This window comes from Hypanus sabinus, unplaced genomic scaffold (genome assembly GCF_030144855.1).
Source record: "Hypanus sabinus isolate sHypSab1 unplaced genomic scaffold, sHypSab1.hap1 scaffold_276, whole genome shotgun sequence".
Taxonomy (NCBI): domain Eukaryota; kingdom Metazoa; phylum Chordata; class Chondrichthyes; order Myliobatiformes; family Dasyatidae; genus Hypanus; species Hypanus sabinus.
This window is the reverse complement of record NW_026780896.1, coordinates 249917-321826: the sequence shown is the minus strand read 5'-3', so window position 1 is coordinate 321826 and position 71910 is coordinate 249917. Positions and strand designations below refer to the sequence as shown.

Below are 71910 nucleotides of genomic sequence, written 5' to 3'. Positions count from 1 at the left end.
GACAGACAGTACGCAAAACATAAATTGTACAATTCTGCATCATTAACAAAAGATGGATATCAATCTTGTGCCAGTTTCAGACTTGGAAATAATTCCTCAGGCGAACTGATGACATAGATTGCGAACTATTATTTCCCCGGGGGAGCATGCAGGCCCAAGAAAAGCCTGTTTATTCCTTTTCTTTAAACAGACAGACAACAGAAAGAAGGGCGAGTCTCTAGACCTCTTCAGCCAGCCCTGGCATTGAATAAGATCAGGCTGGCCCAGACTTTTTCTCAATCCTCCCCCCACACCCATACCGCAGTTGCCGGACAAAAGTCGGTCGATGTCCGCCACCAAATTCTCTACCGTCTCCCCAGGTGAGAGGAGATAAACTTCTGTCGCCCGCATTTGTTTCGACGCCATGACAGCGCCCCCAGCATATGAATATCAGAAGCATATGGAAATGAATGTTATAAAATGGGACATTGTTCTGAGTTTTGATCAGTTGGGGAGGCAGAAACAGTTAGAGTCTGTGGGAGGGAACAATTCTTGGGTGAAACCCTTTTCGCAATTGGATAACACATTTGATTGACATGTGCATACACGAATGGGAGCTAGGTAGTTGCACGTATTTGACGGGATTGGTTGATGTCGGACCATGACAACGCGTCAGTGACAATTGGCGAGGGTGATTTTGACGGAAGGTCAGCGAACCGCTTTGTCTATGGCAATAGGCGAGGTCGCTCGGTAGACAAGAGAGCAATGGGGAGTCTGTACAGTGAGTGATATGAAACAGCGAAAGCTTTTCGCGTCCAGAGACCGTGCTGCCCACTTCGGCGAATCAATCACAATCTCAATCTCCCCTCTCCCAGCCGCGGCTGAACAACATATCTTATTGAATATGGAAATATTTTTATAAGTTGACCATTCAAGTGTTTTCAGCTAACCGAAATCTCGCATGATGGTCGTGTCTTAACGGAGCACTGAACCAAAGTCCAGGACAGATATGTTTAAAAAATGGCTACTCCTTCATGTCATATTACCTGTTCGCCCCGACATTTCAGCACCAGTTTACACACATTCCCACACGCTCCACCCTAACTGTCTTATAAAAGAAAATCTATTAACGACCCACTAAAATCACGAGGTCCTTTCACTGAACACGAATATTGATAGCTAACCGTTCGCTTCAGGCTGTGAGGAAAGTGTGGGAGTGAGGAGCAAATGGACAGAGAGAGAGAGAGAGAGAGAGAGAGTGAGAGAGAGAGAGAGAGAGAGAGAGAGAGAGAGAGAGAGAGAGGGGAGAGAGAGAGAGAGAGAGAGAGAGAGAGAGAGGAGAGAGGAGAGAGAGAGAGAGAGAGAGAGAGAGAGAGAGAGAGATGAGAGAGAGAGAGAGAGAGAGAGAGAGAGAGAGAGAGAGAGGGAGGGAGGGAGGGAGAGAAAGAATATCGTGCGTGTAAGTGTGTATTAGAGAGAGATAGAGAAAGAGCGAGACATGGAAGTGAGGCAGGGGAGAGAGTCACATCGTAGATAGGACAAGAGAGGCAAACGGGGTAGTTTGAAAGGCAGTTAGAGAGAGAGAGAGAGTTACGCGGCAGCTTACCAATTTCATGTTCTCTTTTGCCCACTGTTTTCCTCACAGTGTTTTCTTGACCACCAGAGTAACTCACCTCACCGACAAAACCAAGTGGATCTTTCCGTCCCTTCATTTAAACGCGAACGCTGCAGGGCTCGTAAGTATTATCACCGTTTGGACTGAGGAGGAGAAATGGTTCATGCGTTTACACATTGCCCTTCAAACCGATATACGTATTGATGCCATTCTCCCAGTTTCTTCAATTATAAAGACAAATGGCATTAAATCAGAGCCATTAATTCTTAAAATTCAAAAGTTAGTTCTGATTTGGTTGAAGAGTTCTGCTCAGAGTGATAAATCGCCCGCTGTCGAACATAAGGAAGTACGTCGGTGAAAGACGCGAGGAGCTCAGCATCCATGCGGTTGTAGAACACACCGGCATCAATCGCCCTGTTCCTACTGAAAATTTACTGTTAGGCAAAGTAAGAATATCGTAGCTAAATAAACTGTATTGGCATGTCGATTTGTCGAGTTGCCACCTGTCCCCACCCATCAGCAAGTACATTTTACATTGCGCTTGTGTGTACAGATAGATGTGCGCATAAATATAAATTTGAGCTCACTTTGAGGTCATCACCACTTAAGTATAATGCATGATCCCCTCGGTTAGATCCGTCACCAGATGCAGATGAATTGAGTCACTGTCAGTTATTTTCGTGCAGTAGAAACTCAAGACCTCGACCAGCATATGTGGGTGTGGGGACGATGGTGGTGGAAGAAATTTTCAATGTTTTCCGTTGTAATACTGAATCAGGACCTCCTAATCTGCTATATATTCTCAGCTAAAAATGCTGCGAGCATTGAACTGACGGAAATATGGGATGTCAATTCCACAAATTCTCGAATCTCCCCTGTCGATCTATTGAAGAAAGTGTTACCGGCTCCGGATTTGTGTTGGATACGGTACCAGAACTCAATACATCGAAATCCATGTCGTTAATGAAAATCGAATCGGGAAAGTACCGCGTTGAACAGAGAATCAGAATCAGGTTTATTATCTCCGGCATGTGACGGGAAATTTGTTAACTTAGTAGCAGCAGTTCAATGCAATACATAATCTAGCAGAGAGAGAAAATAATAATAATAGTAAATGAAATAAAACATTTATTAAAAAATGAGATAGTGTTCTAAGCTTCAAAGTCCATTCGTGATTCTAATTGCAGAGGGGAAGAAGCTGTTCCTGAACCGCTGAGAGTGCGTTTCTGTCTCATAACCTTAGACACCCAAGGTCAACACTAATATCTGGTGCCATCTGTGTCGACGTTGCTCCTTTGCAGATTGGAAGAATTTTTATCGGTAGTGTCATGACGGTCGATTAACGTCCTTCATTTATGAGCTGTCCTGACTGAGTGAGGCTGATGACGTGACGTAGCGGGACAGCGGGCTGCAGTGAGAATATTTAGGCTGCAATTGGTTCGTTCAGTGAGGGCACAAACTGGACAAAAGTGATTATTTTGAATAAAGAGGAATGCAGGAATGTGTGAGGTCATGTACTTCGTTGGGATTAAGTTAAAATAAAGTTGCGGTGAGACTATCAAAGGAAACTGTTCACAAAACAGAGATGGCGAGCCGATGGGTGGATCAGGTATTTTGCAAGGCAACTGCAGATTGTCAACTGAACAAAGTTTAGGGCCAGCGCTCAGGGTGTTAAATTTTATTGGCACACTACACGCTGCTGCTTGAAGTGTTAGCGCTGCGAGCAGGGTTCGAACCTGCGCGGGGAATCCACATTGGATTTCAAGTCCAACGCCTTAACCACTCGGCCATCGCAGCTCCATTAATGTTCAGCACCAATCGTAGCACTACATCTGAAATGAGGGGTGTACTTGATTTATTTTCGGTAACGGAAATGGTGAATCATCATTGCAATACAAATAGTATAATTGGAGAGCTGTGGAATTTGTTACAACCCCGTTAGATTAGAATGTGAATGTGGAGCGATAACACAGGCGTCAATATCGTAAATGAAGGAGACTTCCACTGTTGGGGATAAAGGTCAGAATCAGAATCAGGTTTATAATGATGGACATATGTCAACATTACGGTGTTGCTTTTATATTCTACTCCTCCTGAACTGAATGTGAAAATTGCATTTGCTTTCCTTTACCACTGACTAGGCCTAGAAGTAAACATTTAGTAAACATTGCACAAGGTCTCTTTGCATCTCTGATTTCTGAAAACTATCCTGATTCGGAGACTTTTTTACAGTGGCATGCCAAAGTGTGTCCACCTCTGGTCAAAATTTCTATTACTGTGAATATTAAGGAAGTAGACGATGAAGTGATCTCCAAAAGTCATAAAGTGAAAAATGAAACATTCTTTTCAAAGGTTTAAGCAAGATTGTGCATCACTTTTGTTTTTGTATATTTTTAGAGTGGAATACATGAAAGGAGCACCGTACAAAGTTTGGGCACCCCAAGAGATTTGAGCTCTCAGATAACTTTTACCATGGTCTCAGATCTTAATTAGCTTGTTAGGGCTATGGCTTGTCCACGGTCATCGTTAGAAAAGGCCAAGTGATGCAGATTTCAAAGCTTTATAAATACCCTGACTCCCCAAACCTTGTCCCAACAATCAGCAGCCATTTGCAGCACTAAGCAGCTGCCTAGCACTCTGAAAATTAAATACATGATGCCCACAAAGCAGGAGAAGGCTATAAGAAGATAGTAAAGCGTTTTCAGTTAGACGTTTCCTCAGTTCGCAATGTAATTAAGAAATGGCTGTTAACAGTAACGGTGGAGGTCAAGTTGACGTCTGGAAGACCAAGAAAACTTTCCGAGAGAACTGCTCTTAGGATTGCTAGAAAGGCAAATCGAAGCCCCCGTTTGACTGCAAAAGACCTTCAGGAAGATTCAGTAGACTGGAGTGGTCGTGAGCTGTTCTACTGTTCAGCGACAGCTCCTCAAATATGAGTTAACAGAAGAAAACCTATCCTGCGTCCTTACCACAAAATACAGTGTCAGAAGTTTGTAAAGGAACATTTATAACAAAATCTGCATCTGCAGTATACTTCGTGTTAGCATTTATAACAAGCCTGATGCGTTTTGGAAACAAGTCCTGTGGAGTGTTAAAGTTAAAATAGAACTTTTTGGCAGCAAAGAACAAAGGTATGTTTGGAGAAAAAAGGGTGCAGAATTTCATGAAAAGAACACCTCTCCAACTGTTAAGCACGGGGGTGGATCGATCATACTTTGGGCTTGTATTGCAGCCAGTGTCACAGGGAACACCTCGCTGGTAGAGGAAGAATAAATTCAATTAAATACCAACAAATTCTGGAAGCAAACATCACACCATCTGTAAGAAAGCTGGAGATGAAAAGTGGATGGCTTCGACAACAGGATAATGATCCTAAACACACATCACATTCCACAAAGGACTACCTCAAGAGGTACAAGCTGAAGATTTTGCCATGGCCCTCACAATCCCCCGACTTAAACATCATAAAAAATCTGTGGACAGACCTCAAAAGAGCACTGCATGCAAGATGGCCCAAGAATCTCACAGAACGAGAAGACTTTTGCAAGGAAGAATGGACGCATATCCGCCAAACAAAAATTGAAAGACTCTTAGCTGGCTACAGAAAGCCTTTACAAGGCGTGATACTTGCCAAAGGGTGTGTTACTAAGTACTGACCATGCAGGTGGCACAAACTTTTGCTTCGGCCCCTTTTCCTTTTTTTCTTATTTTGAAACTGTAAAAGATGGAAATAAAAAAATGTAATCTTGCTTAAAATATTAAAGAAATGTGTCATCTTTACCTTTATGCCTTTTGGAAATCAGGTCATCTTTTACTCGCTTAGCTGTTGACAGTAACAGAAATTTTGAGCATCGGTGCCCAAATCTTTGTTTCCCACCGTTTCCTTCCTTCCAATGTGCATCACCGTACCACACGATGATCTATTTGACAAATCTTCTCCCATTCTCCTCAACTGTCTTTGATCTTAAATGTGTTTTAATCTTTTGAGTTTTTGAACACGTTGAAGTCAGGCTACCTTTCTTACATTTTCTTTTCTTTAGCCTCCCTTCCTTCTTTCAGAGTGGAGTGGCAATCCCAATTTTCCAACCACCAGCATCCATTCTAGAATGTAATGATACGTGAAGGAGTACTATTACTGCCTCGAGAATCTTCAGTTCCCACTTTTGGAACCCAGGTTAGTAGTCCAACTGGTCCCGTTGACATATAGCTTCAGAGCTTTCAGCTTCACGGGCACCTTCTCCAGAGCCATAATATCCACTCTCACTGATGCCCTCTGACACATGTTTGTCGGTGCCATTATGCTGGAATCTTCCACAGAGCGAAATATTCATTCAGTTAGTCCCTTTTCGATTTCCCCCATTACTGCTTCTTCAGCGTCGTTTTCTAGCTTTCTGATACCCACTCTCGCATTCCTTTTATTCTTCATATGTCTGAAAATATGGTATTTTCTCTATTGTTAGCCATTTATTTTTCCTCTCATCAAATTTTATTTGCTTTCTTTTGTATTTTGAAAGCATCCCAAACCTCTAGCTTCCCACTAATGCTTGCTATATTAGAAGCCCCCACTTTTGCCTTTATGCTGCCTTTACTTTCCAGTATCAGCCACTGTTGCCTCAATCTCCCTATCGAATATTAATTCTTATTTGTGATGCATCTATCCTGCGCCTTTCCAATTGCCCCTAGAACACCAGCCCTGCTGGTTCTGCCGTTAACCCTGCTGGTTCCCCTTTTCAATCGACTTGGCCAGCCCTAGACTTTGATCGCTGTTGTTTTCTGCGAGTGACAGTGTCGAGAACTGTTATCGTCCCTGACTGCTTTCTCTGTGAATGACGTGGTCGGGAACTGTTATTGCTGTTGTTTCCATGCGAATGATGGGGTCGAGGATTGTTATCGATCCTGACTTTTTTCTGCCAGTGATGTTTTGGGGGACTGCTATTGTCGCTATTATTATTATTTTATTTTTTATTTTTTGCTGCTGGGGAGGAGACAGTTTGGGGTTTGTGAGGTTTTTTTTTTCATTTCCTTTTTCGTGCCGGGGTTGATGTCTGTCCTTACATCAACCCCGATGGCCTGTCTGTATTCAGTTGTTGTCCGGAGCAGACAAATATCAGAGTTGTATTGTACATGCAGGCTTTGAGAATAATATTAACCGTTTGCACCTTTCTATTCTCCTCACTCGCGCCACTGCAGTTCCACTTACTGCAAGGAATACTCATACGTCTAATTTTAGATTCTCACTCTCAGACTGCAGGGTAAAATCGATCACGTTACCATCACTGCCTCTGAAGCATTCCTGTATACTAATGTACCTGGTCAAAGCACAACACAACACACAATCCACAACTGCCTTTTCCTAATGGGCTCAACCACAATGTACTCTAAAAAAACATTCAGTAGGCTTTCCCAAACTACCTGCATGTTGAGATCCTACAATGACCATCGTATTATTGCCATTTTCACATGCCTTGTGCATCTCCCATTGTTATTTGTACGCAAAGTCGACTGCTAGAGGCTGTATGTAACTCCCATTCTCTGATCCTATGTTAACTCGCACTAAGGATTTTTTAAAATGTTCTGGACATCATTATAAATTACAATAAATAAATTAAATAGAAATTTAAAAAGGGAATTGTTAGGGAGAGTTCATGCGTTCATGTGTTGAGAACTGTCTAACCTGGGCAGAAAAAGCGGCTCTTAATAAAAATGTGATTTTCTATTTTCAGACTCCTCTACATCCACCACCCCACGCCTCACTCCCCCACTCCCCACCCCCGGGGTAGAAATATGCAGAGGGCATGTTTTGTCACCACCCCACACCACACTCCCCCACTCCCCACCCCCGGGGGTAGAAATATGCAAAGGGCATGTTTGGTCTGGTGATGGTCCTGAATAATGCACCCAGCCTTCTTTTGGCACCGTATTGAGAACATGTCCTCAATATTGGCGAGGAGTGCCCGTCACTACAGCACTCTGCCCCTTCTTTCGATCCTACGCATTGGAGCCCCGCCCCAAACCAGACTGTGACGCAACGACTGACAATGCTGTCCACGTACGCCCACAGAAATGCATTTGATTCTTCGACAGCGCTCTAAATCGCATTAGTGAACAATTACGACGTCTGCACAGTGACCACGTCAGCATGTTGGGACCAGGATGGATCCGCTGAGATGTCTTCGCCCAGGAACCTGAAGATATTCACCCAGAAGACCATAAGGGCATACGGCAAAGGAGCAGAAGTCGGCCATTCGGCCCATCGAGGTTGCTCCGCCATTTCATCATGAGCTGAGTCAATCTCCGCTTTAGTCCCATTCCCCCGCCTTCTCACCATAACCTTTGATACACTGACTACTCAGAAACCTGTCAATCACTGCCTTAAATACACCCAGTGACCTGGCCTCCACTGCCGTCCGTGGCAACAAATTCCATAGATTCACTGTTCTGAACCTCCAGTGAGGATTTGCGTTTGTTCACCTGACGCATTCTCCCTGGAGTACAATTAATTCCCTAGTCTTACTAAAATTGATGAGAAGGTTGTTGCTTCGACTCCACCCAACCAGCCTATCCATCTGATGCTGAGACGCCTGTTGGTGTCATTAGAAACGGGATTGCCTGTAGAGCCAACGTAAACTATGTGTTCCTTCCAGTTCCGAGGTCAGTATGGTTAGCAGGGAGAGTCGCTGCGTCCTCGGTGCTTCACCCGTCCCAGTCATTGATCAGCAGTACAGTCAACGCAATGGCTGTTCCTCCGGAGTACCTGGTGTGAGTGACTGTGAGTAATCTGTCCTTGGTCGTTGCTGAAATGGTTCAGTGTCTACAGAATGGAGCAGCGAGCGGCGTCACGGGAACGACACTCTTCAGAAAGGGTTTGCACATTTCACTGCCAGCGCAGGATGGGCTGAGACTGTCACTTTCACGTGAATGGTTTCAGCTCGGTATGTTGTCAGACATTCCTGGTATTCGTCTTAGGGTTGACTCGTAATTACTGCTCACATCCATAGACTCCAAACAGAACACAACCTAGTCGTGATGTGAAGGCTTGCCTGGCTCAGTAACCTGGAGAGCGAAGCAAGCTGGAGTTAGGAGTTGATGCTTTGGCTCTTGGTAGGGTCACTCATGCCAAACAAGTCAAATGGTGGAGGGCAGACTGAGAGTGTTGCCCCGCTCCCACAAATTCCAAGGGTTTAGCTCAGAGATATCAAGCCGAACTGGTCAAAGAAAACTTCAGTGAAACGAAAATGAAGAGTCCGTATACAGATGTATCTGTCGGTATTTCTGAATCGCTACCCGGGACTTGGCAGGGAATTGCACAAACCGAGAGGAAGCTACTGACACGATGAATGAATCCCTGAATGCTGACAACTGACAGGGGTAGAGGATCCTCATTGGAGGACCCCCGTTTGACTGTAAAAGACATTCAGGAAGATTTAGCAGACACTGGAGTGCTGGTGCACAGTTCTACTGTGCAGCGACATATGCACAGATATGACCTTCATGGAAGGGCATCAGAAGAAAACTTTCCCTGCATCCTCACCACAAAATTCATTTTGAAAAGGAACATCTAAACAAGCCCGATGCGTTTTGGAAACACATGCCGTGGACTGCTGAATTTAAAATAGAACTTTTTGGCCACAATGTTTGGAGAAAAAAGGGTGCGGAAATTCATGACAAGAACATCTCTCCAACTGCTAAGCATGGGGGTGGATCGATTATGCTTTGGGCTTGTGTTGCAGCGGCACGGGGAACATTTCACTGGTGGAGGGAAGAATGAATTCAATTAAATACCAGCAAATTCTGGAAGTAAACGTCACACCGTCTGTTAAAAAGCCGAAGATGAAAAGAGCATGGTTTCTACAACAGAGTAATGATCCTAAACACACCTCAAAATCCAGAATTGACCACCTCAAGAGGCGCAAGCTCTTTTTTGAGGACTATGGCCCTCACAGTCCCCTGACCTAAACATAATCGAAAATCTGTGCATAGAACTCAAAAGAGCAGTGCATGCACGACGGCCTAAGAAACTCACAGAACTAGAAGACTTTTGCAAAGAAGAATGAACGAAAATCCCCCAAACAAGAATTGACAGACACTTAGCTGGTTACAGAAAGGTTTTACAAGCAGTGATACTTGCTAAATGGGGTGTTACTCTGACCATGCATGGTGCCCAAACTTCTGCTTTGGGTCCTCTTCCGTTTTTGTTATTTTGAAACTGTAAAAGATAGAAATAGAAGAAGTCATCTTGCTTCAAATATTAAATAGATGTGCCATCTTTGCCTTTATGCCTTTTGGAAGTCAGGTGTTCTTTTACTCGCTTAGCCATTCACAGTAGCTGAAATTTTGACCGGAGTGCCCAAACATCAGCACGCCACTGTATATCACAAACGATAGAGACCGTTCCCATATCCTCATGCGGAGCTCCTGTGAGTTATTACTCCAAGCGTCATGGTGATACCAGGAACTGTCATAATGTGGGCGTTAGTAGTGGACCCAAAAGCAAGACACAGACACTGAAATACCAGGAACAAAACTAGGCAAGAGAAGGAAGCAAGGGATGTGAGGAAGAAATGACGCTGGACATGACAAAGGCCCCAGAAGAGACAAGGATTCTGGGCCTGGGCTAGGTCTTGACGATGATAGCGGAACCAAGACATGGGACTAGGAACTAGGAGCCTGGGCTTGGACTCCGGGCCAGAGACTGGACAAGGACCCAGAACCTGAGTTTTGACTCTGTCTCGGACTCCAGAACCAGGCCAGGACAAGACTTGGCTACAGGTCGAGGAGAGGCAACAGGACTGGACGAGGCACATCGGCAAGACGAGAACAGAAAGCCCTGGTCGAGGGAGAACAGCAACGCAGAACACAGAGCCTGGGGCGAGGGAGAGACAGGAACATGGAAAACAGAGCCGGGACCCCTCCTTGGGTACAGGACCGTAAGACCATAAGACAAAGGAACAGTAGTCTGCTATTCGGCCCATTGAGTTTGCTCTGCAATTTGATTGTGAGCTGATCCAATCTCCCCTTTAGCCCCACCACCCTGCCTTCTCACCATAACCTTTGATGCCCTGACTACTCAGATACCTAGCAGTCTATGCCTTAAATAGACTCAATGATTTAGCCTTCACTGCCGCCCGTGGTAACAAATTCCATAGATTCACCACCCTCTGGTTAAAAATAAAATCGCATCTCTGTTCTGAATGGGCGTGCTGCAATCCTCAAGTCACGTCCTCTCGTATTAGACTCCCCAACCATGGGAAACAACTTTGCCACATCCACTCTGTCCGTGTATTTCAACATTCGAAATCTTTCTGTGAGGTCCCCGCTTACTCTTCTAAACTTCAAAGAGTCAAAGAGCGGTCAAACGTTCCTCGTGTGTTAACCCTCTCCAATGTCAGACGACCTTTCTTAAATAAGGAGCCCAAAACTGAACACAGTATTCCAAGTGAGGTCTTATCAGTGCCATATAGAACCTCAACGTCACATCGCTGCTGCTCTACTCTATTCCTCTAGAAATAAATGCCAACATTGCATTCGCCTTCTTCACCACGGACTCAACCTGGAGGTTAACCTTAAGGGTATCCTGCAAGAGGACTCCCAAGTCCCGTTGCATCTTAGAACTTTGAATTCTCTCGCCATTTAATAATAGTCTGCCTGTTTAGTCGGACGTAGGGTCTGGACTCATTACACAGAACAGAACCGGGACCCCTCTTTGGATACAGGATGCAGGGCCTGGGCTCTTTACACAAAACGCTGATCACGCCGAGACAGTTCCCAACGCTAGGTAATGGAAACCGGCCGGACCTAACTAGAGAAGGCGTGGACATGAACAGACAGTTCCAAAAAGGGCAAGGCTCCAGGCACAGTCAAGGCGAGTCAAGGCTCCAGGCAGAGGTAAATCGAGGCGAGGCTCCAGGCACAGGTTGCAGGGCAGGGCATCTGACGTAAGTTGCCGGCAGGGCAACCTCAGGGTAACGGCAAGGACGGCCTGACTTACCCCACAGAGGCGAGGACAGGATACCGACGGGACAAACTCACACAGAGGCAAGGACATGGTACTGACGAAACGAACCCCACAGAGACAAGGACAGGATACTAACAAGCCGAACCAGCAACCAACCTCGAACCTAGGTTCACATATTCCCTGCCCCAAGACTAGAATCAGGTGCCTACCATTAAGCCCAAATGAGACAAGGTAAAGCCGGAAGACCCAGAGTCTGAAGTCCACGGACCGGGCCGTGATCCGGAACACGGACTTCACAGACCGGGCCATGACAGGAACTGTGTGTGGTAAAACTCCCTTTGTGGGATACGACACCCCGAGTTCTCGGTCTGGGAAATACGCACGTAGAAAATCGTGGGATATGGAGGCTTGGAACCATCCCTGGCAAAATTTCCAGTTTGAGGCTACGGGAACCGTAGACTCTGACTCTCTCTCTCTCTCTCTCTCTCTCTCTCTCTCTCTCTCTCTCTCTCTCTCTCTCTCTCTCTCTCCCTCTCTCCCTCCCTCCCTCCCTCCCTCCCTCCCTCCCACGCCTTCAGGAAGACCTGCCGAAGGACTTACTCCGACCATACCCACCGTCTTCGGTTTCGGCTTGGGCCCCCTCGGTTCCACAAAGTCGTCAGCGTGTACACGATACACTACAGTGGGAAGGAGTGCGGGTAGAGAACGCGAGCGATGTGAATGAAATTGTTTGGAAGAGGGATGGGAAACGGGGAAAAAGAGCGGAGACAGAGAAGGAGAAGACAGCTGGTAGAAAGAGACACGTAGAGAGAGGGTAGAGGAGGAGAAAGAGGGAGGGGGTTTATTGAGGTGGGGTGGAAGGAAAGGATGGGGAGAGGGTAATATGAACAAGTGAAGTAAGTTTGGGTTAGGGATAGTGATGGGAAAGCGAAGGGGCTAGAACAAATTGGACATGTATACGTATCGCAGGAACAACCGCTGTGCACACTAGGGATAAAGAGGTGATGGGGGAACACTCTGCTTGGGTGGTGTAGATACAATTCTGCTTTTGTCTGACCCGTGTCCTGGAAGCGCCCAGTGCCAGCATTGAGGATGTGGCGTTTGGGGGGTTCACTAAGGCGGTGACGTAATAGGAGCTCTACACTGTGTCTGTTCTATATCCCAGTAGTATTCGCTGGCACACTGAGAATAAGAAGTTGGTATACATTGTAGGGGTGATACCAAGGAAACTTAACACTGTGTCTGACCTGTGACCCAGGACGCTCAATACTCAACTGGGGGATAAAATAAGTTGCTTGTGACACACGGCCGGGGGTAGAGTGTCGAACGGGCTCCAGAGTGATTAATGTCCCAGGATTACTCTCTTCATACACAGGGGATAAAATGAGGCATCGGATCGCACCCTGTTGGGGAAATATAGAGGGAGATTTGATATTAACATGCCAATAACTTGAGAGAGTTGAATCAAAACCAATTCTGTTGGCATGCATCTCAACAAACGCATGCAATGCCCAATTTCCTTGTAAATATTAAAACCAAAGTGTTCCAGTCAGGCCTGAGAAGTTGTGTGGTCAGGCCTAGGAAGTTGTGGGGTAAAATTGCGGCTGCGAGCGGTGAGATTGAATGGGAAAGGGTGGTGCTTAGTTGGGAGTGCGGTCGGTGAGTGGATGGGAACAAATGAGCACAGGTTAGGTGTACGAACGGTGGCTGAGATAGGAAGGGGAGGGGTCCCGTTATTACGAAATTATCCACATCGTGTTCAGCTTGGAACTGGGGTACAAGGAGCATCCAGCCCCAAGCCCCCTACCCTTGCCACAAGCACTCACGAGATAATTTTTAGTAAATCTTGACCCAAGAATTTGAATGAGATTGCAAACCGCTATAGATCTAAGATACACCTTTACGCCTCTGCCAGTCTCCTTGTCCTCCACCATCCCTCCCGATCTTCGTGCATCCTCTTTCCCTTGCGTTCCTCGACCTCTCCGTGGCCCATTCTTTCCTTAAATCCCTCTCTGAGTCTGCAATTCCTTCACTTCTCCACGCCTCTCCCCGTCAGTGCAACATCTTCACTGCTTCCCTGTCCCCGTCTCTGCAGTCTCCCCCACTAACATCTATCTCGTGAGTGCTTGTGGCGGGGCTCGGGGGGTGTGGGGCTGGATGCTTCTTGTACCCCAGTTCCAAGATGAACACGATGAGATTTTTCTGTAACATCTTTTAACTCTAATGCCCAGCTAATATATCTGACTTTAAGATATTTCTCTGTGCCTGGGCCCGGAACGGCGTAATTGAACCCTGTGGATGGAATGTCAATCTGTGCGACCACGGGAGTGTGTGGACGGGACGTTGTGAAGGGAACTTCACGGTGTATCCGAACCCAGAAGTCTGTTATGAAACTGTGCGCAGAGAGCTTCACTCTGTTGCTGATCCCGACCGGGTGTGATGGGACGATTAGGAGGGGATTTCACTCTGTGCCTGACGCGTAATTTTGCGATTGGATCATGTGGAGGAAGTTCCAGTCCTCATCTGACCCTGCGAGGTTGTCATGTGACGCTACAGAGGGAACTTCTACCAGTGCTTGACCCTGGTCATGTGCGATGGGAACAGCGCGGTGGGAGGCTCACCTTGTCTTTATCGCTGGGAGTTTGTCTTCCTATTCGGGAAGATAGTGGGCACAGTTCGGATGTTCAAAAGTCTTTGCTCGTTTTAAGTGGAGTGCGCAGGTGTCGGAGGGCAAAGACAGTGTGCGGGGACATTTTAAGCACGCTGGAGGAGAGGGCACGGGTGCTGTGTTCAAGGACAGCGTGCGAGGGGGCGGGGCATGGACAGCGGTTGTGGGGAGGCGCGGATAGAGCAGGCGGGGTAACGAGGAGATCGCCGGAGGGGCAGTGAGCAGAGCCCGGGAGGAGCAGCGAAGACAGCGCAGGGTGGGCAGGAGTGTGGCCGGAGGACAAGCTCTTGAGTGCCAGTGTTTGTGAGACCGACATTCCTGAGTCTGGATGTGAGACGCCGCTGCGCCTGTGTAAGGAGCTCTGGAGCGCTGTTGCATTGCACAAGGTGCACAGGGCAGCGGGAAACTCAATTCACTGTTTCTCCTCAAATAAATGTCAAGTCCGACACCAGGACAGAATGTTACAGCAGTTTATTGATTCATCACCACAAATACAAACTAAACATTCTGTGACCTGAAAAAATGCGGAAATATATAAGCTGCTCACGACTCACTCACAGTCACACAAAATTCACAGATTGTCGACAACCAGTGACAGGTTGAATAATTAGTCCCATTTCTCACCGTCACCCTGCCCCTGAGAACCGATGATTATAAAATCTCACATTGGGGCAGTGTCCGAAATCGCTGCCGACTCAGCGTCGCAAACGAGGTCTTTGCCAATTTAACATCATTTCATCGACCACGCCGCCACGGGGCTCAGCGCAGTGAGCAAAGGGATTCTCTCGGCCGGATAATCTCACCCCGGGACACTGGTGTCACAGACTGAGCCCCGCCCTGGGTTCTTCCTGTCTGTGTAATTCCTTAGAATCCCCCAGGATAACCTGCACACGGACATTCGGCGGCCAGAAGTTCTGGACAGGAGACGTAGACACGTGGCTAAGGGATCACCTCTGACGTCAGAGAGCGCTCGGCTGGGCCGGGATCTCTTAGCACCGTTGGGAGTTAAACCTAAAGCGCGGTCATTAAAGGGGAGGACAGCCGTTAAAGGTGAGGCCGTGGAATGTCCACATCCTTCGAGCTGGGTTGTTCACAGCATCACTCCCAGTCGGGGTCTGGGTTCCTGCAGTGATCTCAGTTCTTTCTCCCCGGTCTCGCTGAATCGATTCCGCCCCAGCCTGAAACAGATGGGAGAATAAGGGTGAAATAAACTGATTACACAACAGTGTCAGTAACAGGGGACCGGGGTTAATGTCTCAACAACATTCACAGTCAAATATCACCAGAAAACCCGCGGATGCGCTGATATTTTATCACATTGAACATTAACACAAACACTCACCAGATGCCCGTCAGATTTGGAAGTGTCAGAACGAGGCGGCGGAGAGCAGGGATAGATTGGTCTGTGAGTGAGTTTGATACGAGGTTCAGCTCCTTCAGTGATGGTTTTGTACTAAGAGCGGAGACGAGATCCTCGGCACCAGAATCTGTGAGACCGACACTCCTCAGCCTGGAGATGAGAGAGAGTGAGGGTGAAGGACACAGAGAGACAGGAGACAGTACAAATCCCCAGTGTTTATCAGTAACACAATTACTGATCACATTAATGTTCAGTGTCAGACACCCAGTGACTGTAAACACAATCTCCCTCAGTCTGGTACTTACCTCAGTTTCTGTATTTTACACTCCGGGTTCCTCAGAGACTCAGACACCAGTTTCACTCCCGAATCTCCCAGCTTATTCTCCCCAAGTCTGAACATAAACAGAAAATTTGATGAACAAAGTAATTCAAACCATGGGTCTGAGAGAATTTCTCTCACTCGGATATTTCAGGAAACATTAAACCATTCAGTAAATCACTGATCGGAGTTCCCATCACTTTCAATGTCCCTCACTGCCCAGCTCCAGGGATTTCACACAATGTCAGTAATTTAGTCTGTCGGTGTGACCCTGTAAACTCCACATAATCTGTCCCTTTCCCAGATGGTTCAAAGTGGTACTGACAGGAGAGCATCGTAAGGAGCAAGGCCGGAGAGTGGAACAAAGTCCCAAGGTGAGGAAGACTTGAGATGGTCGGAAGAGAAGGATCAGTTAGAAGGAGTTGAGTCCAGGAAATTGTCCATGGGAGCTGACGGAAGAACCTCCCACATGGGGAAAACTAATGGGATAGGATACCCCACAGGAGGAATGTAGCTGGGAAAGGAGCTTCCAGAGGACGCAGCAGCATGGGGAAGAGAGATACCGCAGGAAGTGGATGATAGCGAAGAGAGACTCCTCAAGAAGAAGGAATACGGGACGGAGATACCAAAGTAAGACAAATAGAGGAAGGTATGCAAAAGTTAATCGAACTGGAGGGGTAGTGTGAAATCGGGAGAGGAGATGCCCACATGGGGTCTGTGAGCGAAGTCAGACAGTGGAGTGATGGTGACACAGAGAAGGGCAGGAGGAGGACAATCTCACACAGCTAGTTGTTTCTATCTCGCTGGGACAATCCGCTAACCCTCTCTTGTCCCTCACCGGGAAGAGGTTGTAAAGCTCCGAAGCCTCTGTGGCAGTCAGTCTTGGTCTGGGTGTCAGTAACAGTGAGAAGGAACATTGTCAATGGACGTGTCACAGACAGCGAGAAACACGGCCATTCCTGTGATTTACTACCATTCAACCAATGGCCGTTGTTCACTGATCTGATGAAGTCTCCAACATCCCTTCACAAGGAACCACAGAACCCTCCCGTCCTTGGGGAATTACTGACTGATCCCCTGGGCATTTGTCACAATTCTTCACAATCTGATTTACTACAAATTTACTGAAATTCCTTTACATTGAAACAACACAATGGAACAGTTTCACGGATCAGAGTGAGAGACAAATCAAGTTACCTCAACTCCTGGCACTTGTGCAGCCCGGGTCCCAGCCGCTGTATTCCCTCATACTGAATGTGGCAGTTCTCCAGGTCGAGCTGTTTTATTGTATCACAGAGTCCGATGACATGAGACAGGACCGCGCAGTCAATCGGGGTCAGTGTCATTCCACTGAGTGAAAACCTTTCCACAGATCCCAGTGCGGCCTGAGCCAGTCCACGATTCTGAGACTCAAACAGGTAGTGCAATGTGTTCAGGAGGCTCCTTTTACCAGCTTCACTCCATGTGTTTCCACTCTGGCGTTTAACCTCCTCCATCATCCAGTCAATCACCCGGCAGGTTGTTTGATGAGAAAATGGACCCAGAAACTCCTCCAGGCCCCGAGCTGTCATTGGGGAGGAGAGACCAGCAACAAAACGGAGAAATACCTCAAATCGCCCATCTGTCGTGCTGTGGACTTCAGTGAGGAATTTCAGGATATCTCCGGGATGTGGATTCAGGAATTGTGCGAGTGCAGCTACAAACTCTTGGATGGTGAGGTGTGGGAATGTGTACACCACGCTTCGGGCAGAATCCTCTCTCTCCAAAAGCTCCATCAGGAACCCGGACAGGAACTGGGAAGGCTGCAGATTGTAGTTGATCAAATCTCCATCTGTAAACACAATCTTCCTCTCGGACACTCCTTTGAAGGCCATCCGACCAACCCTGAGTAACACATCACGTGGGTTCTCAATTTCACGGCCGTGGTTTTTCAGGATGTTGTAAATATAGTAGGAGTACAGTTGGGTGATGGTCTTGGGAACTCGCTGTGGGTCCCTGACGCTTTGTGTGAAGAAGGGGCCCAGTGCCAGAGCGAGGATCCAGCAGTAGGAGGGGTTGTAGCTCATGGTGTACAGGATCTCGTTCTCTTCCACGTGTTTGAAAACAGCTGCCGCCACCGTCTGATCTTCAAAATGTCTGATGAAATATTCCTTCTGTTCCTCACCAACAAATCCCAGGATTTCAGCCCAGACACTGATATCCGCCTTTTCCAATAAATGTAACGCAGTGGGGCGGGTGGTCACCAGCACTGAACACCCTGGGAGCAGCTTGTGCTGGATTAAACTGTACACAATGTCAGACACCTTGCACTTGTATTCAGGATCTGTGCATGTGTACCGAGTTTCCGTGTCTCTCCGACTGTCAGAAAAATTAATTTGGTCATTGAATTCATCCAAACCATCAAATATAAACAGCAATCCCTCCGGGTTCTTCCAGACCTCTCTCAGGATATTCCCAAAGTAAGGATACTGATCCAGAATCAGTTCCTTCAGGTTTATTCTACAGTTAATGGTGTTTAAATCGCGGAATTTGAAACTGAAGACAAACTGGAACTGTTGGTATATTTTCCCCGTGGCCCAGTCGTAAACAATCTTTTGTACCATTGTTGTTTTCCCGATCCCTGGGACTCCAGCCACTGCTGCCGAACTCCCAGATTTGGAGTTAGTTTGGGAAAAGCTGCTCTGGAACAACTGATCCATCTGGAGTTTCTCCAGCTCTCCGCAGAGATGTTTTTCTCTCCACTCCTCGTGGTCTCTGCCTCTTGCCAGCAGCTCATGTTCCACCAGTGTCCGATCTCGAACAGTGGAAATGACCGTGAGCTCAGCGTATCGATCAACCAGCTGGAAAACCTTCACCTTCTCCCTCATCAGGATCGTGTTCACTCTCAGTGTTTCAGTTTGTTCCCACAGAGTCTCCTTGTGTTTCTGTTGAACACCTTCCATGGGGACAGACAGTGGACAAACTGTTAGATGCCTCAGCTCAGAACTCAGTATTTAAGCACACAAGAGTTAGCTCAGAGCTGTTGCATTGATGGATTCATCAATGGTTGTTCGTACAGTAAAGTAAATTTGATTAACAGACCTCTGACTGGACAGAGAGGCCTGTTCCAGATAAACACCAGATCATCACATTTCCACATTAACTGTGCTGTGAAGGTGAGTATTTCCCTGGTAGTTTACTGACCCCCAACTGTCCCGTACTGGACAACATCTCACTACTGCCACAGATATCTTTGCTCCTGAGGAAGTATCTTTTAATCCCTTGTGTTGATGTGGCGTATGGAGATAGAGAAGAAGGTGTTGGGCATTCTGTCAAAGGAACAGGTCGGGGAATCACAGCTCACCCTCCCCTCCCACCATCACTGAATCAAAATACAAAGCAGCAGATTTGCTGATCAGAACATGAACTGTGGGTGCGTGGGATCTCAAACTGTGTTCGAAACCTGTCGGGGTGTGTGGGGTTCTGCACTGTGTCCGGCCTCTGCCAGGGATGTATGGGGAGAGCACAGTGTGTCAGGACCCTGTCAGGGGTGTGTGGGGTCTCACAGTGTGTCAGGATCCTGTCAGGGGTGTGTGGGGTCCCACAGTGTATCAGGACCCTGTCAGGGGTGTATGGGGTCTCACAGTGTGTCAGGACCCTGTCAGGGGTGTGTGGAGTCTCACAGTGTGTCAGGATCCTGTCAGAGGTGTGTGGGGTCTCACAGTGTGTCAGGATCCTGTCAGGAGAGTGTGGAGTCTCACAGTGTGTCAGGACCCTGTCAGGGGTGTGTGGGGTCTCACAGTGTGTCAGGATCCTGTCAGAGGTGTGTGGGGTCTCACAGTGTGCCAGGACCCTGTCAGGTTTGTGTGGGGTCTCAGTGTGTGTCAGGAACCTGTCAGGGGTGTGTGGGGTCTCAGAGAGTGTCAGGAACCTGCTAGGGGTGTGTGGAGTCTCACAGTGTGTCAGGACCCTGTCAGGGATGAGTGGGGTCTCACAGTGCGTCAGGACAATGTCAGGGATATGTGGTGTCTCACAGTGTGTCAGGAACATGTCACAGGTGTGTGGGGTCTCACAGTGTGTCAGGATCCTGTCAGGGGTGTGTGGGGTCTCACAGTGTGCCAGGACCCTGTCAGGGGTGTGTGGAGTCTCACAATGTGTCAGGACCCTGTCAGGGGTGTGTGGGGTCTCACAGTGTGACAGGACCCTGTCGGTGGTGTGTGAGGTCTCACAGTGTGTCAGGACCCTGTCAGAGGTGTGTGGGGTCTCACAGTGTGTCAGGACCATGTCAGGGTTGTGTGGCGTCTCAGTGTGTGTCAGGAACCTAAAACAGGTGTGGCTTCTCACTTGTTTAGGAGTGTGAGGGGTCTTAGTGGGTGTCAGTATCCGTTTAGGAGTATGGGGTCTCACATCCTGTCAGGATCCTGCCAGGAGTGTGTGGTGTCTCACAGTTTGTCAATTGATAATCGACAATAGGTGCAGGAGTAGGCAATTCATGGCTGATCATCCACAATCATTACCCCGTTCCTGCCTTCTCACCATATCCCTTAACTCCACAATCTTTAACAACTCGAACTAACTCTTTCCTGAAACCATCCGGAGAATTGGTCTCCACTGCGTTCGGAAGCAGAGCATTCCATAGATCCATAACTCTCTGGGTGAAAAGTTTTTCCTGAATTCCGTTCTAAATGAACTACCCCTTATTGTTAGCTGTGGCCTCTTGTTCTGGACTCGGGAACATGTTTCCTGATCTAGCGTGTCCAATCCCTTTAAAATCTTATATATTGCAATCGGATCCGGTTGCATCCTTCTAAATTCTAGTGTATTAGGACCCTATCAGGTGGGTGTGGGATCTCGTGGTGTATCAAGAACCGGTCAGGGGTGTGTGGTGTCTCACAGTGTGTCAGGATCCTGTCAGGGGAGTGTGGTGTCTCACAGTATGTTAGGACACGGCCAGGGGTGTGTGGGGTCTCACAGTGCGTCCGGACCCTGGCAGGCGTGTGTGGCTTCTAACTGTGTGTCAGGAACCTAAAATGAGTTTCTGGGGCATCAAAGTGTGTCAGGACCCTGTCAGGGGTGTGTGGGGTCTCACAGTGTGTCAGGACTCTGTCAGGGGTGTGTGGAGTGTCACAGTGTGTCTGGACCCTGTCAGGGGTGTGTGGAGTTTCACAGTGTGTCTGGACCCTGTCAGTGATGTGTGAGGTCTCACCGTGTGTCAGGACCATGCCAGGGAATGCGGGGGTCTCACAGAGCGTCAGGACCCTGGCAGATGTGTGTGGCGTCTCACAGTGTGTCAGGAACCTGTAATGAGTTTGTAGGGGCATCACAGTGTGTCAGGACCCTATCAGAGGTGTGCGGGGTGTCACAGTATGTCGGGACCCTGTCAGGTGTGTGTGGTGTCTCACAGTATGTCAGGACCGTGTCAGTGGTGTGTGGGGTCTCACAGTGTGACAGGACCCTGGTAGGCGTATGTGGCTTCTCACTGTGTGTCAGGAACCTAAAATGAGTTTGTGGGGTCTCACAGTGCGTCAGGACACTGTCAGGGTTGTGTGGTGTCTGACAGTGTGTCAAGACACGGCCAGGGGTGTGTGGGATCTCACAGTGAGTCAGGACAATGTCAGTGGTGTGTGGTGTCTCACAGTGTGTCAGGCTCCTGACAAGGGTGTGTGAGGTCTCACAGTGTGTCTGGACCCTGTCAGGTGTGTGCAGTGTCTCACAGTGAGTCAGGACAATGTCAGTGGTGTGTGGTGTCTCACAGTGTGTCAAGACACGGCCAGGGGTGTGTGGGATCTCACAGTGCATCCGGACCCTGGCAGGCGTGCGTGGCCTCGCACTGTGTGTCGGGAACCTAAAATGAGTTTGTGGGGCATCACTGTGTGTCAGGACCCTGTCAGAGACGTGTGGGATCTCACAGTGTGTCAGGACCCTTTCAGGTGTGTGTGGGGTCTCACAGTGTGTCAGGACCCTGTCAGAGACGTGTGGGATCTCACAGTGTGTCAGGCTCCTGACAAGGGTGTGTGAGGTCTCACAGTGTGTCAGGAATCTGTCAGGGCTGTGTGGAGTCTCACAGTATGTCTGGACCCTGCCAGGGATGTGTGAGGTCTCACCGTGTGTCAGGACCATGCCAGGGAATGTGGGGGTCTCACAGGGTGTCAGGACCCTGGCAGATGTGTGTGGCGTCTCACAGTGTGTCAGGAAACTAAAATGAGTTTGTGGGGCAGCACAGTGTGTCAGGACCCTGTCAGAGGTGTGTGGGGTGTCACAGTATGTCGGGACCATGTCAGGGGTGTGTGGGGTCTCACTGTATGTCAGGACACTGCCAGGTGTGTGTGGGAACTCACAGTGCCTCCAGACCCTGGCAGGCGTGTGTGGCTTCTCAGTGTGTGTCAGGAACCTAAAATGAGTTTGTGGGGCATCACAGTGTGTCAGGACCCTGTCAGTGACGTGTGGGATCGCACAGTGTGTCAGGACCCTGTCAGAGACGTGTGGGATCTCACAGTGTGTCAAGACACTGTCAAGAGTGTGTGCGGTCTCACAGTGTGACAGGGCCCTCTCACTGGTATGTGGTGTCTCACAGTGTGTCAGGACCCTGTCGGGGGTGTGTGGTGTCTCACAGTGTGTCAGGACCCTGTCAGGTGTGTGTGGTGACTCACAGTGTGTCAGGACCCTGTCAGGTGTGTGTGGGGTCTCACAGTGGGCCAGGACCCTGTCAGAGATGTGTGAGGTCTCACAGTGTGTCAGGACACTGTCAGGGGTGTGTGAGGTCTCACAGTGTGTCAGGACCCTGTCAGTGGTGTGTGGGGTCTCATAGTGGTTCAGGACCCTGTCAGGGGTGTGTGGCATATCACTGTGTGTCAGGACCCTGTTAGGGGACTGTGGCATCTTACAGTGAATCGTAAACCTGCCACGGGTGTGTGGCATCTCTAAGACCCTATGAGGACCGTGTGGTCTCACAATGTGACAGGACCTTGTCAGGGGTGTGTGGGGTCTCACAGTGTGTCAGGACCCTGTCTGGTGTGTGTGGTGTCTCACAGTGTGTCACGACACGGCCAGGGGTGTGTGGGATCTCACAGTGCTTCCGGACCCTGGCAGGCGTGCGTGGCCTCGCACTGTGTGTCAGGAACCTAAAATGAGTTTGTGGGGCATCACGGTGTGTCAGGAGCCTGTCAGTGACGTGTGGGATCTCACAGTGTGTCAGGCTCCTGACAAGCGTGTGTGGAGTCTGACAGTGTGTCAGGACCCTGTCAGAGACGTGTGGGATCTCACAGTGTGTCAGGCTCCTGACAAGGGTGTGTGGAGTGTAACAGTGTGTCAGGATACTGTCAGGGGTGTGTGGGGTCTCACAGTCTGTCAGGACCCTGTCAGAGACGTGTGGGATCTCACAGTGTGTCAGGACCCTGTCAGGGGTGTGTGGGGTCTCGCACTGAGTCAGGACGCTGTCAGGTGTGTGGGGTCTCAGAATGTGACTGTATCCTGTCAGGTGTGTCTGGGGTCTCACAGTGTATCAGGACACTTCAGAATTATCTGCTGTCTCACAGTGTATCAGGACCGTTCAGAGTTATCTGCTGTCTCACAGTGTGTCAGGACACTGTCAGGATTGTGTGGGGTCGTACAGTGTGTCCGGACCCTGTCAGGGGTGTGTGAAGTCTCACAGTGTGTCAGGACCCTGTCAGGGGTGTGTGGGGTCTCACAGTGTGTCAGGACCCTGTCAGGGGTGTGTGGAGTCTCACAGTGTGTCAGGACCCTGTCAGGGGTTTGTGGGGTCTCACAGTGTGTCAGGACATTGTCAGGGGTGTGTGGGGACCCACATGTATCAGGACACTGTCAAGGGCGGGTGGGGTCGTAAAGGTTGTCAGCGCCCTAACCGGCATGTATGGTGTTTCACTGTGTGTCAGGACCCTGTCAGAAATATGTGGAGTCTTGTAGTGTGTCAACCTGTTTAGGGTTGTGAGGGGTCTCAGCATGTGTCAGTATCCGGTTAGGAGTGTGTGGTCTCACATCCTGTCAGGACAGTACCAGCGGTGTGTGGGGTCTCAGTGTTTCAGGACCCTGTCAGGCATGTGTGGTGTCTCACAGTTTGTCAGGATCCTGGCAGGAGTGTGGGGTCTCAGGGTTTGTCAATTGATAATAGACAATAGGTGCAGGTGCAGGCAATTCAGCCTTTTGAGCCAGCACCGCCATTCAATGTGATCATGGCCGATCATCCACAATCATTACCCCGTTCCTGCCTTCTCCCCATATCCCTTGACTCCGCAATCTTTAAGAGCTCTATGTAACTCTTTCTTGAAAGCATCCAGAGAATTGGTCTCCACTGCCTTCCGAAGCAGAGCATTGCATAGATCCACAACTCTCTGGGTGAAAAGTTTTTCCTGAATTCCGTTCTAAATGACCTACCCCTTATTGTTAGCTGTGGCCTCTTGTTCTGGATTCGGGAACATGTTTCCTGATCTAGCGTGACCAATCCCTTTAAAATCTTATATATTGCAATCAGATCCGGTCGCATCCTTCTAAATTCTAGTGTATTAGGACCCTATCAGGTGGGTGTGGGATCTCGTGGTGTATCAAGAACCTGTCAGGGGAGTGTGGTGTCTCACAGTGTGTCAGGACCCTGTTAGGGGTGTGTGGGGTCTCACTGTGTGTCAGGACACTGTCAGGGGTGTGTGGTGTCTCACAGTGTGTCAGGACCCTGTCAGGTGTATGTGGGGTCTCAGAGTGTGTCAGGACCCTGTCAGGGGTGTGTGGGGTCTCACAGTGTGTCAGGACCCTGTCAGGGGTGTGTGGTGTCTCACAGTGTGTCAGGATCCTGTCAGGGGTGTGTGGGGTCTCACAGTGTGTCAGGACCCTGTCAGGGGTGTGTGGGGTCTCACAGTGTGTCAGGACCCTGTCAGGGGTGTGTGGGGTCTCACAGTGTGTCAGGACCCTGTCAGGGGTGTGTGGTGTCTCACAGTGTGTCAGGACCCTGTCAGGGGTGTGAGGTGTCTCACAGTGTGTCAGGATCCTGTCAGGGGTGCGTGGGGTCTCACAGTGTGTCAGGACCCTGTCAGGGGTGTTTGGGGTCTCACAGTGTGTCATGATACTGTCAGGGGTGTGTGGTGTCTCACAGTGTGTCAGGATCCTGTCAGGGGTGTGTGGGGTCTCACAGTGTGTCAGGACCCTGTCAGGGGTGTGTGGGGTCTCACAGTGTGTCAGGACCCTGTCAGGGGTGTGTGGGGTCTCACAGTGTGTCAGGACCCTGTCAGGGGTGTGTGGTGTCTCACAGTGTGTCAGGACCCTGTCAGGGGTGTGAGGTGTCTCACAGTGTGTCAGGATCCTGTCAGGGGTGCGTGGGGTCTCACAGTGTGTCAGGACCCTGTCAGGGGTGTTTGGGGTCTCACAGTGTGTCATGATACTGTCAGGGATGTGTGGGGTCTCACAGAGTGTCAGGACCCTGTCAGGGGTGTGCGGGTCTCGGACGGAGTCAGAACGCTGTCAGGTGTGTAGGGTCTCAGAATGTGTCAGGACACTGTCAGGATTGTGTGGGGTCTTACAGTGTGTCCGGACCCTTTCAGGGGTGTGTGGTGTCTCACAGTGTGTCAGGACACTGTCAGGGGTGTGTGGGGTCTCACAGTGAGTCAGGACACTGTCAGGGGTGTGTGGGGTCTCACAGTATGTCAGGACACAGTCAGTGGTGTGTGGGGTCTCACAGTGTGTCAGCACCCTGTCAGGGGTGTGTGGGGTCTCACAGTGTGTCAGGACACTGTCAGGGGTGTGTGGGGTCTCACAGTGTGTCAGGACCCTGTCAGGGGTGTGTGGGGTCTCACAGTGTGTCAGGACCCTGTCAGGGGTGTGTTGGGTCTCACACTGTGTCAGGACACTGTCAGTGGTGTGTGGGGTCTCACAGTGTGTCAGGACCCTGTCACGGGTGTGTGGGATCTCATAGTGTGTCCGGACCCTGGTAGGCGTATGTGGCTTCTAACTGTGTGCCAGGAACCTAAAATGAGTTTGTGGGGCAGCACAATGTGTCAGGACCCTGTCATAGACGTGTGGGATCTCACAGTGTATCAGGACCCTGTCAGGGGTGTGTGAGGTCTCACAGTGTGTCAGGACCCTGTCAGATGTGTGTGAGGTCTCACAGTGTGTCAGGACACTGTCAGGGGTGTGTGAGGTCTCACAGTGTGTCAGGGCACTGTCAAGAGTGTATGGGATCTCACAGTGTGACAGGGCCCTTTCAGTGGTGTGTGGGGTTTCACAGTGGGTCTCAACCCTTTCAGGGGTGTGTGGGGTCTCACAGAGTGTCAGGACCCTGTCAGGGGTGTGTGGTGTCTCACAGTGTGTCAGGACCATGTCAGGGTTGTGTGGCGTCTCACTGTTTTTCAGGAACCTAAAACAGGTGTGGCTTCTCACTTGTTTAGGAGTGTGAGGGGTCTTAGTGGGTGTCAGTATCCGGTTAGGAGTATGGGGTCTCACATCCTGTCAGGATCCTCCCAGGAGTCTGTGGTGTCTCACAGTGTGTCAGGATACTGTCAGGGGTGTGTGGAGTCTCACAGTGCGTCCGGACCCTGTCAGGGATGTGTGGGGTCTCACAGTGTGACAGGACCATGCCAGGGAATGCGGGGGTCTCACAGTGTGTCAGGACCCTGTCAGTGGTGTGTGGGGTCTCACAGTGTGTCAGGATACTGTCAGGGGTGTGTGGAGTCTCACAGTGCGTCCGGACCCTGTCAGGGATGTGTGGGGTCTCACAGTGTGACAGGACCATGCCAGGGAATGCGGGGGTCTCACAGTGTGTCAGGACCCTGTCAGTGGTGTGTGGGGTCTCACAGTGTGTCAGGACCCTGTCAGGGTTGTGTGGGGTCTCACAGTGTGTCAGACCCTGTCCGGGGTGTGTGGGGTCTCACAGTGTGTCAGGACCCTGTCAGGGGTGTGCGGGTCTCGGACGGAGTCAGAACGCTGTCAGGTGTGTGGGGTCTCAGAATGTGTCTGGACCCTGTCAGGGGTGTGTGGAGTCTCACAGTGTGTCAGACCCTGTCAGGGGTGTGTGGGGTCTCACAGTGTTTCAGGACCCTGTCATAGACGTGTGGGATCTCACAGTGTGTCAAGACCCTGTCAGGGGTGTGTGGGGTCTCACAGTGTGTCAGGATCCTGTCAGGGGTGTGTGGGGTCTCACAGTGTGTCAGGACCCTGTCAGGGGTGTGTGGAGTCTCACAGTATGTCGGGACACTGTCAGGGGTGTGTGGGGTCTCACAGTCGGTCGGGACCCTGTCAGGAATGTGTGGTGTCTCACAGTATGTCAGGACCGTGTCAGTGGTGTGTGGGGTCTCACAGTGCGTCTGGACCCTGGTAGGCGTATGTGGCTTCTCTCTGTGTGTCAGGAACCTAAAATGAGTTTGTGGGGTATCACAGTGTGTCAGGACCCTGTCAGAGGAGTGTGGGGTCTCACAGTCGGTCGGGACCCTGTCAGGAATGTGTGGTGTCTCACAGTGTGTCAGGACCCTGTCAGGGGTGTGTGGGGTCTAACAGTGCGTCAGGACCCTGTCAGGGGTGTGTGGGGTCTCACAGTGTGTCAGGAACCTAAAATGAGTTTGTGGGGCATCACAGTGTGTCAGGACCCTGTCAGTGACGTGTGGGATCGCGTAGTGTGTCAGGACTCTGTCAGAGACGTGTGGGATCTCACAGTGTGTCAGGACGCTGTCAGCGTTGTGTGGCATCTCACTGTGTGTCAGGACCCTGTTAGGGGAATGTGGCATCTTGCAGTGTATCGTAAACCTGCCACGGGTGTGTGGCATCTCGAAGACCCTGTGAGGACCGTGTGGTCTCAGAATGTGACAGGACCCTGACAGAGGTGTGTGGGGTCTCACAGTGTGATAAGACCCTGTCAGGGGTGTGTGGGGTCTAACCGTGCGTCAGGACCCCGTCAGGGGTGGGTGGGGTCTCACAGTGTGACAGGACCCTGACAGAGGTGTGTGGGGTCTCACAGTGTTTCAGGACCCTATCATAGACGTGTGGGATCTCACAGTGTGTCAAGACCCTGTCAGGGGTGTGTGACGTCTCACAGTGTGTCAAGACCCTGTCAGGGGTGTGTGACGTCTCACAGTGTGTCAGGATCCTGTCAGGGGTGTCTGGGGTCTCACAGTGTGTCAGGACCCTGTCAGGGGTGTGTGGTGTCTCACAGTGTGTCAGGACCCTGTCAGGGGTGAGTGGGGTCTCACAGTGGTTCAGGACCCTGTCAGGGGTGTGTGGGGTCTCACAGTGTGTCAGGATCCTGTCAGGGGTGTGTGGCGTCTCAGTGTGTGTCAGGAACCTAAAACAGGTGTGGCTTCTCACTTGTTTAGGAGTGTGAGGGGTCTTAGTGGGTGTCAGTATCCGGTTTGGAGTATGGGGTCTCACATCCTGTCAGGATCCTGCCAGGAGTGTGTGGGGTCTCACAGTGTGTCAGGACCCTGTCAGGGTTGTGTGGAGTCTCAGTGTGTGTCAGGAATCTAAAACAGGTGTGGCTTCTCACTTGTTTAGGAGTGTGAGGGGTCTTGGTGGGTGTCAGTATCCGGTTAGGAGTATGGGGTCTCACATCCTGTCAGGATCCTGCCAGGAGTGTGTGGTGTCTCACGGTTTGTCAATTGATAATAGACAATAGGTGCAGGTGTAGGCAATTCATGGCTGATCATCCACAATCATTACCCCGTTCCTGCCTTCTCACCATATCCCTTGACTCCGCAATCTTTAACAACTCTATCTAACTCTTTCTTGAAACCATCCGGAGAACTGGTCTCCACTGCGTTCGGAAGCAGAGCATTCCCTAAATCCATAACTCTCTTGGTGAAAAGGTTTTCCTGAATTCCGTTCTAAATGAACTACCCCTTATTGTTAGCTGTGGCCTCTTGTTTTGGACTCGGGAACATGTTTCCTGATCTAGCGTGTCCAATCCCTTTAAAATCTTAAATAATGCAATCAGATCCGGTCGCATCCTTCTAAATTCTAATGTATTAGGACCCTATCAGGTGGGTGTGGGATCTCGTGGTGTATCCAGAACCGGTCAGGGGTGTGTGTTGTCTCACAGTGTGTCAGGACCCTGACAGGGGTGTTTGGGGTCTCACAGTGAGTCAGGATCCTGTCAGGGGTGTTTGGGGTCTCACAGTGTGTCAGGACCCTGTCAGGGGTGTGTGGGGTCTCACAGTGTGTCAGGACCCTGTTAGGGGTGTGTGGGGTCTCACAGTGTGTCAGGACCCTGTCAGGGGAGTGGTGTCTCACAGTGTGTCAGGACCCTGTCAGGGGTGTGTGGTGTCTCACAGTGTGTCAGGACCCTGTCAGGGGTGTGTGGTGTCTCACAGTGTGTCAGGACCCTTTCAGGGGTGTGTAAGGTCTCACAGTGTGTCAGGATCCTGTCAGGGGTGTGTGAGGTCTCACAGTGTGTCAGACCCTGTCCGGGGTGTGAGTGGTCTCACAGTTGGTCGGGACCCTGTCAGCAATGTGTGGGGTCTCACAGTGTGTCAGGACCCTGTCAGAGATGTGTGGGATCTCACAGTGTGTCAGGCCCCTGTGAGGGGTGTGTGGGGTCTCGCACTAAGTCCGGACGTTGTCAGGTGTGTGGGGTCTCAGAATGTGACTGTATCCTGTCAGGTGTGTCTGGGGTCTCAAAGTGCATCAGGACACTTCAGAATTATCTGCTGTCTCACAGTGTATCAGGACCCTTCAGAGTTATCTGCTGTCTCACAGTGTGTCAGGACACTGTCAGGATTGTGTGGGGTCTTACAGTGTGTCAGCACCCTGTCAGGGGTGTGTGGTGTCTCACAGTGTGTCAGGACCCTGTCATGGGTGTGTGGGGTCTCACAGTGTGTCAGGACGTTGTCAGGGGTGTGTGGGGTCTCACAGTCGGTCGGGACCCTGTCAGGAATGTGTGGGGTCTCACAGTGTGTCAGGACCCTGTCAGGGATGTGTGGGGTTTCACAGTGTGTCAGGACCATGCCAGGGAATGCGGGGGTCTCACAGTGAGACAGGACCCTGTCAGGGGTGTGTGGGGTTTCACAGTGGGTCTTGACCCTTTCAGGGGTGTGTGAGGTCTCACAGTGTGTCAGGACCCTGTTAGGGGTGTGTGGGGTCTCACAGTGTGTCAGGACCCTGTCAGGGGTGTGTGGGGTCTCACAGTGTGTCAGGACCCTGTCAGGAGAGTGGTGTCTCACAGTGTGTCAGGACCCTGTCAGGGGTGTGTGGTGTCTCACAGTGTGTCAGGACCCTGTCAGGGGTGTGTGGTGTCTCACAGTGTGTCAGGACCCTTTCAGGGGTGTGTAAGGTCTCACAGTGTGTCAGGATCCTGTCAGGGGTGTGTGAGGTCTCACAGTGTGTCAGACCCTGTCCGGGGTGTGAGTGGTCTCACAGTTGGTCGGGACCCTGTCAGCAATGTGTGGGGTCTCACAGTGTGTCAGGACCCTGTCAGAGATGTGTGGGATCTCACAGTGTGTCAGGCCCCTGTGAGGGGTGTGTGGGGTCTCGCACTAAGTCCGGACGTTGTCAGGTGTGTGGGGTCTCAGAATGTGACTGTATCCTGTCAGGTGTGTCTGGGGTCTCAAAGTGCATCAGGACACTTCAGAATTATCTGCTGTCTCACAGTGTATCAGGACCCTTCAGAGTTATCTGCTGTCTCACAGTGTGTCAGGACACTGTCAGGATTGTGTGGGGTCTTACAGTGTGTCAGCACCCTGTCAGGGGTGTGTGGTGTCTCACAGTGTGTCAGGACCCTGTCATGGGTGTGTGGGGTCTCACAGTGTGTCAGGACGTTGTCAGGGGTGTGTGGGGTCTCACAGTCGGTCGGGACCCTGTCAGGGGTGAGTGGGGTCTCACAGTCGGTCGTGACCCTGTCAGGAATGTGTGGGGTCTCACAGTGTGTCAGGACCCTGTCAGGGATGTGTGGGGTTTCACAGTGTGTCAGGACCATGCCAGGGAATGCGGGGGTCTCACAGTGAGACAGGACCCTGTCAGGGGTGTGTGGGGTTTCACAGTGGGTCTTGACCCTTTCAGGGGTGTGTGAGGTCTCACAGTGTGTCAGGACCCTTTCAGGGGTGTGTGTGGTCTCACAGTTGGTCGGGACCCTGTCAGCAATGTGTGGGGTCTCACAGTGTGTCAGGACCCTGTCAGAGATGTGTGGGATCTCACAGTGTGTCAGGACCCTGTCAGGGGTGTGTGGGGTCTCGCACTGAGTCAGGACGCTGTCAGGTGTGTGGGGTCTCAGAATGTGACTGTATCCTGTCAGGTGTGTCTGGGGTCTCACAGTGTATCAGGACACTTCAGAATTATCTGCTGTCTCACAGTGTATCAGGACCCTTCAGAGTTATCTGCTGTCTCACAGTGTGTCAGGACCTGGACAGGGGTGTGTGGGGTCTCACAGTGTGTCAGGACCCTGTCAGGGGTGTGTGGGGTCTCAAAGTGTGTCAGGACCCTGTCAGGGGTGTGGGATCTCACAATGTAACTGTATCCTTGGAGGTGTGTGTTGGGTCTCACAGTGTATCCGGACCCTTCAGAGTTATGTGCTGTCTCACAGTGTGTCGGGACCTGGACAGGGGTGTGTGGGGTCTCACAGTGTGACAAGACCCTGTTAGGGGTGTGTGGGGTCTCACAGTGTGTCAGGACCCTGTTAGGGGACTGTGGCGTCTTACAGTGTATCGTAAACCTGCCACAGGTGTTTGGCATCTCTAAGTGTGTCAGGACCCTGTCAGGGTTGTGTGGGGTCTCACAGTGCGTTAGGACCCAGTCAGGGGTGTGTGGTGTCTCACTGTTTGTCAGGACCCTGTCAGGGGTGTGTGGTGTCTCAAAGTGTTTCAGGAGCCTCTCAGAGTTGTGTGTGGTCTCATGGTGTGTCAGGACACTGCCAGGCGTGTCTGGGGTCTCACGGTGCGACAGGACCCTGTCAGTAGTGTGGGGGGTGACTATTCAATGTGTTGGGCTGTGATAGGGAATGTAGGAAAACACTGATCCTGGATATTCACTTTCGAGAATGTGACAGTGGCAGAAATGATGTTCTTCAATAATCAGGGAGTGTATCAGTTTCATATTCAGAAATGGGTTTGGGAATTTCTCTGTCTTGTCTGTTCCCTCTGCAAACTGGATGAAGGACAATGATGATCAAGCTTGTAGCGATTTACTAAACCCGTGTTCAGGGACACTGAGGGGTTTCATTGACCGGGTGTGGACTGGAGCAATATTTACAGAGGTCCCAGAAACGTGAGTAGTTTGTAAACTTCCTGATTCGTCTATCTCTGCTCCCATATTTAAATTATCATCTTTGGGATTTGTTATTGTAAATGAGAGAGACTGAACCCGGGTTCTGGCCGAGATTCCTTGTATTTCTGGTAAGAGCTGCTCTGTGGTTGAACAGACCAGTTGGGATGTTACCTGCTTTTCTAATTAAAGTGATGTTATTATTACTATTCTGTGACTGGAACTTCAGTGACGCCCAACTCTAAGAAAAGATCATCTGCGGGAACTGGGGGAGTTTAGAAAATGGTTCAGGATGAGGCTGTTCAGGGAGGGGCAGTGCCTGGCAACAGAAGGTTTTGACTTTTTGGTGTGAAGAAATATAAGATTATTTTTCCATTCTCCAGATCGCCCCTTCTCCACTCAGACTCCGGTGGGGATCTGTAGTTGCAGGCCCCAGAGCGGTGTGACCACTTTCCTCAAACTCGCCAGCTCTCTGCCTCTTTCCTCAAAATGTCTTGTGAAAACTCTCCCGCTAGCAAACACGTTTCCCTGCGTCTCACTGTGTTCTCTGTCACAGTGTCAACATTTACCTGGTCAGATCCTGTTGGCTCATCAACTGAACCGCCCGACGCAAATTACAACCGTTGGTGGAAACAGAGGTCAAGTTTCAACTTAATGAAATTTGCTTCAGCCTCATCTGGGTCATTGCGTACCGTTCCGATCACCCCACTACCGGAGGGATGTTGAGGCTTTAGAGAGGGAGCAGAAGAGATTTACCGGGATCCTGCCTGGTTTAGAGGGCATGTGCTATCATGAGAGGCTGGATGAAATTAGCTTGTTTCCTCTGGTTCATCGGAGGCTGAGAGGAGCTCTGACACAGGTTCACAAGATTACGAGAGGCTTGGATAGAGTGGACAGAGAGAATCCGTTTCCCACAGTTGAAATGTCTATTACCAGAGGGAACATATTGAAGGTGAGAGGGTGTAGAATGAAGGGGGATGTGAAAGTCAGCTTATTTTTTAAATTAGACAATCGTGGCTGCCTGGAATGCACTGCCTGGTAAGGTGGTCGAGGCAAATTATTAGAAGCTTTTAAAGGACTTTTGGACAGTCACGTGGATGTAAGGAAGATGGAAGCATGTGGACATGGTGAAGGAAGGAGAGATTAGTCTTCAGGTTTGTTTGATTTATTTCTTAGCTGATTCAGCACAATATTATTTGCCTAATGGCCTGTTCCTGTGTTATACTCTTCAGTGTTCAATGCACGTTCACTTACCTTTCAGCTCACTGAGAACCTTTAGTAAAAGTTGAGCGGGAATTGGTCGATGGGAAGGATCACAACCTGTTTAAATATCAACAAATTGAGGGAAATCATTTTTGTAACATTTTAAAGTGTGCTGTATTCAATACAAATTTAAATTAATCTCTGATACTATCTCACCATATATCTGTATTTCCTTCAGTATTCTGTCCAGCTTTGGGACACCAATCCGCATTTTCACAAAGGTTTCCCACATCACCCTCGGGGCGCGGGAGCCTTTCTCCATCACCAGGCTCAGGAAGAGTTTAGAACTGTCCGCCTGCTCTCCCTTATCAGCGAGATCAGAGATTTTCTGTGAAGAGTAACGGTGAACATATTGGGGACTGACAGATTCACACAGAGAGTGAGAAGTAAATGATGTGCTCTGTAACGGGATCACACTGAGCAGTCACCCGGACGGGTGCTGATCCTGTCTGGACATGGACTGTACATTCTGAGTGCAGAACACACGGAGGGACATTCACCGTGAACCTGGTCCACCAGTCAATGAGATCCTGGCTGGTCTGTACCCGCTTCATTGACGTGGCTCCAAATCCATAAATATTTCCTCACCGGATTTGACCGTGTAAAACAAAATCAGAAAATAACGATCACAGATGAAGAAAGAAGTCAGGAGGGTTTTTGTATCAGCGTGAACAGTCCCTGGGAAGTTGCAGAAAAGATGATGTGATTCATCTCCTCAGTCCGCCAGTGTCCAACATGACAGCGGATTACCAGCTGACACCTGATGCCTTTCCTTTGCCTTTTCCAGTGGAGGTTTGTTCGGTGATTACACATTACAACATGGCAGTATTCCCCGATTCACACTGTTTGCAATTACAGATTGTAACAGAATGATCTCCACCCAGAACAGAACACACTCGAGCTCCTGTGGCATCCAGTCGTAATGCCCCGGTTCTCACTGAATCCTGCCGTCACTCTGTACACTCTTCCCAAAATAAAGATTCCTGCCGTACTTCCATTTAAACTCGTTTATTGCAACATCATAGAAATGTTGCCTACTCACCTCGCTCTGAACATTGAGCCACCAGCAGGGGTATTTACAACTTTTTCAATCATCGCTTGAGATTCACATTTTTAAGAATTTGTTTATTTCTGATTTGTTTTTATGCTCTATTATCCAATGAGTGAGAGTCCCGACACCCATCAGTCCTGTGATGTGTGAAAATTCAAACCCATTCTCCCTCTCACTCACCCGATGTTCCTCTCTGCTGAACTGATTCTCGGCCGTTAACGCCAGGCTCACTCCGTGCACCCCACCTTCCATCGCCTGCTCCAGCCTGTCCCGGTAGAAGTCCGTCAGCTGCAGCAGCTGGGAATCGTCCCAGCTTGCCAGGAGCTCGGTGATCACTCTCAGATCTGTGAAGGAAAATGGGGAAAATTAAAGACATTATCGAACACCTAATGGACCACAAATTTATCTCTGGAGCCTAAAGACGGGGATTCTGTGCAGCACGTCGCCAAACAGAATCGGAAATAGACACACAGAAGTGTTACAATTTGGAAGGACAGATCAGAGAAGGAATTTCACAGCGAAAGACAGGGCAGTGAGTAGTGAACTGAGGAACATGGATATGACCCCATGGATTTTAAGTGATTGAAAGTGGTGTCACGTGGAGTTAGGGGTGTAAAGAAATATTTGATACATTGGATGTTATAAATCCAAACGTGAGTAGAGACATACACAAGCTGCTGTAAGAATTCAACAGTTCACGCAGCAACCATGGAAATGTGTGTACAGTTACGGGCCGAGATCCTTCGCAAAACGTCGACTCTTTACTCTTTCCCATAGCTGATGTCTGGTAGCTGAGTTCCTCAAGCATTTTGTGTGTGGTGTTTAGAATTCCCGATTCTACAGATTTTCTCATCTCACAGTGTGTCAGGACCCTGTCAGGTGTGTGTGGGGTTACACAGTGTGTCAGGGCCCTGTCAGGGGTGTGTGGGGTCTCACAGTGTGTCAGGACCCTGTCAGGGGTGTGTGGGGTCTCACAGGGTGTCAGGACCCTGTCAGGTGAGTGTGGGGTCTCAAAGTGAGTCAGGACCCTGTCAGGGGTGTGCGGGGTCTCACAGTGTGTCAGGACCCTGTCAGGGGTGTGTGGAGTCTCACAGTGTGTCAGGACACTGTCAGGTGTGTGCGGGGTCTCACAGTGTGTCTGGACCCTGTCAGGGGTGTGTGGGGTCTCACAGGGTGTCAGGACCCTGTCAGGTGTGTGTGGGGTCTCACAGTGTGTCAGGACCCTGTGAGGTGAGTGTGGGGTCTCCATTCAATGTACTCGGTTGTGATAGGGAGCGTAGGAAAACATTGATTGTGGACATATTTACTTTAGAGATTGTGATAGTGGTAGAAATGATGTTCTTCAATAATCGGGGAGTGTTTCTGCTTCATATTCAGAAAAGGGTGTGAGAATTTCACTGCTGTGTCTGTTCCCTTGGCAAACAACATGAGGAATAGTGATGAACAAGTTTGTAGTGATTTACCAAATCCATGTTGCTGGGAAAGTGTGGGGTTTCATTGAGCAGATGTGGACTGGAACAGCATTGACAGAAGTGACAGAGGCATGAGTAGTCTGTAAATTTCCTGATTGGATTACCAAGGGCAAATCATGCTTGACTAATCTGTTGGAGTTTTTTGAGGGTGTAACAAGGATGTTAGACGAGGGTAAGCCAGTGGATGTTGTGTACCTAGATTTTCAGAAGGCATTCGATAAGGTGCCACGTAGGAGATTGGTGAGTAAAATCAGAGCTCATGGCATTGGGGGCAGGGTTTCAACATGGATAGAAAACTGGTTGGCAGATAGAAAGCAAAGGGTAGCAGTGAATGGGTGTTTCTCGGACTGGCTGGAGGTGACTAGTGGGGTACCACAGGGCTCTGTATTGGGACCACAGGTCTTTACGATTTATGTCAACGATTTAGATGAGGGCATTGAAAACTATATCAGCAAGTTTGCTGACGATACTAAACTGGGTGGCAGTGTGACATGCGAAGAGGACGTTAGGAGAATACAGGGAGACTTGGATAGGCTGGGTGAGTGGGCAGATACTTGGCAGATGTCATTCAATGTGAATAAATGTGAAGTTATCCACTTTGGAAGCAGGAACAAAAGGGCAGAGTATTGTGTGAACGGTGTAGAGTTAGGTAAGGGAGAAATGCAAAGAGACTTAGGAGTCCTAGTTCATCAGCCAATGAAGGTGAATGAGCAGGTGCAACAGGCAGTGAAGAGGGCAAATGGAATATTGGCCTTTATTACAAGGGGAATTGAGTACAAGAGCAAGGATGTCCTTTTGCTTTTGTACAGGGCCCTGGTGAGACCACACCTGGAATATTGTGTACAGTTTTGGTCTCCAGGTTTAAGGAAGGACATCCTGGCAATTGAGGAAGTGCAGCCTAGATTCACTAGGTTGATTCCTGGGATGGCAGGGCTGTCTTGCGCAGAGAGATTGGAGAGATTGGGCTTGTACACACTGGAATTGAGGAGATTGAGAGGGGATCTGATTGAAACGTTTAAGATAATTAAAGGATTTGATAGGATTGAGGCAGGAAATATGTTCCAGATGTTGGGAGGGTCCAGTACCAGAGGGCATGGATTGAGAATAACAGGTCAGTTATTTAAAACAGAGTTGAGGAAGAACTTCTTCTCCCAGCGAGTTGTGGAGGTGTGGAATGCACTGCCTCGGAAGACGGTGGAGACCAATTCTCTGGATGCTTTCAAGAAGCAGCTAGATAGATACCTGATGGATAGGGGAATCAAGGGATATGGGGACAAGGCAGGGACTGGGTAATGATCACAGAATGGCGGTGCAGACTCGAGGGGCCGAATGGTCTACTTCTGCACCTGTTGTCTATTGTCTATTGTCTATTATCTCTGGTCCCGAGTTTAAATTATCATCTTTGGGATTTGTTCCTGTAAATCAGAGACCCTAAACCAAGGTTCTGGCCGAGATTCCTTATATTTCTGTTGAGAGCTTCGAATAATCAGATAAGACATGGTCTGATGCAATATTAATAAGTTTTGTGATTGTTTGTCTTTCCTACGCTCTCTCCTCTGTAAATATGCAGTTGAGTAATCCAACTCAGTCTGTGATGATGATGACTTACAATCTCGAGCCCTTGCACTGGCCCGGGCTCCATTTTCACGGACATGATGGGCTTATGGATGTGGTGAGCTTCCCATCCAGACGGTCACAATTTAACTAATTGCAATATTATCTATAGATATTTCCAGTCCTCTGCACCTTCCTTGCCGCGATCCTAGAACCCTCGGTTTCCCTGTCCTAATTCCCATGTCTCACCAATCCACAGTGTCCATCACACAACACCGGCAGACAGGAATTTCAGCTTCTGTGGACTGAGCTGAGGAATATGTCCCCCAGTCTCACCCTCTCTAACACTGCAGCAGTGTTTGCACTAGGGAGTGCAGATGTGAACACAGCGGGTTCATCTGCTGCTCTGTGGTTGAACAGACCAGTTGGGATGTTCCCTGCTTTTCTAATTAAAGTGATGCTATTATTACTATTCTGTGACTGGAACTTCAGTGGACGCCCAAATCTAAGAAAAGATAATCTGCGGGAACTGGGGGAGTTTAGAAAATGCTTCAGGATGAGTCTGTTCAGGAGGGGGCAGTGCCTGGCAAGAGAAGATTTTGACTTATTGGTGTGAAGAAATATATTTTTTTTCACCCCATCTCCAGATCACCCCTTCTCCACTCAGACTCTGGTGGGGATCTGTAGTTGCAGGCCCCAGAGCGGTGTGACCACCTTCCTCAAACTCGCCAGCTCTCTGCCTCTTTCCTCAAAATGTCCTTTGAAAACTCTCCCTCTAGCAAACACGTTTCCCTGTATCTCACTGTGTTCTCTGTCACAGTGCCAACATTTACCTGGTCAGATCCTGTTGGCTCAACAACTGAACCGCCCGACGCAAATTACAACCGTTGGTGGAAACAGAGGTCAAGTTTCAACTTAATGAAATTTGCTTCAGCCTCATCTGGGCCATTGCGTACCGTTCCAATTGCCCCACCACCGGAGGGATGTTGAGGCTTTAGAGAGGGGGCAGAAGAGGTTTACCAGGATGCTGCCGGTTCAGAGGGCATGTGCTATCATGAGAGGCTGGATAAAATTGGAATGTTTTCTCTGGATCATCAGACATTGAGGGAGCTCTGAGAACTATCCGAAATTATGAGACTTAGATAGAGTGGGCAGAGAGAATCAGTCTCCTGGGTTTGAAATATCTGTTACTAGAGGGCGTGCAGTGAAGGTGAGCGGGGGTTGTATTAAGGGGGATGTGAGGGGTACTTTTTTTTTAAAATCAGAGAGTCGTGGATGCCTGGAACACACTGCCTGGTAAGGTGGTAGAGACAAATTGTTAGAGACTTCTAAGAGACGTTTGGACAGGCACATTGATGTAAGGAAGATGGAGGCAGATGGACATGATGATGGAAGGAGAGATTAGAGTTTGGCTGTGTTTGATTTATTTCTTGGCTGTTTTGGCTGTGATCGTTATTTTCTGATTTCTGTTTTACACGGTCAAATCCGGTGAGGAATTATTTCTGGATTTGGAGCCACGTCAATGAAGCGGTGACAGACCAGCCAGGACCTCATTGACTGGTGGACCAGGTTGCCTAATGGCCTGTTCCTGTGTTATACTCTTCAATGTTCAATGCACGTTCACTTACCTTTCAGCTCACTGAGAACCTTTAGTAAAAGTTGAGCGGGAATTGGTCGATGGGAAGGATCACAACCTGTTTAAATATCAACAAATTGAGGAAATAATTTTTGTCAAATTGTAACATGTACCAAATTCAATCTGAATTTGAATTAATCTCTGATACTATCTCACCATATTCCTGTATTTCCTTCAGTATTTTGTCCAACTCTGGGACACCAATCCGCATTTTCACAAAGGTTTCCCACATCACCCTCTGGGCGCTGGAGCCTTTCTCCATCACCAGGCTCAGGAGGAGTTTAGAACTGTCCGCCCGCTCTCCCTTATCAGCGAGATCAGTGATTTTCTGTGAAGAGTAACAGTGAACATATTGGGGACTGACAGATTCACACAGAGAATGAGAAGTAAATGATGTGCTCAGTAACGGGATCACACTGAGCAGTCACCCGGACGGGTGCTGATCCTGTCTGGACATGGACTGTACATTCCGAGTGCAGAGCACACGGAGGGACATTCACCGTGAACCTGGTCCACCAGTCAATGAGGTCCTGGCTGGTCTGTCACCGCTTCATTGACGTGGCTCCAAATCCAGAAATAATTCCTCACCGGATTTGACCGTGTAAAACAGAAATCAGAAAATAACGATCACAGACGAAGAAAGAAAACAGGAGGGCTTTAATAACAGAGCGAGTTGCAGAGAAGTTTCAGAAAATATGATGTGATTCATCTCCTCAGTCCGCCAGTATCCAACATGACAGCGGATTACCGGCTGACACCTGATGCCTTTCCTTTGCCTTTTCCAGTGGAGGTTTATTCAGTGATTACACATTACAACATGGCCGTATTCCCCGATCCACACCGTTTGCAGTTACAGATTGTAACACTATCATCTCCACCCAGAACAGAACATATTCAAGCTCTTGTAACACCCACAGATGATGTCCCAGTTCTCACTGTCATCCTGCCATCACGCTGCACGTTCTTCCCAAACCAAAACTTCCTGTAATATTTCAATTTAATACTGTAAGCCCACACAACTCAACTCACTCTGAACATTGAGCAGCCACCCACCAGTCCGCGGGGTCTTTTCACCCCTTTCTATCACTGGTTCAGATTCACATGTCTGGGATTGTATGTACAGTATTTATTTCCCAGTTGTTCCTTTATCTAATATAATATCTGATGAGTCAGAGTTCCGGCACCCATCAGTCCTGTGATTTGCAAAAATTCAAACTCATTCTCTCTCCCACTCACCCGATGTTCCTGTACACTGAACTGATTCTTGGCCATTAACGCCAGGCTCACTCCGGACACCCCTCCTTCCATCGCCTGCTCCAGCCTGACCCGGTAGATATCCGTCAACTGCAGCAGCTGGGAATCGTTACAACTTGCCAGGAGCTCGGTGATCACTGAGCCCGGACCTGTGAAGAAAAATAATTAGGAGCATTAAAGAAATTTCAACACCATACTGGGTGGTAACTTTCTCTCTGGAACCTAAAGATCACAACAAAACACAGTCCGGGGGAGGGGGGGACACGTGATGACGTAGGATCGAGACGCGGGAAACCAGCTCTCCCGTAAAGAATCAGTAAATTAATGTTTACGTGAAGAAAAGTTAGTAAATACATTCTAAAAGTTACTTATAAACTACTCCGGATTGTTTCAACTGTGTCTCACAAACAGAAGATGAAGAAAACTACTAGCGTGAAGACAACGCAAGTTGGAACTGAATCAAGGCCCGCTGCTGCCAGAGAACCGGGGCTCAGGTACATTTCACCTGCGGTGATACAGAACAGGAAACTGCGGCAACATTGACCATTTCAAAGAAAAAGACCAACAAGAACTGCGCAAACGCGAAGGAAGGAGCATGCGCAAACGCGAGCAACCAGAACTACAAATCCCAGTACCGATTGAAACCGGAAGTGAAAGTGAATCTGCGGCTGATTCAGATTCTCTGGATAAATCAGACGAAGATGGAGGTAAAAGTTTTTCTGGAAATATAGAAAAAACTTTGATGCAAATAATGCGTAAATTAGAAAAAAATTAAACGCATTAAAAGAAATAAAAAAAAGATAAATATGGAGATTATGTTTGATAAAATGATAAAAAGACAGGAAAAAATGGAAAGAGAATTATAGACTTGGAAGCCACAACGGAAGACATGGTTGAAAGAATGAATAAAATGGAAGATAATATCTCTGCCTGGACATTAGAAAGAAAACAATTGTTGAAAAAAGTGGATAAGCTAGAAAAATTTAGCAGACGAAACAATATTAAGATTGTTAGACTTAAAGAAGATATAGAAGGAGAAGATCCAATAATTTTTTTGAAAAATGGATTCCTGAAAACTTGGAAATTGAAGAAGAAACTCTAATTGAAATTGAAAGGGTTCATGGAGCCTTAAGATCAAGACATCAAACTGATCAAAATCCACAATCAATTTTGATAAAATGCTTAAGATATCAAGATAAAGAAAAGATCCTGAAGATGGCTGCCCAATGTGCCAGAAAGAGTAAAGGGACATTGGTGATAGAAGTGAAAGCAGTTCTTTTCTATCCTGAAATAAGTGATAACCTTTTGAAGAGAAAGAAGGAATTTAACCCAGTGAAAAAAGCTTTTCGGGAAAAGGGTTATAAATTCATAATGCGTCACCCTGCAACACTGATAATTTTTTTGGAGGATGGAAGAAGATTTTTTTTACCAATTATCGAGAAGCGGAGGAATTCGCACGAAAACTCCTCGTTATTCGCTAACTACACATAGAGATTTCCAAGCGTAATGGATTAAAGATGGAGACAGAGACAGTGAATGGAATTGATGGACATTTAAGGATGATACAGGGGGCGAAAGGCAAAATTTGAGAAATATTAATTGCGAGTTGCATTTTTTCTTTTCTTTTCTTCTCATATATATACTTTTCAATGTCGCGGGGGAGCTGGAGGAGCTTTGGATCGATTGCTACGGGATTCACGTGTGTAATCATGGCGATTGCCATGACCCATACAACAGAGGGAGGTAATGTGTTCTTTTTTATCCACAACATTAGTAGGGGGGTATTTTGTTTTTTTCTTTATAATCTATTTTTCTTCTATCTTTTTTTGCCTGGATGATCGGTGGGGACACACATAGCAACATGGAGAATGTTTAAAAAGATTCCCCAAGGTTTCACGAAAGTTGAAAGATTAGGTATTATTATAGATTGGAGTAACCCAATTAAAAATAATGACTAAGTTACTAAATTTTCAAAGTTTTAATGTTAATGGGCTTAATGGACCGGTGAAAAGAAAAAGAATCTTAACACACATTAAAAAAATGAAAATAGATATACCTTTTTTACAAGAAACACACTTAATAGAGAAAGAACATCAGAAATTAAAAAAGAGATTGGGTTGAAAATGTTATTGCAGCTTCATTTAACTCATAGGGGAGAAGAGTTGCAATTTTGGTTAATAAAAATACAAAATGTATTAATTGATCCAGCGGGGAGATATTTAATTATACATTGTCAATTTTTTTCAGAACTATGGACTCTTATCAATATTTATGCACCACATGAAAATGATGTAAAATTTATACGACGTCTGTTTGAATTTGGTTAACACACATGACAAAATATTAATAGGTGGAGATTTTAACTTTTGTCTAGATCCAGTTTTAAATAGATCAACAAAGGTTGTCACAAAATCAAAAGTAGCAAAATTAACTTTATCATTGATGAAAGATTGATATATGGAGAAGAATTAACACAAAAGTAAGAGATTCATTTTATTCAAATAGACATCCTATTAACGAATATTCAAGACAGTGAAAAATATGAAATATAAAGCAAGAATATTGTCAGATTATTGATAATGACAATGATAATGATAGATAAAGAGGAATCAATTTATAGATGGAGATTTAATTCTATATTACTAAAACATCAAGACTTTTGTGATTTTATGAAAAAGCAGATTCAGTCTTTTTTAGATACAAATTCACATTCAGTTGATAAATTTATATTGTGGGAAGCAATGAAGGCATATTTGAGAGGTCAGATAATAAGATACTAATAAAATTAAGAAGGAATATATGATAGAAATAGATCAATTGGAAAAAGAGATTACAAAATTAGCAAAAGAATCTCAAAGATATATGACAGAAAAACGGAGACAACTTGTTAATAAGAAGTTACAATATAATACGCTTCAGATATATCGAACAGAAAAAGCAATTATGAGAAGTAAACAGAGATATTATGAACTAGGTGAAAGATCACATAAGGTTCTTGCTTGGCAGTTAAAAACAGACCAGACTTCTAAAACGATAAATGCAATTCGAACAAGAGTAAATAAAATTACTTATAAACCTTTGGAAATTAATGAAACTTTCAATAACTCTTCCAAAATTGAATTTGTAAGAACAGAAGGGATTAGATATGCCTTTTACATTAAAAGAGGTCGAAGAAGCTCTATGATCATTTCAAAGTAATAAATCCCCAGGAGAAGATGGTTTTCCACCTGAATTTTATAAAAAGTTTAAAGATTTATTAATTCCTCCTTTTATGGAGTTAATACACCAAGCGGAAAGAATGTGTAAACTTCCAGAATCTTTTTCGACAGCTATTTTAATAGTATTGCCAAAAAAAGATAGAGATCTTTTAAAGCCAACATCATATAGACCTATTTCTTTGTTAAACACTGACTATAAAATAATAGCAAAAATCTTATCTAACAGATTATCTAAATACTTACCAAAATTAATACACATGGATCAAACAGGATTTATTTAAAATAGACAATCAGCAGATAACGTAACTCAGTTATTTAGTATAATTCATTTGGCTCAAAAGAGGGAGGAAATGAGTGTGGCAGTTGCTTTAGATGCAGAAAAAGCATTTGATAGATTGGAATGGGATTTTTTATTTAAGGTATTGGAAAGATATGGATTAGGAGTATCCTTTATAAAATGGATTAAAACCTTAAATACTAATCCCAAATCTAAAGTAGTGACAAATGGTCAAATTTCAACACCATTTCAGTTAACAAGGTCAACTAGGCAAGGTTGTCCATTATCACCTGCTTTATTTGTGTTGGTGATAGAACCATTAGCTGAATTAATTAGAATGGACCCAGAAGGGTTTCAGAGTTAACCAGGAGGAATACAAGATTAACTTATTTGCTGATGATTTTCTGTTTTATTTAACAAACCCATTGTACTCGTTGCATCAATTATCCTCTAGATTAGAAGAGTATGGGAAAATATCAGGCTACAAACTAAATTGGGATAAAAGTGAAATTTTACCTCTTACTAAAGGAGATTATAGTCAATGTCGATTAATAACTCAATTTAGTTGGCCGATAAACGGTATAAAATATTTAGGTATAAGAGTTGATAATGATATAAAGAACTTATATAAATTAAATTATTTACCATTATTGAAAAAAATTCAAGAAGATATTGATAAATGGATGATATTACCAATAACATTAGTAGGTACAGTAAATACCATAAAAATGAATCTATTCACTAGATTACAATGCTCATTCCAATCACTACCAATACAACTACCCCAGAAGTTTTTTTCAAGAGTTAAATAAATATGTGAGGAAGTTCCTTTGGAAAGGTACGATGTCAAGAATATCGTTGGAAAAATTGACGTGGAAATTTGATCTAGGAGGGTTACAACTTCCAGATTTTTAGAATTATTATAAAGCAAATCAACTTAGATTTATTGCATCTTTTTTTGAGAAAGATAGACAGGCATGGATTAGAATAGAACCAGATAAAATAGGAGAAAATACACCAGAAGATTTTATATATAAATGGGAATCTAAATGGATACGGGAAAAGAAAGAATCTCCTGTATTAAAACTTTTGATTGATTTCTGGAATAAGATAAATGTTGATGATGAGATAAAGAAATCTTTATTAGCAAAGAGATCTTTAATTCAAAATAGACTTATTCCTTTTACAATGGATAATCAACTTTTATATAATTGGTTTCAGAAAGGGGTTAGATATATAGAAGATTGTTTTGAAGGAGGTATATTAACGTCATTTGATCAATTAAAGAATAAATATAAAATATCAATCAACACTTTTTTGCTAGTTCCAATTAAGGGGTTATTTAAGAGCAAAATTGGGTCAAACAATGTTATTGCCAAAATCTAATGAAATAGAAACTTTAATTCAAAAAGGAAAAACTAAAAAAATTATTTCTTGCATGTATAGTTTGATTCAAAAACAGGCAATTAAACAAGGAATCCATAAGTCAAGACAAAAATGGGAAATTGACTTGAATATTAAAAATGAAGAAACAAATTGGTCAAGACTATGTCTTGATAGTATGACAAATACAATAAATGTCTGGTTAAGATTAGTGCAATATAATTTTTACATCAATTATATATTACAACACAAAAAATAAATAAATTAAAACCAAATTTATCTGATCAGTGTTTCCGATGTAACCAAGAAATTGGTACTTTTTTACATTCTACTTAGTCTTGTTCTAAAATTCAACCTTTTTGGACAAATTTAAGAGAACAAATTATTGGAACACAACTTCCACATAACCCGATATTATTTTTATTCGGCGATACTGAAGGGATAAAACCGAAACCCAAATTGAATAAATATCAGAAAGAATTCATAAAAATTGCACTGGCAGTAGCCAAAAAGTCTATTGTAGTTACTTGGAGATCAGATTCATACTTAAGTATAAATCGTTGGAAGAATGAAATTTCCAGCTGTATTCCACTTGAAAAAAATTACTTATAATTTAAGAGATAAATATGAAACATTTTTGAAAATTTGGCGCACTTGTTTACAAAAGACAGGATTAAATATATAGGTGCTCCGAAGATAAAATAATTGGTTATTTGGGGAAAGAAATAAATATATATATATATATATACTAAGTTATTATGAATTCCATGGAGCATGTGGGGATCTTCCGATATACAGGCATTCTTTCTTTCTTTCTTTTTTCCTCTTTTTCTTTTTATTTTCTTCTATAGGGATGTTAGGGGAGGGGGGAAGGGTAGATTTTTTTTTTTCTTTCTGTAATCATTTGAAAACTCAATAAAAATTTAAAAAAAAAACAAAACAGACCGAAAAATATATGTGGGAGAACGGGTTTGGGCCGGAGGGTAGGGGTTGACGGGGGTGTAGGAGGTGGTATAGTTCCATCTGTTGAAGTATGCTCTTTCGTGTCCCCAGGAATATACCTCCCTGTTTTGAAAGGACTCTGCTTATTGCTGAGAATATAGTAACCCATCACCATCACTCTCCTGGTACTGCACATCACCACCGCTTGGCTCTGTGTTACTGTCTGCCTGCCTGGTCAACCCCTTCCTCAGCAAATCTCTGGGAATTCTCACAAAATACTGGAGGTACTCAACATGTCAGGCAACATCTCTGGAGGAGAATAACAATCAATGTTTCAGGCCAAGGCCCTTCATCGGACTGGAAATGAGGAGACAGAAATTCTAGATATTTTTACATTACTTTCTGTTCCCTGTGGTCCTGATCTGAAATGTTGACTGTTTATTCCTGTCCATGGATGACCTGCTGAATTCTGCCAATATTTTGTGTGTCTTTTTGTTGCCCAAAACTTTCAGCATCTGCAGAATGTCTTGTCTTCTGGTGTAACTCGCTATTTTAATGTGCATCACAATCTGTTAGAGGAGCAGGAGCAGACGGTAACTGTCCTCCTTCCACGTGTGACTGAGTTTCCCCCAGAGATGTCAACTCTCTCTCTGATCTCTCTGCTCAGTTTTCACAAATATTTTGAGAATTGCCATTATTTAATTAAACCCAGACGGAGAATCCGCACAGTATTTATAAATTAAAATACTTCGCCAACATACCCGTGTCCTTTCCTGATGTTGACGCCACTGGAACTCCTCCACTGCTCGAACCTTGATCCATTCTGTGGACAGGAGTTTTCAGTTTTTGCTGCTCTGTAACAAAAAAAAAAATAACAGGAGGGTCAAACATTAATTGGGGTTTAAAGCAGAACAGTGTTTTGTTTTTAAACTGAGGTGAACACTTCCAAACATCTTGGGTCGATCCACTGAACACGCGCCATGGCCGGATCCACCTGCACCTGTCCACCCACAGTCACACAATGTCCATTTCCGATCTCTCCATGCATTGTACACTGGACCAGGATTCTCCAGGGTATCTACTCGCTGTATTGCAGGCAATTCCCTTTTAGGAACCAATCTTGTGTCCTGGACCGGGAGTGATGAGTTTCCGGAATGGCAAGCCAGGCTGAGCAGACAGCGCCCACTGCTTTGGTCCTCCTGCCACTGGTGGCGCTGTGATGAGTAATGGACAAGTGTTACCGCAGTGTGGGCTGAAACATTTCTGCTGACGATGAAACGTCTATTCCTCTCGTCACTGGATTATACAGATTTCTCAGTCACAACTGATTCCCACCGTCTCCTTTCAGGTTAATATCGTCTGGCATTGACACCAATGGCAATATATGATTTGTGTCTATACAGAAACACTCTGACAACCTGAACAATGCAATCTCACACATAGCACCATGACATCCTGTCCTGAACCTCTATAGTTTTTCCGGCAGGACTTTAAAACTATTATTAGCACCAAAACTTGGTTAAGATTTCTTTGAGCATATCACCTGGCTATTATCAGATAGTTAGTTATATGACACCTTGTTAAACACAATGTTGACACACCATACATCCAAAACAGTCAGTTCGGAAAAAAATTGTCAATATAATTAAAACAGAATGATGGAATTGTTCAACAAGACGAGAGTATGTTAATATTTCAAGTGGAGGACCCTGTATCAGAGCTGAGCCTGTGTGCAGGAGCCATGTATCTGTTCTCTATCTGCATTGTATTCTGCGTTGTGTATTTATGATGCTTTTTTTATGGTAACAAGTCGCATCAGTGGGGGTGTGATAAATGCAAAGGGAATCAGTTACATAGTTTGCTTTTTCCATGCAGTACACAGGTGGGGACTGACCGATGTCATGTATTTTGTTACTATTAACTCAAATACGATGAATTTATGTTTGGGTACAGATCAGTTTCATCACTTCAAGATTGTATGTTTACTGATTGCTAATAAAGGATGGAATACATATCACCAACATTTGTAACAATCATTATTGGAGTTGAGGGAGCATCATGCAAGTACAACAAATCCACGGGGGGTCGCTAGCAATGGCAAATTAGCTTGGTTAAATTTCACCGCTACGTTCTCAAAAAATGTGTCTCAACCTGCCGATCATTGAAATATTCTGAGATACTGAGTATTTTGCTTCAGTTTTCACCAGTGAAAAGGACTTTGGCAATTGTGGGGATGACTTACAGCGGACTGAAACACATGAGTGTATGAACTATGAGAAAGAGCATCTTTTGCGAGGTATTCAGTTAGGTAAGTCACCGGGACTGAACGAGATATACTCCATGCTACTGTAGGAATCGAGGGAGGAGATTGCTAAGCCTCTGACGATGATCGTTGCATCAACAATTAGGTGGGGAGAAGTACCGGAGGATTGGAAGGTTGCAAATGATGCTCTCTTGTTCAAGAAATGGAGTAGAGATAATTCAGGAAATTACAGACCAGTTAGTCTTACTTCAGTTGTGGACAAGTATTGGACAAGATCCGGAGAGGCAGGGTTTATGAACATTTAGAGAGACATGGTCTGATTAGGGATAGTCAGCATGGCTTTGCAAGGGCAGGTCATGCTTATGAACCTGATTGAATTCTTTGAGGATGTAACAAAACGCATTGATGAAGGTAGAGCAGTGGAAACACTGTATATGGATTTCAGTAAGAGGGTAGCAAAGGTTCCCCAGGGAAAGCTCATTCAGAAAATAACGAGGTACGGGATCCAAGGAGACATTGCTTTGTGAATCCGGAATTGGCTTGCCCACAGAAGGTGAAGGTTGGTTGTAGATGGTTCGTATTCTCCATGGATGATTGTGACTAACAGTGCTCCACTGGGATCTGTTCTAAGACCTTGATCAGACTCTGTTTGGGAGTACTGTGCTCAATTCTGGTCACCACACTACAGGAAACAATATGGATGCTATCGAGACAGTGCAAAGGAGATTGACAAGGATGTTGCCTGGATTGGGGAGCATGCCTGATGAGAATAGGTTGAGGAAACTTGGCCTTTTCTCCTTGAAGCGATGGAAGATGAGAGGTGACCTGACAGAGGTGTTTAAGATGAGAGGCTTTGCTTGTGTCGTTAGCCAGAGGCTTTTTCCTCCAGGGTTGAAATGGCTAACAAGAGGAGCATAATATTAAGCTGTTTGGAAGTAGGTACAAGGGGGATGTCATGGGGTAAGTTTTTCACACAGAGAGGGATGGGTGTGTGGAATGCACTGGCAGTGACGGTGGTAGTGGTGGATCAGATTCGGTCTTATAAAAGACTCTTAGACAGGTACACGGTGCTTATAAAAATAAAGGTCTATGCTGCAAGGAAATTGTAGTCAATCTCTAGAGTAGGTTACACGATTGACACAGTATTGCGGGATGAAAGGCCTGTAACGAGCTTTAGATTTCTATGTTCTATCTTCTTTACGTTTTAACGACCGAGCTGCCAAGATGATCATTACTAATCAAATCTCACTGAGATTTCTCAGGTCCTGTTGAATTTATTGCCAAGTGCACAAGTACGGGAAGATACAGGTACAGAGAAACACTGACTTGTGGCAGCATCACAGGCAAGTACATTCAGATAACGCATGGAACACAAATTATACAATTCTGTGTCACTAACAATATGAGCATACCGTCTCCCACTGTTTGCCCACCGAAGAGGTGAATATCTCTGCTCGCCACCTCTGTGGGCTCAGACGTTTCCATAGTCGAGCCCCTCATTTCTTTTTCCCACTGTCAATGGGTTCCTTCCCCCATTCTGCTCCTTGATCCCCCACCGGGGCAAACAACCTCTCAGACTCCATCCTACTCAACCCCCCACACCATATTTATCCTCCCTCCTCCTCCTGCTGGGTTCCCTCCGTCTCCAGGGAGATGGCAGCAATCCAGTGGGCCGAGTGGTCTCCTCATACCTCTCAACGATACATCAGACACCGACCGAAGGAGAAGCTTCTTAAAAACCCCCAGCTTCCCTCAGAGGGATATTAAAATAATTCAAAAAGTGGGGCATTTACTTTGGGATTTGTTCGCTTTTACAAATTTGTTCGTGGCGGGAGTATGAGATGTCCTCAGCGAGGGTAATGCCCTCTTGGATGGTCCATCTCTGTTATTGGGTGTAACTAGTGACTGACATCGCATTGCACCAATGGGAAGAGTATAACTCCTCTGTAGACTGTGGGGTGGGGTGGATGATTCAGGGAATTGTTACCTTAGACGGTAAAGTTCAACCGTCTGTTGAAGGCTGTTCTTTCTAGTCCCCGGGATTATACCTCTCTGTTTGCAAAAGACTCTGGCAATTCCTGGGAATATAGTAACCATCGCCATCACTCTCCTTCTGCTGACCATCACCACCGCTTTGCTCTGCGCTACTGTCTGCCTGCCTGGTAATCCCCTTCTGATGCAAATCTCTGGAATATCTGACAAAATGCTGGAGGTACTCAGCAGGTCAGGCAGCGTCTATGGAGGAGAATAAACAATCAACGTTTCGGGCCAAGGCCCTTCATCGGACTGGAAATGAGGCAACAGAAACTCTAGATATTGTTACATTACTTTCTGTTCCCCGTGGTCTGATCCAAAACATCATACGTTTATTCCTCTCCATGGATGCTGCCTGACCTGCTGAGATCAGCCAATATTTTGTGTCTTTGTGTTGCCCAAAACTGTCATCATCCGGAGAATGTCTTGTCTTCCGGAGTAACTCGCTATTTTAATGTGCATCAAAATCTGTCCGAAGAGCAGGAGCAGACGGCAACTGTACTCCTTCCACGTGTGATTGTGTTTTCCCAAATATTTTGTGAATTGCCAATGTTGAATTAAACCCAGACATAGAATCACCAGTGTGTTTATAAATTAAAATAATACGCCAACAGATCCGTGTCCTTTCCCGATGTTGACGCCACTGGAGCTCCTCCACTGCTCGAACCTTGACCCATTTTGGTGAGAGGTGTGATCAGTTTGTGCTGCTCGGTAACTAATAAAAATGACAGGAGGGTCAAACATTAATTGAAAAACTCGGTTTTGTTTCTAAACGGAGACAAACACTTCCAAACATCTTGGGCCGATCCACTGAAGCTTTGTCATGGCCGGATCCACCTGCACCCATCCACCCACAGTCACACAATGTCCATTTCCGATCTCTCCATGCATTGTACACTGGGCCAGGATTCTCCAGGGTATCTACTCGCTGTATTGCAGGCAATTCCCTTTTAGGAACCAATCTTGTGTCCTGGACCGGGAGTGATGAGTCTCCGGAATGGCAAGCCAGGTTGAGCAGACAGCTCCCACTGCTTTGGTCCTCCTACCACTGGTGGCGCTGTGGTGAGTAATGGACAAGTGTTCCAGCAGTGTGGGCTGAATCATTTCTGCTGACGATGAGACTTCTATTTCTTTCGTCACTGGATTATACAGGTTTCTCAGTCACAACTGATTTTCACCCTTTCTTTCATTTTGATATCCCCTTGCATGGACATCTATGGCAATATATGATTTGAGTCTATATAGAATCACTCTGACATCCTGAAGAATGCAATGTCACACATAACATTGTGACATCTTGTCCAGAAACACTACATTTTCTCCGGAAGGATTTTAAGATCATTATTATCTCCTAAACTCCGGTCAACATGTTATTGAGTATTTAAAGACAAATACACTGCAGATGCTGTGGTCAAATCAACACGTATGAACAGGCTGGATGTACTCAGCAGGTCAGGCAGCATCCGTTGAAATGAGCAGTCAACGTTTCGGCCCGAGACCCTTCGTCAGGACTGAGGAAGGAGGGGGCAGGGGTCCTATAATGAAGCTGGGGGTGAGTTTGAAGGTGCAAGTGAAAAAACAATCAGAGGAAAGATCAAGGGCCTGGGGAGGGGATAGGCAGGATGTGAAGAAGGAATGTAAATGGTGTGGGTACCCTTTACTACTGCTATAGGTAGTAGAAGGAGGCAGAATCATGAGAGAGGTGAATCCGATGTTCATAACAAGGGGCTGAGGTGTTGCTCCTCCAACCCGAGTTTGGCCTCATCATGGCAGTAGAGGAGGCCATGTATGGACATATCCGAATGGGAATGTGAAGAAGTGGGTGGCAACCGGGAGATCCTGTCTGTTGTGGCGGAACGAGCTGAGGTGCTTGACGAAGCGGTCCCCCAATCTGCGTCGGGTCTCGCTGATGTAGAGGAGGCCGCAATAGATTACCCCAACAGACACACATGTGAAGTGTTGCCTCACCTGAAAGGACTGCTTGGGGCCCAGAATGGTGGTAAGAGAGGAGGTGTAGGGACAGGTGTAGCACTTACGCTTGCAGGGATTAGTACCCGGTGAGAGATCTGTGGGGAGGGACGTATGGACAAGGCAGTCACGGAGGGAATGATCCCTGGGAAAAGCAGAGAAGGGTAGAGAGGGAAAAATGTCCTTAGTGGTGGGGTGATTCCCTCACACGCATGTCCTCCATTTCCCGCACTTCGGCCCTCACCCCATCTTCTCGTCGCCACAACAGGGACCGTGTTTCCCTTGTCCTCACCTACCACCCCGTCAGCCTCCGGATCCAGCATATTATCCTCCGCGACTTCCGCCACCTTCAACAGGATCCCATACACCTCATATACCTCTCTCATGATCCTGCCTTTTACTACCCATAGTGCTTTCCCCTTACATTCCTTCTTCACCTTTCCTGCCTATCCGCTCCCTGCTTCCCCTCCCCCACCCCTTGATCTTTCCTCTGATTGGTTTTTCACCTGGCACCTATCAGCCTTCTCCTTCTCACCCTCCCCCCACCTTCTTTATGGTGCCCCTGTCCCTGTCCTGACGAGGGCTCTCGGCCCGAAACGTTGACTGTTCCTTTCAACGGACGCTACCCGACCCGCTGAGTTCATCCGGCCTGTTTGTACGTGTACTTGAGTATTTACCCGGCTATTAGCAGCTTGTAACATCGCACCTTTGTTAAACACAATGTAGACACGCCATACATACAAAACAGCAAGTTGACAAAACATCTTTAACATAATAAAACAAAAATGATGGAATTATTTCAGGTGGAGGACCCTGTATCAGAGCTGAGTTCTGTGTAGGAGTCAGGTATTGTTCTCTATCTGCACTGTAGTCTGTGTTGCATATTAATGATTTTTTTTTGTTACTCAATCTGTTCCACAAAACTCCGTGCCCTCCCATTCACTATACCAGCCCCACCCTGGACTGACTGTCCAAATGCTCCAACCCTCTCTTGTTCGAGTTGAAAACCATTCGCCATTTCTCAGACCATCTCCATAACTAACCAAGATAATAGACAATAGACAATAGACAATAGGTTCAGAAGTAGACCATTCGGCCCCTCGAGTCTGCACCGCCATTCTGAGATCATGGCTGATCAGTCACTATCAATACCCAGTCCCTGCCTTGTCCCCATATCCCTATCCATCAGATATCTATCTAGCTCCTTCTTGAAAGCATCCAGAGAATTGGCCTCCACCGTCTTCCGAGGCAGTGCATTCCACACCTCCACAACTCTCTGGGAGAAGAAGCTCTTCCTCAACTCTGTTTTAAATAACTGACCTCTTAGTCTCAATCTTTGAAATTTATTGTAACCTGTTGCAATATCAACTAGACTCCCGAATTTAGTATCAAACTTGATATCGTGCCATATATATATATTCATATACAAATCAAAGGCACGAATAACACATTAACGAGGTCTCGACACTGACACGCACGCCCCACTTGTCACAGGCCTCCATTCGCTAAATTCATCTTCAATCATCTCCCTCTGCTTCTTGTCATCGAGCCCGGTGAGAATCCACCTCGCCAGCTCCCCGTGACTCCCACGTGACCGAACCTTCCCGATCAGCTGACATGTGGGATCTTGTTACAGACTTTACCAAAGTTCAGATGCAACATCACTGACCAACTTCACCCAATTCCCTAGTTAACTCTTAAATAACCTCCAAAATACTTGCCAGATATGATCTCCTATTGGGCAGTGTAGATGCTGACTTCCCCATAACCAACGTCCAACCGCCCGGGATTTCAGCTTCACTACAGACTCAGAAAATTCCGATCCCAGCTGCAGAATTACCAACCTGGACTGAAGACCGTATACTGCCAGTTCCATATCCTCAGAGTCACCGGCTCAATATCATCACCCATACAAAGATGCTTTGGTGCCGGTGATTTACCGTGGTGTTCCTGCCATTTCCGATTGACAAAGTACGATGAAATTGGAACCTAATGACCCTCTGCCGGGGCTGGGGCTCAGGCTGGTTCCCCGGTCTGTATAGAGGATGCGGATACACTTCAGCCGGAACCCAGCAGATAAACCGAGCACATTTGATCTCTGTGTCATCGCTGTGTGGGATCTTGTAGCAGGAACAAAATGTAAAGTTATAAAGTAGAAAATGATGGGAACTCAGTACATCAGACTACATCTCTGAAAGGAGAAATGGTGGAAGACCCAGTTCCAGAACTGAGACTGTCCAAGATGTGGCCGATCTGCTGAGCGTTTCCAGTATTTTCTGCGCTTCACTTTAAATTTCCTGCAACTGGGGTATTTTCTCCCTCTTCATTTTAATGCACAGATAGTAAACTGATTGCCTCCCTAAACTGTAAATAACATCACACCCCAACTAATATGTTAGTTCTGAATTCATTCCTACCCTGGTGTAGTACATCCCACACAGCCAATACTCACAGCATCCCTTCCTCCCACTATCATTCTGTTACATTTGCTCCCGAGGCCACTGACTCTACGCTGAGAGGCGGTGACCACAGCGCGATGAAAAATGTGCAACTCTTCTTGCAGCTATAGTGGGCCGTTACAATTCCCACCTGAAAAGGAATTGTGCAGGCTATTTGAAATCAGTTCTATGTTTATAAACACTTTTTTCTATTCACATTCTTCCGGAGCGTCACTGGACAGGAACACTGAAACACCAAGTGAAAAACAGCAGGAAGAGGCCATTCAGCCCCTCAAACCAACAACAAGATGGCGGCTGCTCTCCCATCTCAGCCACATGTTTCTGTCCGATCCACATTCCCTCGATCCCTTCCGTCTCCACACATCTGCCGGCCTTTGTGTTTGTTTTATGTGAAGACGATCACTAAGGTGTTGCTCCTCCACCCTAAGGGCGGTTTCATCTTGACACAAGAGGAGGCCGTTGATCGAAACGTCGGAATGGGAATCAGAATTAAAATGTCCGGCCACTCAAACTCCCCCTTGTGGCAGATCATACAGAGATGTTCGACGAAACGGTCTCCCAATTGATGGTGGGTCTCACCAATGTAAAGGAGGCCGCATCGGGAGCACGGGACACAATAAATGTCCCCAGCAATAGATTCGAGATGAAGTGTTGCCTCACCCGGAAGGACTGCTTTGTGTCTCTGAATGGAGGTGAGGGAGGAGGGGTACGGCAGTTGTAGCACTTAGGCTTATGCAGGGATAAGTATCTGGAAGAAGATTAGTGAGGGGAGATGAATGAACAAGGGAATTGTGGAGAGAGTGATCCCTGTTGAACCCTGTTTGTGACATCCTAAACAGATTTGCATGAATGCAATCCCTACATTCATTAGTTATCCATTTACTGCAACAGAAACGTTATATATTCCATACAGTGAATGCTCAAGGCATCCGGGCACCCACACCGGTTCCTGAGGTCAGTGACGGGCGGTGACCAGAGAGCGATAAATATGTTCAACACTCTATAGCTTTGGTGGGCTGTCACCCTGGTGATGGAGGAACTGGCTCAGCAGAACTAACTGAAAATAGGAAATAAGGAATTCAACTTCACATGCTCTTTTTCATGAATTTATGAACATTTGGAGAGGCAAGGAATTATTACGAATAGACAGCTTGGCTTTGTCAAAGGCAGGTTGTGCCTTACCGGCCTGATTGAATTTTCTGAGGATGTGACTAAACACATTTACAGAGGTAGAGCAGTAGATGTAGTGTATACGGATTTCAGCAAGGCACTTGATGAGGAACCCATGCAAGGCTTATTGAAAAATTAAGGAGGCATGGGATCCAAGCGGACATTGCTTTGTGGATTCAGAAATGTCTTGCTCACAGAACGCAAAATTGTTTGTAGATGGACGTCGCTGACTAGTGCTGTTCCTCAGGGATACGTTCTGGCACCACTTCTCTTCGTAAGTTTTATAAAGGACCTGGATGAGGAAGTGGAGGGATAGGTTAGTACATTTACTGATGACACAAAGGTTAGGGGTATTATGGATCGTTTGGAGGGCTGTCGAGGTTATAGCGAGACCCCGATTGGAAGCGAAACTGGGCTGAGAAGTGGAAGATGGGAGTTCGACCCAGATAAGTGTGAGGTGGTTCACTTTAGAAGGTAAATATGATGGCAGAATATAGTATGAATGATAAGACTCTTAGCAGTGAGGAGAATCAAAGGGATCTTGGGGTCTGAGTCCATAGGACACTCAAAAATGCTGCGCAGCCTGACTGTGTGGTTCAGAAGGCATACGGTGCATTGGCCTTTATCAACCTTGTGATCGAGTTCAAGTGCCAAGAGGTAATCTTACTGTTATATAGGACCCTGGTCAGACCCCACTTGGAGTTCTGTGCTTGGAGTGCAGTTCTGGTCGCCTCACTACGGGAAGGATGTGGAAGCCATAGAAAGGGTGCAGAGGATATTTACAAGGATTTCTCTGGATTGTGGAGCATGTCTTATGGGAATAGGGTGAGTGAACTCGGCCTTTTCTTCTTGGAGACCTAATAGAATGATGACTGGCATAGATCGTGTGGATAGTCAGAGGCTTTTTCTCAGGGCTGAAATGGTTTACACGAGAGGGCACAATTTTAAGATGCTTGGGAGAAGGTACAGAGGCAATGTCAGGGGTAAGTTTTTAACTCAGAGTGGTGAGTGCGTGGAATGGGTTGCCGGTGACGGTGGTGGAGGCGGATACAACAGGGCCTTTTAAGAGACTTTTGGATAAGTACATGGAGATAAAAAGAAGAGGGCTGATGGGTAACCCTAGGAAATTTCTAAAGTAGGTTCATGTTTGGGAGAGCACTGTTGGGCGAAGGGCCAGTGTATTATGCTGTGGGTTCTCTAAGTTTCTCTACTTCTATGTTCTCAGTTTATTCCATACAGCCAATGCTCACAGTATCCTTTCCTCCCACTATCATACTGTTGCATTTGCTCCTGAGGCCACTGTCTCTGCACTGAGAGGCGGTGAACACAGAGTGATAAAAAAATGTGCAACTCTTCTTGCAGCTCTAGTGGGCCGTTACCCTGGAAACAGAGGAAGTGGCTCACCAAAAATAACCGAAAAGGGAAATAACAAACTCAGCATCGTGAGTTTAATTATGATAAAGTTTAACACTGCAGCCATTTTGAACCGAAGAATCTAAAATTGTAAAGTCGCCTTTTAACGTGCTGTTTACAATAATACTCTGATAGTTCTGGCTAACAAAACATGACAATAGTTAGCGATAAATAATATATTAACCTCTGCCGTGAATATACCCAGTGACAGCCCCATTCACCATCTGTTGCAACAAACTCCACAGATCGATTACTCTTTGGCTGAAGAAGTTTCTCTCAGTTTTGAAGGGAAGCTTGTTTATTCCGAGGCTGTCCTCTCAGACCCCAGACTCTCCGTCTGATGGAAACATCCTCCACCTGTCCACTGTCTCCAGGCTGTTCAGCATTCTGTGGGTTTAAATAAGACTCCGTCCCCCTCTATACTTCTGAACTCAATAGAGTACAGGCCAAGAGTCATCAAATGCTTGCCATACGAGCGGTGATTGATACGTTCGTGACCCAAGGTAGATGGAGTCAATTTTTGAAAACCCAGCACATTTATTTTTCAACATAGTCCCCTCCTACATTTACACGCTTAGTCCAGCGGTCGTGGAGCAAACGCATCCCTTCTTTGCAGAATTCGACATCTTGGACCTCCAGAGTTGGCCGACAGTAAGAGTGATTGATAGGTTCATGGCCAAAGGTAGGAGACGAGTTATTCAGCTCTCGTTACATGCACGTTCAGATCAACTCTTTGATCTAACTCATCTCCCACCTCAGGCCACAGACTTGTCAATCACTCCCCCCCCCCGTACAGAAACCCTCTCGTTCCTGCGATTACTCTTGTGAACCACGAGAGCCACAGTTGTACTGAACACATCTGCTTCATTTCCAACGATTGACAGACAGGAGGCAATGAGGGGCGAACACCAAACTCACGGGTCTATTTCTACTGTTGCAAACACGGTACAGCCCATTTACTCACAGCCTCTCACTGTGAGGGACGGGGTGCTAACTCATCCTCTCCTCGGTATGGCAGTCATTTCTTCCAAAGAAACTCCCGAAACAAACATCTGAGCCCAGAACAGAAATACTGGCTCAACACCTCATAAACCCGGGCAGCTTGAACCCCGGGGCCATTGTACTTGGATCTAAAACTGTGATATCTCAGGACCTAACCTCACAGGGTCACACAGCTGAATCTGCCACTCACCGACCCCCGAATCCTCACACATCGTCCCCGCATCTCACACTGCGTGGTGTAATCAGAAATTTCCCCATAGCCAATGCCCAGCACCCCGAGGCTTTTGATACACTCTGAAAGGAGGAACATCCAGCCCCCATCTGTGGAAGTACTGACCTGGGCCAAATCCCAGATACTGATAGGTCTAAATGCCCAGTGTTTCCCAGGTAACAGCTCAATCCGCAACTCGCCCAGGAGTCCTTGTCGCCAGTAATGTGCTGCAGTGTCCCGGCCATTCAGAGTTCAAACAGCAACACTCCGACATCAACCTGTGGCAGAACGGGAACCTGATGAACCTCTGACTGGGCCAAATCCCAGATACTGATAGGTCTAAATGACGAGTGTTTCCCAGGTAACAGCTCAATCCGCATCTCGCCCAGGAGTCCTTGTCGCCAGTAATGTGCTGCAGTGTCTCGGCCATTCAGAGTTCAAACAGCAACACTCCGACATCAACCTGTGGCAGAACGGGAACCTGACTGGGTCAGAGATACTGACAGCTATATAGGCCCAGTGTTTCCCAGGTAACAGCTCACTCAGCAACTCGCCCAGGAGTCCTTGTCGCCAGTAATGTGCTGCAGTGTCCCGGCCATTCAGAGTTCAAACAGCAACACTCCGACATCAACCTGTGTCAGGACGGGAACCTGATGATCCTCTGACTGAGCCAGAGATCGGGCTAGAAAACCTGGGCGCGGGGTAACAGCAGGCTCGGTACATCAGATTGGATCAGTGGAAAGAGAAACTGTGGAAGACCCAGTATCTGAACCGGGACTGTCCAAGACGCTGCCCGATCTGCTGAATGTTTCCACCATTTTCTCTTTTTACTTTAAATGATGCACAACTATTAACTGATTACACGATATTTGTGACGGTCAGAACAAATTAGCACAAATGTAATACCAATGTTCATTAGTTTTCTCTTCAATCCAATACAGGGATAATTCAGTCAATGCTCACAACATCCATCCCACCCCATTATCAATCTGTATTCTCTGCTTTCAACCCTCCTTCCGACAAAGATTGATACAGCAGACATTTTAACTTTGAAGATGAAATCGCAATGGCTGTCTTTAACTTACTACGTGCTGTATTTAATAAACCCTCTGGTAGTTCCAGGTACAAACACCGATTTCAGTATCAACTCTGTGAGGCAAAAATAAGACAACGGTAGAAGAGAGATTGTTGATATATAATCGTTGATGGGATACAGGCTGGACAGATGTTAACCGAGATGGTGTATATATCTTTGATATGGTGGAATACAGGCTGGAAAATGGTTGACCAAGATAGGTACACTTACATCCTTCATATACATGAGTAAAAATCTTTAAGTTTCCGTCTAAATATGCATGTGCAATTTATAGTAATTTATAATAAATAGTATGTTCAACAATAGAACATAAAATACGATTTTGTCAGCATGAATTAATCATTCTCATAGCCTGCTGGAAGAAGCTGTCCCGGATCCTGTTGGTGTCCTGTCTTGTTGCGGAAACACGAGGAAATTTGCAGATGCTGGAAATTCAAACAGCACAACCAAAATGCAGGAACACAGCAGGCCAGGCAACATCTATAAGGAAAAGCATTGTCGACGTTCTGGGCCGAGACCCTTCGTCAGGACTAAGTGAAAGGAAAGATAGTAGAAGATTTAAAAGTAGTGAGGGGAGGGGGAACAGCGAAATGATAGGAGAAGACCGGAGGGGTTGGGATGAAACTAAGATCTGGAAAGGTGAATGTTGAAAGTGATACCGAGCTGGAGAATGGAAAGGATCATGGTTTTGGGAGGCCGAGGGAGAAAGAAAGGAGCAGGGGGAACACCAGAGGGAGATGGAGAACAGGCAAACAACTGAATATGTCAGGGATGGGGTAAGAAGGGGAGGGGGGGGGCATTAACGGAAGTTAGAGAAGTCAATGCTCATGCCATCAGGTTGGAGGCTACCCAGCCGGTATATAAGGTGTTGTTCCTCCAAACTGAGTTTGGATTCATTTTGACAGTAGAGGGGCCCATGGATAGACATATCAGACTGGGAATGGGACGTGGAATTAAAATGTGTGGACACTGGGAGGTCCTGCTTTTTCTGGCAGACTGAGCGTAGGTGTTCAGCGAAACAGTCGACCAGTCTGCGGCGGTTCTCACCAATATCTAAAAGGCCACACCGGGAGCACCGGACGCAATATACCACACCAGCCGACTCACAGGTGAAGTGTCGCCTCACCTGGAAGGACTGTCTGGGGCCCTGAATGGTGGTGAGGGAGGGTGTAAGGGCAGGTGTAGCACTTGTTCCGCTTACAAGGATAAGTGCCAGGAGGGAGATCGGTGGGAAGAGATGGTGGGGACGAGTGGACAAGGGAGTCGCATAGGGAGCGATCCCTGCGGAAAGCAGAAAGAGGGGTCTAGGGAAACAGGTGCTTGGTAGTGGGATCCTGCTGGAGGTGGCGGAAGTTACGGAAAATTATGTTGGACCTGGAGGCTGGTGGGGTCGTAGGTGAGGAGAAGGGGATTCCTATCCCGAGTGGAGTGGCGGGTGGATGGGGTGGGGGCAGATGTGCGGGAAATGGGAGAGATGCGTTTGAGAGCAGAGTTGATGGTGGAAGAAGGGAATCCCCTTTGCTTATAAACGGAAGACGTCTCCTTCGTCCTGGAATGAAAAGCCTCATCCTGAGAGCAGATGCGGCGGAAACAGAGGAATTGCGAGAAGGGGATAGCATTTTTGCAAGAGACAAGGTGGGAAGAAGAATAGTCCAGGTAGCTCTGAGAGTCTGTAGGCTTATAGTAGATATCAGTAGATAAGCCGTCTCCAGAGATGGAGACAGAAAGATCAAGAAAGGGGAGGGAGGTGTCGGAAATGGACCAGGTAAATTTGAGGGCAGGGTGAAAGTTGGAGACAATGTTAATGAAGTCAACGAGCTCAGCATGCGTGCAGGAGGCAGAGCCAATGTAGTCGTCGATGTAGCGAAGGAAAAGAGGGGGACGGATAACCGTATAGACTTGGAACATGGACTGTTCCACAAAGCCAACAAAAAGGCTGGCATAACTGGGACCCATACGGGTGCCCTGGCTACACCCTTGGTTTGGATGAAGTGGGAGGAGCCAAAGGATAAATGATTGAGAGTTAGGACTAATTCCGCTGGGCAGAGGAGAGTGGTGGTAGAGGGGAATTGGTTAGGTCTGGAATCCAAAAAGAAGCGAAGAGCTTCGAGACTGTCCGGGTGAGGGATGGAGGTATATAGGGACTGGACGCCCATGGTGGAAATAAGGCAGTGGGGGCGAGGGAACTTAAAATCATTGAAAAAATACAAAGCATGAGAAGTGTCACGACCATAGGTGGGAAGGGATTGAACAAGGGGGGATAGGACAGTGTCAAGGTATGCAGAAATGAGTTCGGTGGGGTAGGAGCAAGCTAAGACACTGAGTCTACCTGGACAGACAGGTTTGTGGATCTTGGGTAGGAGGTAGAAACGGGAAGTGCGGGGCGTATAACGTTGGTGGCAGTAGATGGGAGATCCCAAGAGCTGATAAGGTTGGTAATGGTGTGGAAGACTGCGGCCTGGTGCTCCTTAGTGGGGTCATGATCGAGGGGTAAATAACAGGATGTATCAGCGAGTTGCCGCTGTGCCTCGGCCAGGTACAGGTCAGTACGCCAGACTACAACAGCGCGCCCCTTGTCAGCGGGTTTTATAGTGAGGTTGGGATTGGTGAGGAGGGAGTGGAGAGCAGTTTGTTCGGAATGAGTGAGGTTGAAATTGGAACAAGGTGTGAAGTGGTGAAGTCGAGTCTGTTGACGTTCCGTCGCCAGTTAGCAATAAAGAGATCCAGATCAGGCAGAAGACCAGAGTGGGGTGTCTATGAAGAGGAGGGGGGTTGAAGACGGGAGAAAGGGTCATCGGTGGGGATGGGAGAGACCTTGCCAAAATGTGAGCTCGGAGACAGAGCCGGCGGAAGAAGAGTTCAGCGTCATGGCGTAGGCGGAACTCGCTGAGGTGTGGGCGAAGGGGGACAAAGGCGAGGCCCTTACTGAGGACGGCTCGTTCTGCCTCAAAGAGTGGAATGTCAGAGGGGATGGCAAAGACCCGGCACGGATGAGAGCCGGGATCAGAGGAGGGAGGGGGAGGGAGGCTGATTGAGTCATTGGAGAGGGGAGGGTTGGGCTGAGAGAAAGATGGAGGCTCCGAGTTTCCAGCGGTTAACGGTGGGATCTGAGGGGCAGTGGATTGTAGAGTGCTGGTGGTGGAAGGGGAGACGAGAGTCACAATCGAAGCTTGTGTGGAGTCGTTGGAGGCTGCTCCCACCCCCAACGATGACCCCCTTCTCCTGCTTAAATTTCCAGCATTTGCGGATTTCCTCGTATTTCTGTTATCATTACACCTTTCCAAGATCTGTTTCCCTATCTGCTCCTCCATATACCTGTTACTATTGGGCGGACTATAAAAACACCCAGTAAAGTTATTGTCCCCTTGCTGTTCCTAACTTCCATCCGCAGAGACTCTGTAGACACCACCTCCATGGCCTCCACTTTTTCTGCAGCCGTGACACTATCTCTGAGCAACAGTGCCATGTCCCCACCTGTTTTGCCTCCCTCCTTGTCCTTTCTGAAATATCTAAGACCCGGCACTTGAAGTAACCGTTCCTGTGTCTGAGCCAACCAAGTCTCTGTAATGGCCATCACATCATATCTCCAAGTACTGATGCACGCTCTAAGCTCATCCGCTTTGTTCACAACACTCCTTGCAGTTAAATGGACACATCTCAAAGCGTCCGTCTGAGCACCTCACTTCTCTATCAGCTGCCTCTCGCACTATCTACAAGTTTTGTCTATTTGTGAGCCAACCTCCTCTTCCCCAGTCTCTTCAGTTCCGTTCCCACCCCCAGCAATTCTAGTTTACACTCTCCCCATCAGCCTTTGCAAACCTCCCCGCCAGGATATTGGTCCCCCTGGGATTCAAGTGCCGCCCATCCTTTTTCTACAGGTCACACCTGCCCCAAAAGAGGTCCGAATGATCCAGAAATCTGAATCCCTGCCCCCTGCTTCAGGGCCTCATTTATCCTTCACCTCATTCTATTCATATTCTCAATGTCGCGTGGCACAGGCAGTAATACCGAGATTGCTACCTTTTGGGGTCCTTCTTCTCAATATGCTTCCAAACTCCCTATAGTCTTTTCTCAGGACATCTTTCCTTTTCCCACCTATGTCATTGGTGCCAATATGTACCATGACCTCTGGCTGTTCTCCCTCCCACTGCAGGATATCTTGGACGCGATCTGAAACATCCCAGACCCCGGCACCTGGGAGGCAAACTACCATCCGAGTTTCTTTCCTGTGTCCACAGAATTACCTGTTTGACCCCCTGACTATAGAGTCTCCTATCACTACTGCCTGAGTATAGGCGATGTTTCGGGGGTGGAGGGGGGGGGGGGTAGTGAAGCAAGGAGCTGGAGGTCGGTTGGCTAAAGGACTGGAGAAGGGAGAATCTGATAGGATTCTGACAGAAGGCCTTGGATGAAAGGGAAGGAGAAGAGTCACCAGAGGGAAGGGCAGGTTTGAAGATATAGTGAGAGAGCCTTCTAGAACTTCCGATAATTATACCCCTCCACCATTTTCCTTTACCAGCCCGACTCCCATTTCCGTCTCTCACCTTCCCATCGTCTTCCTCTGATGTTCACCCCCCTCCCTTCCCATTCTTCAGTGCAACTGAGAAAAGAGGCATTTCCACGTCCAAAACCGTTTCTTATTGTCAATCTTGTGACATCTGTTCATACGATTTCACAATATCTGGCACGGCCGCAGATTTACAGTTTGACAGAGATCCGTTACTTCAAACTGAAATGAGGAAAGTCAACACCATACACTAACTTACACTAAAACTGAATTTCCACTCAAACTTTGCCTTTGCACTTCGCTACAGATGCATATGATATGGAGAATAGGTTCCCACTACCCAAAACATGTATGTCCCTAATAACGTTTGAATGAAATAACTCCCACTCCTCCACTTGAAGGAGGCTATGGCAGATTATCCGCAGATAACCTGAAAAGCCGCACGTTCGGCAACAGACTGGTGAAAACCCCTGGGTATAGGCTCCACTGAGATTACATACATTTCTTATGGGAAGCAGGACCAGCAAGATACTCTAATCAGGCCAATGCTATATATAATTGCATCATGACCTTTCCCGTCAGTGAAGGGAGGTATTCAGAACGTATTAAACACCACGTTATCAAACTGCTTGTATACATTCACTGGCGTTTGAAATTCCATCACCTTGTCTTCCTCTACATCAACTCTCTCGAGACCCCCGACACTCATTGTGAATATATCAGCCCTACTCATCCATATATGGTAATCAGCCCAAACCTTAATATTGATCTTTGTCTGCCCTTCAATATCCATTTGACAAATTGATCAGTTTCATTATCAGTTTCATTCCAGAACTGATAACCTTCTACTGCGACGTCAATCTAGACACAGTGAAATGCTTTTCTTGCGTGCCATTCGGTGCAGGCAATTCAATACATAGGTATATCAAGGTGCTGCGTCAGGAAAAACTAAAACAATGTTGTGTTGTATTTATAGAGCAAGTGCAGTTCAGATTGCATAATAAATAAATCCGACTATCTACCTCAACGACACAACGAAATTCCCCAATATTCATTGCTGCTGGTTTCACCACACAAGTCGATCCAAACGGAAGCAGCCCATCAACAAATCAATAAGTTCCAAATTTTTTCACGTCGCGGACAAGCCCCCAATTTTGTTACGATTTCGTAACGTACCAGCATCAATAGATTATACACTGAGTCGGGTTTTAATGTTAACACCATTACCTTAGTTAGTATCTACTTATAATATAGCAACTTAAACAAGATAAACAAAAGTTAACAATGTTATTTATGTGTGTGTGTGTGTGTGTGTGTGTGTGTGTGTGTGTGTGTGTGTGTGTGTGTGTGTGTGTGTGGCTTCAACACTCACCATACAAGCCTGCGACTCTCCTAACACCTGTGACACCACTCCGTGTAGATGTGCTCAACGGTGTGAACGGCATTACCATGAGGGAATTAGCCGCATATACACTGAGTCGGGTTTTAATGTTAAAACCATTATCTTAGTTAATATCCACTTATAATATAGCAACTTAAACAAGATAAACAAAAGTTAACAATGTTATTTATATGTGTGTGTGTGTGTGTGTGTGTGTGTGTGTGTGTGTGTGTGTGTGGCTTCAACACTCACAGTACAAGCCTGCGTCTCTCCTAACACCTGTGACAGTACTCCGTGTAGATGAGCTCAATGGTTTGAACAGCATTACCCTGAGGGAATTATCCGTGTCTCCTATCCTTTTGTGTGATTTTACATTCAAAGTCATTTGGATTTTCATATCCTAATGCTACCAATGAATCCGCTCTTCAGAAAACCTCTGAAGAAGTTTGTTGAAGTTTTAGATGCCGATTCTTCGCAAAATTCTAAGGAAGTAGAAGCGCTATCATGATTTCTTCATAATTGCACTCACATACTGGACCTGGGACAAATCCTCTGAAATGGTAACAGCATGTGATGACCCTCTGCACCTGTGATCCTCCAATGAGGACTGGTTCTGGGATCCATGGGTTCATCTTCCTGAAGTCAATAATCAGCTCCATGGTCTCGCTGACATTGAGTGAGTAGTTGGCACTACTCCGACAGATTTTCAGTCTCCCTCCTCTATGCTGATTTGTGACCACCTTTGATTCATCCAATGGCAGTGATGTTTTCAGCAAAATTAAATGTGACATTGGAGCTGTGCATAGCCTCAAAGTCAGAAGCACAAAAAAAATCAGAGGGAATAAACATAAACCCTACGGTATACACGTACTGATGGCTAATCTGGCAATTTGTTTGCAAATCTGTACTGACTGGCGTCTGCAACTGAAGAAATCGAGGATCCAATTGCAGAAGGATGTACTGACACCAGGTTCTTGCAACTTACTGATTCCAGGATGACTTATTGAATGCTGAGCTGCACTGAACAGCATCCTGATGTATGCATCTTCGCTGTCCAGATGTTCTAGAGGTTGAAACTTGTTTGACAAGGGTTTGACAAGGTTCCATACGGAAGGTTGGTTAGGAAGGTTCAATCGTTAGGTATTAATATTGAAGTAGTAAAATGGATTCAACAGTGGCTAGATGGGAGATGCTAGAGTGTAGTGGTGGATAACAGTTTGTCAGGTTGAAGGCCAGTGACTAGTGTTGTGCCGTAGGAATCTGTATTGGGTCCAATGTTGTTTGTCATATACATTAATGATCTGGATGATGGGATGGTAAATTGGATTAGTTAGTATGCAGATGATACTATGGTTGGTGGTGTTTTGGATACTGAAGTAGGTTTTCAAAGCTTGCAGAGTGACTTAGGCCAGTTAGAAGAGTGGGCTGAACGATGGCAGATGGAGTTTAATGCTGATAAGTGTGAGGTGCTACACTTTGGGAGGAATAATCTAAATAGGACATACATGGTAAATGGTAGGGCATTGAAGAATGTAGTAGAACAGAGTAATCTAGGAATAATGGTGCATAGATCCCTAAAGGTGGAACCTCATGTGGATAGGGTGATGAAGAAAGCTTTTGGTATGCTGGCCTTTACAAATCAGAGCATTAAGTATAGGAGTTGGGATGTAATGTTAAAATTGTACAAGGCATTGGTAAGGCCAAATTTGGAGTATTGTGTACAGTTCTATAGAAGTCTACTGTACATACAGGCCCTTCGGCCCACAATGTTCTGCCAACCTTGTAACCTGCTCTAGAAACTGTCTAGAATTACCCAACTGCATAACACTATTTTTCTGAGCTCAATGTACCTGTCTAAGAGTCTCTTAAAATACCCTATTGTATCCTGCTCCACCACCGTTGCCAGCAATGCCTTCCAGACCCACCACTCTGTGTGGAAAAACTCCCCTGACATCCCCCCCCCCCCTACCTTCTGCCAAGCATCTTAAGACTATGCCCCCTCATGTCAGCCCTGGGAAGAAAGCCTCTGGATATCCACATGATCAGAACCCCTCATCATTTTATACACTTCTATCAGGTCACCTCTCGTTCTCCATCACCCCAAGGAGAAAAGGCCAAGCAAGTTTGCAGCAGGTAAGTTTAAAGAATTACTTTTTGAAAGATATTAAGTGTAAACTCTCCACTTTGTTTCAGTCTCCCCACTCAGAAGTGTCCAAAAGCTACTTCACAAGATGCAAGACCTTGAAATGAGCAAACACTGAGGGAATGTGAGTGACTTTAAAGAGCTTGGATACTGACAGCACATCACCAGACCTGGACTGATCATAACTGGGTCTGATAGAGGCATAACTGGTACCTCTGGGCACATTCAGTATCACCCCAACCATTTCCTACCTTTCTTTGTACAGGTATATAATATCTAAAGGACCAGTGTTTGAGTAAATGAGACTCACCAAACTTTCTCCTGACTGAATCAATGGAAACCCTGAGTCAGATGGGTTCTCTCCAGTCGGTGCTCTCAGTCCTCGGGCTGGTTCACTTGTTGCTGTTCCCTCGTCTTCAGTTGTGGTTTGCTTCCAGTTGTGGGCTTTTCTTCCAATAAATCTCTCACTGCAGATCTAGCTTTAACATGAAAAATAATAAAGCATGTTAACAACACAAAGGAGAACAAAACATTACTGCTCAATGTTCCTAAAAATAAAACTCACTGAAATTTAAACATTGAAGACAAATATAATGATCTGAGTGAACAAATCTGTAATTGTTCCTCACACGTCACAAAACAATATGGGATAAGAAGGGGCCATCATTCAGTCAGGAACAGAATTATGTGATTTGATCCATCTGGTCTGCCTCATCATTCAACCATGGCTGATTTCATTCCAACACCAAAATCCTGCCTTCCTCCTGTAACCCTGAAGATACAAGGAACAAACACAAATATATTAACCTTTGCCATAAATATACCCCAACAACAGCTTCATCCACCGTCTGTGGCAACAACTTCCACAGATCAGTCACCCTTTACTTGATATTCTCCTCATCTCAATTTTAAAGGGAAGCATCTTTATTCTGGGACTGTGTTCTCAGATCCCAGACTCACCGTCTAATGGAAACATCATCTCCATGTCCACTGTATCCAGGCGTTTCAGCATTCTGTAGGTTTCCTTAAACAAGCATCACCCCACCCCCACTGTCCCTCGTAACTCCGTTGAACACAGGTCCATGACCATTGACTAACAGACAGATGACAGTGAGGGGAAATTTCCAAATACACTTTGAACACTGAACCGCTGGGTCCAATTCTACTGCTGCAAACATTTAATGGCCTCCTTTCCCTGTGAGGGATGGTATAGGAACTCAGATTAGCAGTGACTGCCTCCAAAGGAACCCCAGAAAGAAACAACTGAGACCAGACCAGAAACACTCTCTCAACACCTCATGAGCCCGAGCAGCTTGATCCCCAGATCCATTTCACCAGGGTCACAATCTGTGATCGGGTCACACAGCTGAACGTGTCACTTACCGACCCCAGAATCCTCACACATCCTCCCCACATCAGGGATTCCCCCACAACCAATGTCCAGCAACCCGAGACTTCTGATTCATTGAGGGAGGAGGAACATTCAGCCCCAGCTACAGAAGTAATGACCTGGTCAAATCCCAAAAACTGACAGTTCCATATACTCGGAGTCTACACCCCAGGTTTACAGTCCAAGCACCAATTTCCCAGGACTCCCTTGCGGCCGGTACAATGCTGCAGTGTGTCGGCCATTCAGAGTTCAAAAACTAACACTCCTGCATCAACCTGTGTCAGAATGGGAAGCTGATAATCCTCTGACTGGGCCAGATATCGGGCTGGAAAACCTGGGCGTGGGTCACCAGCAGGCAGGAATACGTTTCACATTGTCTCCAGCAGATAAACTGAAAGCATTTTATCATTATCCGATTGTTAAATGAGATCTTGCCCAGTACAATTGGCCGTCGCATTTCCTGTGGGCTAACAGGAATAACAGGCTTTTCATTTCAAATTGAAATTAAATGCTGGAAACTCGGTACATCAGATTGGATGTGTGGAAAGAGAAACTGTGGAAGACTCACTATCAGAACTGATGCTGCCCGATCTGCTGAACGGTTCCAGCGTTTTCTCTTTTTACTTTAAATGATGCACAACTATTGACTGATCACAAGATGTTTGTGACGGCCTGAACAAAGTTGCACAAAGGTAAGTCCCACATTCATTAGTTTTCTCTTCATTCTAACACAGGGTTAATACAGTCGACACAGTGAACGCTCACAACATCCTCCGCACCCACTATCAGTCTGTTACATCTGCTCCCGAGGCCACTAACTCTCAATGAGAGGAAATGACCGGAGAGCGATAAAACTGTGCACCACTCCCTGCAGATCCTGTGGCTGTTCCTGGCAACAGAGGAATTGCCTCTCCAAACATGACCAAAACAGGAAATAAGACTCAACTTTAAATACTGAGAGTCACCGTCTGACATAGATTAACACAGCGGCCATTTGGTAACTTTGAAACTAAAATTGTGATGACTGTCTTTATCCTTCCTCATTCTGCATTAAATAAATCCTCTGGCAGTTCCAGGTAACAAACACTGATTTCAGAAATAACTCCGTGAGGGAAAAGACTTCACAATGACGGCAACGGTAGAAGAGAGATTGTCGATATTTATCATCGAGGTGGTGGGTTGCAGGCTGGACAGAGGTTGAACCAGATGTGCAGGGATTAAGCAGATGGATCGGGTGGGAGCAGGGATCAAGGACGATCACTGATGGCCCTCCGGCAATACACAGATACAGCATTAACAGTACATACTACTATGTACTAAAATGACAAAGATAGAGCAACAGGAACTTTGGCATTTACCCTTCTCCCTGAACCAACTTTTATCAACACATCGTAGAAAATATCCCCAGGTTCGAGGTGAAGGTCTCACAACCCGGACAGACCTAAGGCAGGTTTTGTTCAGGAAGCGGGGTGAGACCGCGAGTTCGGGGAAGTTACTGGGACTCACTGCCCAGCATCGGTCGGGACCGAACTCAATACTCACCGCATGGATCTTGTCGGTCCCGCTCCGCAGAGAATGATCCGACCGGCCCCCCCGGCTCGCCGCCCGAGGGGGCGAGGACCCTCTCCCGATCCGGATCCCGTGGACAATCCACCGCTCCAGACCCGCTTCAACACAAAGAAAAAAAAATCACTGCCCAGCCCGGGAATGTGAGCATGCGCAGTGTGCTTATTGCGTCATCAGAGCATGGGCGGGGCCTCGGAGACAAATCCGCAGATACTGCCGATTCAAGTCAAGTCACTCTTATTGTCATTTCGACCATAACTGCTGGTACAGTACGCAGTAAAAATGAGACAACGTGTTTTTTTTTTTCCAGGACCATGGTGTTACATGACAGAGTACAAAAACTGGACTGAACCACATAAAAAATAACACAGAAAAGAAAAAAAAAACTACACCAGACCACAGACCTCCCCAGGACTGCATAAAGTGCACAAAACAGTGCAGGCATTTCAATAAATAATAAACAAGACAATAGGGCAGTAAGGTGACTGTCCAGGCTCTGGATATTGAGGAGTCCGATAGCTTGCGGGAAACAGTTACATAGTCTGGTTGTGAGAGCCCGAATGCTTCAGTGCCTTTTCCCAGAGGGAAGGAGGGAGAAGTGATTGTATGTGGGGTGCGTGGGGTCCTTCATGATGCTGTTTGCTTTGCGGATGCCGCGTGTTGGGTAAATGTCCGTGATGGCGGGAAGAGAGGCCCCGATGATCATCTCAGCTGACCTCACTATCTGTTGCAGGGTCTTGCTATCCGAGATGTTGCAATTTCCGAACCAGGCAGTGATGCAGCTGCTCAGGATGCTCTCAATACAACCACTATAGAATATGATGAGGATTGGGGGGGGGGGGGGATGGACTTTCCACGGCCTTTGCAGAAAGTAAAGACGCTGCTGGGCTTTCTTTGCTATGGAGCTGCTGTTGAGGGACCAGGTGAGATTCTCCGCCAGGTGAACACCAAGAAATCTGGTGCTCTTAAAGATCTCCAGCGAGGAGCCGTCGATGTTCAGCGGGGAGTGGTCGCTCCGTGTCTTCCTGAAGTCATCAACCATCTCTTTTGTTTTGTTCAAATTCAGAGACGGGTTGTTGGCTCTGCACCAGTCCGTTAGCCACTGCACCTCCTCTCTGTAAGCTGACTCGTCGTTCTTGCTGATGAGACACACCACGGTCGTGTCATTGGCGAACTTGATGATGTGGTTCGAGCTGTGAGTTG

General features: G+C 46.9%; 1 protein-coding gene and 1 non-coding gene across 7 annotated transcripts; both read right to left on the bottom strand.

Moving 5' to 3' along the window:
• Window positions 1–3309: 3309 nt before the first annotated feature.
• trnas-uga (transfer RNA serine (anticodon UGA)) lies at window positions 3310–3391 on the bottom strand. The gene has a single exon. It is a non-coding gene; the product is annotated as a tRNA-Ser (tRNA).
• Window positions 3392–14673: 11282 nt separating this feature from the next.
• Window positions 14674–70841, bottom strand: LOC132388188 (NACHT, LRR and PYD domains-containing protein 3-like). Of its 6 annotated transcripts, none has more exons than XM_059960544.1 (13): window positions 70684–70841; window positions 68062–68226; window positions 46866–46958; window positions 40267–40433; window positions 39187–39358; window positions 39023–39088; window positions 34549–34712; window positions 33474–33645; window positions 33309–33374; window positions 17094–18831; window positions 15883–15969; window positions 15560–15727; window positions 14674–15395 (listed from the first exon to the last, which is right to left on the bottom strand). In XM_059960544.1, the coding sequence occupies exons 3-13, from the start codon at window positions 46924–46926 to the stop codon at window positions 15308–15310; spliced, it is 2949 nt and encodes a 982-aa protein (XP_059816527.1). In that variant the 5' UTR covers window positions 46927–46958; window positions 68062–68226; window positions 70684–70841; the 3' UTR covers window positions 14674–15307. The 6 variants fall into 6 exon arrangements, with proteins under 6 accessions (XP_059816527.1, XP_059816526.1, XP_059816528.1 ...); XM_059960543.1 differs by having other exon boundaries at window positions 68062–68230; window positions 70684–70840; XM_059960545.1 differs by lacking the exon at window positions 70684–70841 and adding an exon at window positions 68317–68449 and having other exon boundaries at window positions 68062–68230.
• Window positions 70842–71910: the final 1069 nt, after the last annotated feature.

Coding starts and splice junctions, on each gene's coding strand:
- LOC132388188 (XM_059960541.1), bottom strand. CDS start 46,995: ATGTTTGACCCTCCTGTTATTTTTTTTTTTGTTACAGAGCAGCAAAAA. Junction 39,359..40,266: donor TCAGTGTACAGGAACATCGG/GTGAGTGGGAGA, acceptor TACTCTTCACAG/AAAATCACTGATCTCGCTGA. Junction 15,396..15,559: donor CCAAATCTGACGGGCATCTG/GTGAGTGTTTGT, acceptor CATCTGTTTCAG/GCTGGGGCGGAATCGATTCA.